General features: G+C 38.6%; 1 protein-coding gene across 5 annotated transcripts; it reads right to left on the bottom strand.

Annotated features, from left to right (window-relative positions):
• Positions 1-8,983: 8,983 nt before the first annotated feature.
• STARD3NL (STARD3 N-terminal like) lies at positions 8,984-32,554 on the bottom strand. Of its 5 annotated transcripts, none has more exons than XM_062569567.1 (8): positions 32,467-32,554; positions 22,003-22,299; positions 18,732-18,809; positions 16,562-16,639; positions 14,810-14,863; positions 14,589-14,706; positions 12,411-12,509; positions 8,984-9,053 (listed from the first exon to the last, which is right to left on the bottom strand). In XM_062569567.1, exons 2-8 carry the CDS (start codon positions 22,225-22,227, stop codon positions 9,001-9,003), a joined length of 705 nt encoding a protein of 234 aa, XP_062425551.1. In that variant the 5' UTR covers positions 22,228-22,299; positions 32,467-32,554; the 3' UTR covers positions 8,984-9,000. The 5 variants fall into 5 exon arrangements, with proteins under 5 accessions (XP_062425551.1, XP_062425549.1, XP_062425552.1 ...); XM_062569565.1 differs by lacking the exon at positions 32,467-32,554 and adding an exon at positions 31,863-31,958; XM_062569568.1 differs by lacking the exon at positions 32,467-32,554 and adding an exon at positions 29,743-30,164.
• Positions 32,555-60,948: the final 28,394 nt, after the last annotated feature.

The following is a 60,948-nucleotide window of genomic DNA, read 5'->3' as shown; positions in this document are numbered from 1 at the left end:
CTATCATCTGAATCCTCCCCACACTGCCCAACTCATGGCTGGGACTCTCAAGGTACACCTTCTCTGTTGGTCACACCAGTAACCCAGTTAGTGATCTTTAGAGATTAAAAACAAAGGATGATACAGAAAACATTTCCAAGTGTTTCTGAAATTGTTGTAGCCAAACTGAGAGGTATGATGAAAAGCTGTAACAAGAAAATCAGTGAAGAAAAGGTTATATTGTCTTGATACAAGTATTTTCAAGGGGAAAAAACCCTGTAAATAAGCAGGACTGCAACTTGGCTAGCAAAGGGGAATTTCACAATTCACTTAATCTCAATCAGTATATCTGTGGCAGTCAAATGAATAATGACTTTGTCAATAATGTCAATAATGAATAATAAATAAAGACCTTACCAGTGTAAGGTCTTACCATTGAAAACCACAAATTGCCAGTTAGCTAAATGCAAAACAAGTCTTAGCCACAGTGAGGCAAACCTTACAGGAAAGGTATTATTTTTGGTCAAATCAGCTTGGGTTTGGCTGGGAAAAAAACAGAAAGCTGTGTTTAGTTTAATTATAATATCAATTAGAAAATTTTAGAGAAACTTGTCTGCAAGGGGAGAGACAAGGTTGTTAGTCCCTCTTGAATTCAGGATAATGCCTAACTGTTGACCATAAAAAGGTTAACAAAGAGTGGATACGAGAGTCTTGGATTGAGTGTGTTCGAGTAGTCAGTGCAGTTCCACCCGACGCGTTGGAAGGCCTCTGAATCCTAACGTGCTTGATTGTCCCTAGAGCTGTCAGGAAGCAAGGCCTGGGCTGTGCTAGGAGCTGTCTGATGAGCCCTAATGAACATGGAAGTATATATAACACACCCTGTCACAGCTGGTGGAGCCCGGGAATCATCTCTACTCAGTCGATAACAGCCCCCCCTTTCACACTTTTTGGAGTGCCTTCTTGATAGTCAAATGCACCCCTGCTCTTCAGAGGGTCTTCTGACAAGTAAATCATTCAGCTTCTGACTTCCTGAAGAGACCCATGATTTAACTTGCCAGTCTTTTCCCAAAGCCATGTTTCTTGTCATAAGGCAGATTTTTTTTTAACCTGATAACTTGAATGACAAGTGGTTTTTTTGGTTTGTATTAATCTGTTGGAGAAGTGGGTGTTAGGGGTTGTAGTGGCAGCAGCTACATATTATTTGTGTATCTATATATATTGTGTGTATATTCAACTTGATGCTATGTGATGAGGTACCAGCATTTTACAAATCGTGTTTGCTTTTCTCCTGGGTCTAAAGAATCAGTTAGAAGGTATTTACAGTAAGGCTTGGTAGAAAATCCAGTTCCTCAAAGGTGAGTATGGAAACCAGGAACTGTCATGGGTTGACTTGTCCTTTGTGCGCAACATCTTTTTGCCTACTAGGTCAGAAAATGCATGGACCAGCGAAGAGTAGGAAGCGGAGTTGATCAGGAGGTGCAGTAAAAGCATATCCTGTTGAAGCCAACTACATTCTCTGAATATATTTTGGGTTTTTATGTCCTGTGTAAGCAAGGTCAATACGAGAAAAAATTACAATTTGCACGTAAACTACTTTTCAAATTCCCAACTCAGTAGGAATGTCTACATTGATCAATGACTCCTTCCTTAAGGATCCAAGGAGCTCTCTTTCAGAACCGGCTGATCTTCTCTCAGCTTCTCAAACAGCTGCATGTTTCTTCAAAATAAGAAGTTAAAATATAAAGAAAATACTTCACATAAAAATAAACTCTGTAGCCGCCAGGTATTGTTTTCCTCTCACTACTGATTTTGTTGGAAAAAGCATTTCCAACTCGATACTGTTAGCAAAGCTATAGAAATCATTGCTTAAGAATAGCCATCATCTTCCCAAAGGTATATTTTTCCTGTTCTTTGAGGGATTTTGTGTTGTAACTGATAAAAAGATTTTAGTGCACTCTACAAGTGCACTTGCAGAAGTTCAGTCATGCTAAATGCAACAGAAGATATTTTAACATTTTCCTTGTCTTCAATATACTGCATGTTTGGAAAGCTGAAAGGGTTCTTACAGATGAACAGGGAAGTTTCTTGAAGCATCGCTGTGACCCAAGTCAAAAATAAAGACGAGGGACAAACAGCAGGAAAGAAGTGGAAATAGAGAATTGAAATAAATAGCACTAGACTGTGCCAAGGAAACGTTTCCCCAGCCCCCCCCCCCCTTTTTTAAATTTGAAATTAAGATATGAAGAGAATCAACTTAAATACTTTCCTGAATGACAAAAGATAGAGCTGGCACTCGTCTAGCCCACTTCTAGAAATGGTCTTTAAGATCCAGTTTGCCTGAATTGTCTTCGGTGAGTGACAATTAAGCGAACGTCAGAGCTGTCTGAACAGAGAATCTTTTGAGCAACCTGGTGGCCATCTCTGAGATGCTGCCACCACAGCTCACTCGCTCCTCAGCGCCGAGGTGCAGAGTTTGCTCTGGGAGGTGAAGGAGCAGCACCCCCAAACTGTGGGTGAAGCTGCTCCCTTCCTACAAGTGCTGAAGAGCCATGGATCGCAGGACAGGTGTCTAGACTTCACGGCATCTAATGGGGCACCATGGCCTTTCATCCAGTGTGGAAGTGTTGAGTGTTGAAATACAGGCAACAAGTTCTCCCCTTCTCAAGAAGTGCCTAATATTAGTAGTTCAAAACAGTGCAGAGAGGAAGCAGTTTCTGTCTTCTCTCGCTCCCTTTGCAGTCCTTCATCTGTTAGCAACTGTTGTCTTTCACACTCTCTCAGTTCATCCTTGCCTTTGCGTTTGTGCTTTCCTTAGCGCTGCTGTCGAGCTCAGGCAAAGGAGAGTGCAGCCCCAAGCAGCTGCTCTACCAAGGGCAGACTGCAGTGCAGGTGTTTCATGGTGGCTCCCACAGGCATTTTTTTTGGCCAAGTCTCTTGGTTGTCTGAGTGTGAGGAGCTGGGAAGGTCCTGCTAGATGGGGAGCTCCCTGGCCTCCTTCTGACCCCTGTATGTCAGAGGGCCTTCTGAAAGCAAGTCTTTCCTGAGTGGCTGTGGACATACACCTGAAGGCTTACTTCCTGCTGTTGCCTGTGGGAATACAAGGTGACTTGAGAGGCAAGAGATCCAGCTGAGGTGCCTAAGGGAAAGCACTAAAATTCACATCACAGCACTTAATCTCCAGCACCTGAGTTAGAAATGCTTTTCCAAATCCACTGGATGGGTTGCAGTCAAATTAGCAGTAGTGAGGGCTGCTCAGGCCCTTCAGGACAAGCTCATGAGGGAAAAATTAATTTCCTCTGGCAGGAGCTGTTTATACGATCTTGAAAACATTTAAGCTCCTGAGCATCTCATTTTGTTGTATCATTTGCAATGTTTCTACTTCCATTCTTTTTAACAGTGAAAGAGTTTTTTTTTGGTTTTGTTTTGGGTTTTTTTTGGAGTTACATGATGGCTGTAGGGGAGCAGAATTGCAGGTAACAAATGTTTTCAAATGTATTTGTTTATGATATGATCTTAAATGAACAAGTTAAAGGCAACTATGACTTCTGGCACATGAGCATTAGGTGCTGCCAGAATGACTATGGCCTGAACAACCTTAACTTGGCTGCCCTGTGTGTGCATGCCTCAGAGAGGGGTTGTTGATATAGCTCCAGTTTCTCCTCCTTATGAGAAGTAATCACTGGGGAAGGGGATACTTGACTTGTTTGGAAAATAAGCCATTTCAGGAGGCCTTCTTCAATATTGAGTTAGAAGTCTTTAACTCCTATAGTTGTTTAACTTGTGGTCATATTTCCAATATATTGGCAATATCAAAATAGTCTCTCTCATTCGAAACGAACACACTCTATGAACGTTTCCTTTTGAATAGGTGAAAGTTGTGAAAAACCCATTTTTTTTTATGCTGAGACATGCTGCTGTGGGCTGCTAATGAACCTTCATATTGTTTCCATAGGTGGAGTTTTTATTCTGTAGAATGAGCAGTATCTCAGTTTCAGGAGGATTAAGTAAAAAATCCCTTAATGCATTGATCATGTTGCATCAGTCCTTTAAAATTCATGAGAAAAATTATTTTTCTTGATGAGAATAGCTGAGCAGATTCATCTTCAAAATGGATCACAGAGCCTTTTAGTTTGCTATTATATCTTCTCTCTGGAGAGAGTGTGGATCTGAAATTACTGACTCAGGCTGTCTTAATAGGAACATTCAAACAACTAGAAAGAAGTGACAAAAATATGACGACTGCTTGGCCAGATCAAAGAACAATCTTAAAGGTGGCGAAAATTATAACGAATACACGCTGTGACCTTGTCAGTCACTCAGTGTATTCGTATTACAATCATTATATAACAGTAGTACTCTAGCAAAATAACATAAATATCATAGCACAAAACACCATTGTGTTAATGCTATCTTCATCTGCCAGTACCGCTTCATGAGAGCCCATCTATCACTGATAATCAGTTCTTCACAGTATCATAAAGGGTCTAATTTCCTCCTCCTCAACAGAAAACAATAAGTGAAGGTCTATGAGAAGGTTCTTGAAAAAGTGGCCTACATAGTGCTAACCATATGCCAGTGCAGAAGTGAGGATGGCGTTAATTTTCTTTCCCAGGAAATAAAAATTAATACTCAAGCTGTAGTAGTTCACCTCATAGTCATCTTGGATCACTGCCCCCTCTTCTAGCTAGGGAGTGAAGATGATTGTTCACAGACCAAGTCCATGTTGTGTCAGCAGGGGCATTAGCCCACTGGCACAGACAATGGCCATCACCCTGCTGTAGGCTTGGCCTCTGGACAGTACGTTAAGATATGGCATGTGAACGTCATGGTCAATGCAGGCTGCAGCAGCAACAGCACTGCACATATCTGGGCAATAAGTGAAAGAAATATCCAAAGAAATTGAATACTGGAATATCTGTTCCTCCAGACAGCTAGGAACAGCCTGGAGTCCAAGTCCCCCCTGTCCACACTGTACAGGACACCTCCCAGCTCAGCAAAGGGGATCACTATTGCTAGCCAGCTGTCAGCATTCCTTCTTCCACTATGTTGGGGCAGGATTAGCTTCTGGTCCTCATTCTGAAATATCCAGGAGAATGGACTAGCCTTTCAGTTTATTTTTCCCAGAGGTGCCATTTCTGATGCTGTGTTTACCCAAAACCTAAAAGAAAACAAGAGCTAGATCTGCTAGGAGAAGTGCAAATTCCTGAGTGTTCCAAAGGATGAAATGCCATTAACTCAGACAGCTCAGGCTTAATCACATCAGCAGTGACATTGACTCTGAGGCCTGATCCTCCTCCTCCTTTTTTTATTTTTTTTTCCCCCACTAGTGTGGAATGAATTTTGCATTCATTCCTAGATCATCTTTATTTTAAACTAATCTGAACTGTAAAAGCACATCTGTTCCTTCCAGCATGCAGAGATGCCATCCTGGGCATGGGTTCTCATGCTACCTGTGACAGGAAGCAGTAGTAAGAACACCAATACCACTGCCAAGCTCCCATACAGGTGCATTGTATTTTTATAGCCTTTGGCATTCAATTTCAGTAATGTCCAGTAATTTGAAAGCCTTCAAATCAATCTCCACTGAAGCAGGCAATAACAGTAAGGTTGTTTTGCTGGGGGCTGACTTGCCGGATAGCAGCTCTGCAGAGAAGGACTACGAACCAGCAATGTGCTCTTGTGGTCAGGAAGGCCAATGGTATCCAGGGGTGCACTGGAAAGAGTGTTGCCAGCAGGTGAAGTGAGCTGATCCTGCCCCTCTCCTCAGCCCTGGTGAGGCCTCAAGTACTGCATCCAGTTCTGGGCTCCCCAGTACAAGAGAGACATGGAGCTACTGGAGAGAGTCCAGTATAGGGCTACAAAGATGATTAGAGGACTGGAGCATCTCTCCAATGAGGAACAGCCGCAAGAGCCTGGAGAAGAGAAGACTGAGAGGGGATCTTAATGTCTACAAATATCTTAAGAAGTGTCACGAGAATGGAGCTAGACTCTTTTCAGTAGTTCTATGGGACAGGACAAGAGACAATGGGCACAGGCTGAACCACAGGCAGTTCTACCTCAATATGAGGAGGAATTTCTTTCCTGTGAGAGTGACAGAGCACTGGAACAGATTGCCCAAGGAGGTTGTAGAGTCTCCTTCTCTGGAGATATTCAAGGCCCACCTGGATGCAATCCTGTGCAACATGCTCTAGGTGCCCCTGCTTGAGCAGAGGGGTTGGACTAGATGATTTCCAGAGGTCCCTTCCACCTTACCCATTCTATGATTCTGTTTCCTGGATTGCAATACGAATTCCATAGCAAAAATTAAAGAAAGTCCTCACATCAAGAAGAAGTCAGGCTTGCAGATGAAGCTTATTAGTTTAATGGAGCTTTTGACATCTAACCCACAGATGCATTTTCTCATCAAATTTAAGACTTGATCTGGAGAATTCTCACGATGTAAAGTGTCAGGTTTTTGATCATTTTTACTTCTAATGACTTATTCTAACTTATAACCTCTGAAACAGGACTTAAATATTCTGAAGTGTCACTTCTTTTCAAAAAGTTCAGTTACACACCATTGTACGAGGATGAAAAAAATAAGCCAGGCTCCATTCTAGCCATCATAGAGGACTAAGCTTTTAATAAATAGCTTACTGCCTTCAGTGTTGTTAATCTTCAATGTGAGGAAAGACAGAATGCCTAGTTTTTAGTCACACTTTTACTTGCAAGAAATAATTTAGAGCAAAAAAGTAGCACAAGATTTTATTATTTGTTAAAGTTTGATACCACCCAAAGTAAAATAAAATAGGTGTGAAAGTACTCTCAGAACATCTGTTTAAATGTAGCTGCTATGTACTTCAGTGGTATCACTACTGTTCCCCTTGTACTGCTCTACGTACAATGGCTCATAAACCCCTACTTCAGTTGTTTTAAGGGGGAGCCCAACAGATGTTTTAAGGCTTTGACAGCTTTGTTTGCTAGAAGGCATGCTTTTTTAGTGGAAATTATGTAAGATGAAATGATCACTACTGGTTCAAGGGAGAGCTGTGATCAGAACAGTCAGACAAGAGCCATTCCTGTCTTCTACCACAATATACTTCTATTCCACAATAATGGAAATACAAAGCAATAAAAACAATGCATGAGTTACCTGTAAAAAATACAGTGATATTCCTATTTCCTATGCAGGCTGATCCAACTGCATGCTTGTGTTATAATACATAAGGATAATACATAAGGACTAAATATGGAAATCTGAACCACTCATGTTCTCCTGTCATGAAAATACACCAGAATTATATGTTATCTAAAACTTTTCTCATCAAGCAGTGATTGACACTTCAGATTATATTCTCAGATACATATCTCATTCCCACATACCTGTAATCCAACTGACCGATTATAATTTATAGTAAAGAAACGCTTTTATTTGCAAAGGCTCACTCCCATCTCCTCCTCAAATCTGTGTAATGCTCATCATCAGCACAGGAGACATCACCAAGTTACTGCAGAAGATACTGCAACACAACAGGCAAAGAAATGACGGGTCACTAGCACCAAGACAGCACCAAACATAGGCAAACTGAAAATGATTCAGAATCCCCATTCCCCTAGAAATAAAGGAAGAGTGGTGTAAACTAATCTGCAGCTGAACTAGCAGAATATCACAACATATTGCCCATGTTTTAACATTTTTATTTTAGAAAGTGAACATGTCTGTTAAAAAAAAAAAAGCAAATGCACGGAGTTAAAAAAAAGTAAACATAAGACTAATGACAAATTTGTAACAACATAAAATAATTTTACCTAGTGAGTCCCAATAATCATTAAATATACTTCTTTCATAGCGAAGTTTTACTTCATTATATTACCAGTCTTTGGATTAGGTACACAAGACAACACTTTCCAGTAATTATCTAGTCATTAGAAGATCAACTTCAAGAATCACTGAATACATCATGGACAAATAGTTTCATACCACCTGTGAGGCAACCTAATATACATATAAAGTACACGTTGCTGAGGTATTACAGTACATAGGAACAGTTCCCTTTGCTTTCTAATGAACACATTCTCCTGTCAGCTGCTCCACCAGCAAGTCAGCCACAGACTCTGTAGTCACAGTTTGAATCCCAACAACTTCCCTTGGAAATTTTCTTTCTGTAACAGATTACACAAGTCAGGGTGAATGAAGTGTGAGACAAGGCAATAGACACTGACAACAGGGAGCACGAAAAGAAAAGCACATCCACTATTCCACATGAGCAATACAACATTTCAAATCAGAAACTTCCACTTCAGGAAGATCTATTCCTCCCTAGCTTCGAATGCCATAATCATCTGTGGTGAATGTGAAGGTATGGGTCAAGATAATTCCAAAAGAAAATAATTACTGGATTAAAGAAATTGTTATTTGTAACAAAAAAGGAAGCCTCAATGTCGGGGCCTTGGCACCTCAAAATGCTAAGACACACAGCTAGAATGCAATTCTTCTGTGACATTACACAGTAAGAGAAGGAGGGGAAATATCAAAGTGGTTTTGTCCATGCAGTCTTCAAGATGGATAAATATGTCCTAGACCTCAACTAAAAAAATCTCTTCTTAGTATTCTTGCTTTCCCAACTCCAGAGAAATTTCTCTTTTCTTCATCAAGGAGGGAGTTTTTCCATTTCTCATCCATCACTGTACTTCCAGTGTGGCCAGAGAAGAAACACTGGAGGTGCTTCACCCTGAGCCCACAGCCTTTTGCACTGGACTCCACAAGAGCTACCTCAGACCCTTGCTCTGCTGCCACCACTCTCTTGCCTGGCTGGTCAGCATTCAAGGCCAAGGAGCACAACTACAGGCTCTCAACAGCCAAATACCTGCCTGGCAGGAGATCCTGCTTGAACTGCTTGCTAGGAAAGACAGACTGGGTTTAAAGATGAACTCCTGAGAATTATCCCACCATCCTAATTATTTGGGAAGAAGCTAAACAGAAAAAAATTTTACAAAAATTCAGGTTCTGTGTGAAAGTACTTACCTGCTTTCTCTCATTTGCTATACAACTGGTTTTTCGCTGTCCTGTTTTTCTTCAGATTCTTCATCTGATCCTAAATAGGAAGGAAAGAACATTATTAGCTAGTTTAAAGAAAAAAATTAAAAAGAGCAGCACTAATACTGGTTTAGCAAAGGGGACTTCAAAAAAAGCACTTCCCTTAAAAAGGCTTCCTTCTTCTTTTCAAATACTTATCTGGTTGTCAGACTTGCCACCTTGAAGGCTTGTTACAGTTTTCACTGGTGCTTCAAGCCTTCATTATGACACACATGGGATTAAAAAAAACAAACAAACAAACAAAAAAAAAAACAAAAAAAAACACCACACATTTGTTCACTGGCAAGCAGCAAGCAGGGTTTCTCCCTTGTTCCAGCCCGCACTTTGGAAGACATATGGTGACAACATTCCCAAAGCAGTAAGAAATGCTGCTCTATAAAGTTAACCAGTCCCCTGGCAAGGGGTCTTCTCTAAACCATGCATCTAGCATCTCCCTCTGCCTCTCCACTACCACTTACTGTCTTTTCCTCTTCTTGGCCTCAGTAATTTTTTTTCAGTCAAAGGGCTGCAAGACCCAGAGTAAAAAGTTGAGCTGGTCCCAAGGCTGGCCGCAATTTGATATTAAGCAAGTTCATGTGAACACCACAGACCTGCCCTCCTCGAATCCCACTCCAAGCCACATGTCTCCCTGCCCACATCTGAGGTAGCAGTCAGCACTATCTGGGACTACTGAGAAAATTCCTAGCTCCAGCCCATGTATTTTTATGTACTTGTCTTGGGCAGCTTAAATGGGACTCGCACAGGAAAACAAATAAGAAGTAACAGTCTTTGATAAAATGTCTGGGAAACTTTAGCCTTCTGCCACTAGTTGAAAGCAAAATTATGGTCCCGTATTCCTTCTCACAAAGGAGCACAAAAAGAAAGACAGAAATGCTAAGTTGGTAAAAGGAAAAGCTAAGGCCTTTCATTTTCCTGGAATAGCATAACTGCCTTTCATTTTGAGGTTGAAATTCTTAAGTATCTGTAGAAATTAACTGTATCCAGGCCAATTTTGCACCTCACACTACCACAATGGCTACGCAGCAATCAAGCTTTATATTGAAGATGAAGGTTCAACACATAAACCAGTGGAGCAAAAAAGGTTATGTCCCTCGTGTGTCTTCAAAAGAAACTAAGACATAATCATACTGCAAATTTCAATAGCATGTTTCCAGTGTGACCTCCTGAAAGTTAGTGTTTGTTTTTAGACACATCAGCATGTCAGCAAAGGTATTTATTTAGCCTGCAGACAGAATAGTTTATCTTTAAAAATTTTTCCTACCAATACATCAGGTAAGCTGACTAAAAATTGCTATCTTACAACAATCCATGGTTTTATTTTACCTAAACATGTACAGAATTTAAGTAAATACTTTTAATTGTGAGCTTTTTTATTGTACATCTCTGCCAGTTTTCAGAAGAGTTCAGTGTTTTAATTCAAATATTTGTATTTGACAGTTCTTCACTTCTCATACCCATAAACGGTGCTTAAACCAACATAATTTACTTGGCATTTAAGGCAGATTAACAGAAGACACATGAGCTGTTACTGAGGCGCAAGTGACCACTGACAACTCATTAAAGTCAAAGCAATGGCAGAGTCATATGACTGTAGTCATCACTTGAAATCTGAGGTAGAGTAGCTGACTACACATGCACCATTAAGCCAGCCAAACTGCCAAAAAAAATATGTTAGCTCAACTCATTCTCTCTCACACTATATTTTACTGTCAAAAAAGCCAGGCTGAATCCAGCATAATTCTTTGACAAATATTCCTCAAGATCTGTTGACAGCAAAACAGATCAGTGAGTATATATATTCAGTCTGAATCATTAATTTTTTAAATCTACATTACATCTAGAGATTGTGGCCACTCCGTAAGGTTTTAACAATTTCCAAGTGGAAAAGATGGTAACTTTATCTGGAAGCACAGAAATGTTCCCAGACTTACAATATGCTGGTAGAGCAGAGCAGAGCATTATACCCGAAATTGTCTTAATCCTTTGTCATCCCTAGATGGAGCTGTATGAAAGACAATCAGGAACTATATATAAAGGCAGCCATCAAGTTGTCAAAGGTATCACCAACAATTATATCTTTATAATGTAAGATGGCAAGGATAGCTGTAAGTATTTAGTAGATATGAAGATTCTAATTTTAGTACATGATAAAGCACAACTTTAAAAGAGACTCTTACATTTTAGTATAAAGAGACTGACATGGGATTTTGGAATTCATACTGGGTCCTCAAATAAGTCAAACTCAAATCCACTCAACCCATGAAGAAATTACCTATTTTCTCAAAATACCTACAAACGAGTTCTTAAACCTTGCAGTATTTCCATTTATTTTGGGGCTTATTCACCTCTAACCTCAACTGAAACGAAATGCACTATATACAGAGTTAAGATTTAATTAACACTTGTCCTCAAAAACAGCTTTTTCTTTTTTTAAATAGAGAGAAGGAGGATTTTGTTGTTGTTGTTTTTATGAGAAAGGAAAGAGCCTTTGATTGAAATTTCGTTTTGTTTAAAACCAGTTTTCTTTCAGGTTCACTGACTGACCTACAATATGGCACAGTTCCAAGCTCAGGCTGGAATAAGCAGCAACAGCTCTGCATAAATACAATTGCCAGCAAGATAGAGGGAGAAGAAAAAACAATAACCATCTCTCTCAGTAGCAGTACCAATTTATGTCAGACTACCTGTATCTTATAGCCAGTAGTATACTAACATTTGACAAAACTGTCTTTATCCTCTGAAAACTCTTAATTGCTTCTTAACTAGATGCAATTTGGATATGAAGTCTAGAAGCTTTCCCCTAAAAATGGAAAGGGATTTAGAAATGATTATGTAAAACTGATGCAGTGTATTTAGGTTAGCTTTATGTTAGATTATTTAAAGCAGCGTATAAATTATTTTCAAAGTTCTAAAATGCTGTGTAGATTGCTTTCTGTATTACTCTGAGAGAACTTAGCAGGAAATGGATAAAACAAATCTAAAGCAATCAAGTTCATGCATTTAACAGGTTATTTGCCTATCTCCTGGACTCTGCTAAATGATCAGCTTATCTTGATCTGATTTGGCTGTGAATTAGAGAATCACTCATGATGGTTTAATCCAGCACATTTCATATCACTTCTGGGGCATGTGAGAAGGCCCATGAAGTGTACTGTGATTCAGCTGACAGGTTGTAACTTAACTAAATTTTATAAAAGAATCCCTCATTTTAGGATTGCATGGTACATTTCTCATTTCAAAAGGAAAATACACTTTTTTCCCTTTAAACTCCCCCATTATGCTCTAGAGGTGGAAAAAAATATGTAGAGGTTTAATGCCAACAAGAAAAAAGCGTTCATTATGCAAATATAACTACCTGCTACAGATTCAGGAGGAGAATAGAACTGCCCATCAGAGATGACTCCTGGGTGAAGAAGAGCTGCTCGCTCAGAGGCATCCTGCGCTATCAACAATCCTAAGAGAAAGAAAGAAAGAAAGAGACTATTATCCATAATACTTTAAAGAAAAAAGTCATAGTAAAGATTAATGTATTGTATTAGCATTCCTAACAAGTTACTACTATAAAAATAGCTCAGAAAAAACAAATCATTAATCTAAAGTCTTCCATATAATTTCAAGAAACTAAAAAGAGATACTTCAGCCAAACAGAGGTACCATACACACGAGTGAAAGAATCCTTTCTCCCACTTTATGATGTTGCATAGTTAGGATGAAGCCATATGCAAATTCATTAATACAACCAGAATTCTGAAACATGTTTTAAATGCTAGGTGAGCTGTCACACGTAACCAAGGAAGTGTATTTTCTCACTTCGGCCCCTCATTAGGAGGCAAAGCCAACTCCCCCTTAATAGCTTGCTTTGCTTAATCTCTCTCAACAGGCTCAGTTTCATCTAAAAATCAAGAAAATGTAATGAGTAAAGATGAGTATTCTGATGGGTATAATAGAGGAAAAACAAGTGGGGCTGGGGGAGAAGGGAACTCATCTCACCCTTACTGCCATCAAAAGGTCTCCTAGTAACTAGCAGGGTAAAGATGCATTTTAGGTCAATATAAGACAATCAAACTTCCATTCTTTACACTCTGCCACATGGAAATTGATGACAAAGAAGTCTTGACATTCTACTGAATCAGAAAAGCTACCTGAGGTAGCTAGCAGTTATAAAAACCCAAACTCTTTCCAATTCAAACTATATTTCCACATACTAATTTATCACATTAACCGGTTACGTAAGATAACAGCCAGAAGAAGCCAAATATCAGTGGCAAGAAAGCAAATGGGAACTACTACAGTTAAGTAAAAAATGACGAGGCATGAAAACTGGATGATACAATCAAATGTATAATCCTCAATAATTAAGCAATACTGTAAAAATAAGCACTACTTGTATGAATGTGCTTCTTCTCTGTGACCTACTCAGTGTCTAAAGGATACTGCAGTATGTTACTTATATTTCTACTCCATGCAAAAGAGGAAGATCAGTCTCTAAATGAGTCACAAGATATTAAAAGGCACATACTAGGTCGCAAACATGGAGACATAGAGAAAAAAATAACAAAAAAAGACTTCATCTGCTTCTCAAGAACCAGAATCAACCTGTTCTGTTCAAATGCATCCATATCTTTTTATTCTTTTTATTAAGGCTTTCATTCTTAGTTGAACTGTTCACAGAAGCTCCAAAGGAAGCATTTAGGGCTAGAAAGCTTTCTCATTGGAAAGACAGTTTTGTTTTAATTTTTTAAGAACAAAAATTCTCCAAATTATGAACAGCACTGCATTAGCTAGAAAAGCTAGGAAATTGGTTTTTAACACAATAGTAAGATGGAAAAACAGTCACATTTCTACTCCTACTAAAGAGATGAGAGAAACATACCTGGTCAAAAACAATAAATACTTTGAGCCGTTTTCCCAGTTTGCCTCAAAACTAACTTAAAAGCAAGCAAGGCACCATAGAAGTACCTGTGTATAAGAAGTATCACACAACACAATCCAAACATGCCTATTTTTTGTCTCACTTAATTGCATTCCTAGAGTCAGATGACTTGCTGCCTCATCTTGAAGGAGCTGAGATTCATACCTGCTCTAGTCTCATTCTGTGCATGATGCACACTCTCTAGAATACTTCTTCACATTCCCTTTCTACCTCAAAAGGAGAGTTAGTGACACAGAGTTATGGTGTCTCTTCTTCCTAGAAGAGGAGCCAGTAACAACTTCTGTATATTACCACAAAATTTTACAAGCCTAGATATGTTCAATTTTTGTGCCTTAACCACACAAAATTAGACATGCTCCTGAGTGCTTGACAAATGACTGGTTCTGGCTGTTGTAACTTTTAACTTGGTCTCGTTTAAATTGAAACTCAACTTCTTTGAAAGCATACACATTCCTTTCAAGAAAAAAAAATATATCATATGAATAACTTTTCCACAGTTCTTCAAAGTTCTTGAAAAACTGAAAGAACCATTCTTTTGCCATATAGTATGCAAATGAATGTAGCCAACTGCACTGACTGAGGGGAATAACAAAAGCTTACTGTTTTCTTCTTCTGCTTCTTGTGGTAACACTTTAAAGTCCAAAAACCAGGTTTCAATCCAGGCAAGTATGAAGGATATGATGGGGAGCACATAGCCAAAAGCACCCTGTGAAAATAGCTTGAAGGAAACAAAACCGCACATTGAAGAAATTATCTTCAAGAATCCTGCCTCTTCAAGAAGCGAAAAAATAAACAAACAAACATTTGATTAGAATATGTACCTGTGAAATAATTACTTTTGCTAATAAAAAGGCACTGGTCACTGCCGTTGTAAACTGAAAGAGACAGGGTAAAAACAGTTAAGACTAGTAACTGGATTTACTTTCTTATTTCCGCAATTATGTATCAGCAGCAGCTTTAAAAGCATTTACCAGTAACTACAAGATCACAGATAAACTTAATTATACTTGATAAGTTTTGTCAATTAAATTAATCTCCTGAATATGGAGATCTCCAAATGCTTACTTCCATTCAGCAGACAGGCAGTTTAGATGCTATGCAAATACTGAGTTGTATAAATTGTGGTCTTACTGTATATTGAAGATGGAATATTCTATTCATCAACTCCCCTAAAAAAGATATCTATTTAATAAAAAGCAAATAACTATTATTCCAAATGCTTTTTGATACTACTGATATCAAGGCAATCATTTCAAATAATAAAGCACCTTTGCAGGAGAAAATCTGAATTAACGCTGTAATTCACCCTCTCATATTGTCAACAATACTTAATTTCCGTTGAAGACTTAATATTCCTAATTCCCATTTGAAAAAGGGGAAGTAAGATAAAAACAGACCTTGTGTCTGTAGAAAAAGGCAGTGGACAAGTACAGTGCATTTAAGCAAAGCTTCTAACTACATTAGTGCATTTGGGTCCAGCACTACTTTAATAACAAAACTGAACAAGCTTCTGGTTAGCGCAAATGGGATTTTAAGCTTAGTGGCTTCTGCACAACCTTCATTGAAGCTTTGTATGTCTATTGCTTCCCAGCACAATGGGTCAACCCTCTCCAACTCATGACCAAACTGCATCAAGTTGGAGGATGTCATTGGAAGAAATATTCTAAAGCTACACAAGTAAGGGGTTTTGAGATGCATGCACTTTGAAATAAAAATTCCATCACAATCAGAGCAGCAATTACTATTACATATACACTTGTGTGTCATGCTAATAACTTCAAAAATCATGACAGGCAATCTCAGACTACTAAATAGATTGCATGCTACTCAGCTGAAGAAAGTTATATATGGACATACTCTACATGCATCTATAATAATGTACAGAAAAAAACTAAAGAATTACAATATACTGAGCCAGTAATATGCATTTCATATTACAAGCTGCAGTATTAACTTTTAAGCAAACAAACAGATGGAAGCATGAGTTTGTCATTAAGCAGTTTTGCATTCTTTCTCACAGCACAGCTGTATTAAAAATATTTGTTCCAACTCACTGAAAAAAATATCATTGGCTACAGTTCTCAGGAACTTCCTTTCTAAGGGATGCATAATCTATATTTTGCCGAACAAAAAGCAATATAAGATCAATGGTTGGTATCCAAAACTCGCTAAAAAGCTATGAATTGGGGAGTTAACACAGAAGTGGATATCTGGTACAATAATGACAATTCCTCTTTTTAGATACAGTTCATTTCCACTGCGTGTATATTTCAAACTACAATTAAGAAGTCAAAGGTAACAAGGGGTTAGGCATACACAGTGGATTCAAAATAAACCTTCAACTTGTGTTAACATAATGCTTAGTAAGGATCACACACACTACGCTATTAATTTTTGTCTTTAAGCTAAAAATCTTCCAGAAAAGTTTTCAATCTGTTACTACTTACTGTACAGTGAATTTTTATATACAGCATCAAGATGATTCTTAACATACAAATGTTAAGAGGCATCTAAAATTTGTCTAAGTTTGACCCATTCTAATTAAAACTCCATTAGGCTTGGCTACTACTCACAGCTATTGCCCACCAATGGCGCAGTCTGCACATTGCATATGCAAGTATTAACACCTTAAATCGAAAGACTGCCAGTAGCTATAGAGAAAGGAAAAAAATATTTGTTGGTTAATTCAGAACACAGAAGAACCACAAGATTCTCAGTCAGTTTCTCACTGAAAATACTAACTGCTTACAAAACAACTTAAAACGGGATAAATCAAGTTCTGCTATGAAGAAACAAATTTGAAAGTGGATTTGCTTATTAAGATAGAAAATAATATATCATTTCCCATTTTTAAAACACATGGTTGATGGCATCACTGACATGCTTACATGGCATCGAACAGGCAAGCATGTGCAATTCCACAAACATAAGGTAAGAAAACTTCATAAAGTATGTTTATGATAATTTTATTAACTGGAATCTAAATAGTTCAATCTAGACAGAGTTAATCCAGCAAATACCTTAAGTGTCACTGTACTTCTCACTAATCTTTCTAGTATGCTATTATGCAAGAATACCATTATAAACTGTCAAGACTTCAAAAATGCATCAGAGAACAAAAAAAAAAAAAAAAAAAAAACACTATTCATTAAATTTTTGCTGAAAATCTCAACATTGCAAATACCAATTATTCTTTATAGAGATGCATGCAGTTGTTTCTCTTTCTTACTGCACCCAAAAAAACCCCAGCCCTACTTTTTCAATTAAGCAAGTACTTAAGCATAGCTAAGCAGCAAGCCGTTCCAAACATTAGGCAGTGAAAGGTGAACTACAGGATTTGTTCTAGGCCAAAGAATGAATCAATAGCAACAGCTAGACCGGATTTCTGGATCAAGGACCCTAGCCCTCTGTTTCTCCGTTTATTCCTTGACGTTAGACTGCCTCTAACTTCTTTTAAGAGATATGCTCACAATCTATAAAGCATAAAACAAACACTTGAAACTGAAGAACGCTGTCTTTTGACAGGAGGAGGGGGGGAATAATGAAAGAAATAGCCAGAGGTACAATGAACCCATTTGATATCACACAAATATGTGTGTTGTGGCATCTGTACCAGAAAAAAAGAATTCTGCAAATAATTTGTAAGCTTACATAGGATTTCAATGACCTAGTCCCTTCCTATGGAATAAAGGTGTATTACTTGATACCAGATGTTTTTAACCCTTTGGTTCACCTACAGACAAAATAATTCCCAGTGCATCCAAATTAACAGATAACACTTTTTGCTTCTGCAGTAACACGTATCATGAAGAAACTGCCAGTAAAGTAATGGGAGATAAAGACAGAAGCAGTATATTTTGCTAGCTTTTAAGTCTTTTGTATCCAATGCCTCATTCTATCTGACACAGTAAATGGCCGAACCAGAGGGAAAGACAGATTTTCATACTAGTTTCAAAGAGATATTCTCAGTATAGTCATTAGTATAAAGCGATTTATATCGAAACTACTCATCTCTGCAGGGCAAACAAGACCTAGTAGAATTAATGCTCATGCAAGAAGATGGGTCCCTTTACAAGATTTGCACATAAAGAAACAAGTTTTGCTTGGAGATCAATAACTCAATGGTCCATACAGTGCAAAATGCACTGCAACCACAGAGCTACATCCCAGCTGAAAGAAAAAAGATTCCTAAAGCAGCTATGTCCCTAATGCCCTTGTGCCTAGGAAAGGAAAATCATACTACTTGTTACCCATTTTCTAGTCTTAAAAACTTGTTTCAGTTAAAAAACAGGAATCTGGGGAAAAACAACCTGACTTAGGCAAACCAGGAAAAAAGTCTTTCCTCTTTATGAGGGAATATGTCTGTGGAAGAATGAAAGTGTCAATATAAATACAGTATTTTTACAGCTAGACAACCACTGGTCTTTTCCTCCCCTTAATGAATTTTATCTATGTTAGATCAGTCTTTCGTTCTTGACCGAGTTTTTCATCTTTTTTTCTCCCAAAGTGGAAGATTCAATTTAAGTGTGCCTAAGCTCCTCTATCGACAGGCTTCATGAGCACCTGCAGTTAAAGCAGGGCTGAGCAACCCCAAGACAGGTGAAATTTGGCACAATTCCTCCTGCTTTATCAAGAAAGGACCAACTCTTTCACAGGGTTCAAACTGGGGCACATCTAGGGAAGGAGAAAAATGGGAAGATTGTATTGATTCTTGTCTTTTTTTTTTTTTTTGAGAACACTTACAAATATATCAAAATATGAAGAAGAGTAGTCATATTGCAGGACTTCTTTCTCTAAAGTAGTCTCAATGCCTCCTTTTACCTACAAAGGAACAAAGACACATAACAGCACTAGAACAGAATTATTGAAGGAAAATAGTCTCATATTTGCAAGGTAAATTAATAGCTCCCCATCAATGTACAAAAACCTCATGAAATTAAGTACAGAGGACATATATGCTAAGTATCAAGATCAGAACTGTTACCCTCATTTGTTTTTCACAATTACATACAATTTCAAAGTCAAAATATTTCTTAGGCTAAGAATTCTTAGTGTTAATAGCCTGACCTATTCAAGTTACACTTCAGACTATCCTAAAATAAAAATAAGCGAGTTGTTGATGGAAAAAGAAAGGTTTAAATCTTGGTTCTCCTATATAAATTCAGTAAGATTTTTACATCTCAGAAGGGTCAAAACAGCTAATATGATGAGCAGAAAGCCATGAAAAAGCTAGCTCTAGTTAGTCAAATATTGACAATCAAAATCAGTCAGGTTTCTTCTTTGATGCTTCAGCACTTCAATTCTGTTACTGAATTCATATTTCAGCTTTTTTTCAAAAAAAGCATATACGCTATTGATTCTATAGAACCGAGTAAGAAATACTGTAAAAAACAAAGCAGCAGCTTGCATCATTAGAACATTCTCTCACAGATAACTAACAGGCAAGTTCAGCTCCTTCCTGTGTTTCACAGGCTTTTTTTGATGGAAGTTCTCATCACCTCTCCTGTTCAAGATGTGTCAGTAAGAAAATAATTTAGGATGTACTGGTTCAGAGAAGAGGAATACAGCTTAGCTGGGAGTGAATAACCTTCATGTTCATACCCTATTCCAAAGATCATTTTAACATTAGACAATTGAGATTAGGTTTAGATTAAATACATGAAATAAGAACGTAATGTACTAGAAAATAGTAACAAAAGGCTTTAATACTGTTGAGTACTATAATCCTTCTAAAGAAAGGAGATAACGAGGCATCGCAACAACATACACTCACTATGTCAAAGCAATACAGTGTAGATGCTTCAATACTCTCTCAATTATACTGTTAGTATTTTAGAGGCTTTTGCTGGGACTATTCATCAACCACAGTTGGTGGTAGAATAGAAACCACAGTTCCTTCTGCTTCTTCAACCCTTCATTTCACCTCACCTTTGGCTAGCTGACAAACATATTTCTACATATTGCTTTCTCTTGTTTGCTCTGCCATTATCAGGAATCATCATCTGTTTCCAGTATAAATAAGATATACTGGACAGAATGAAAGATGGAGGAAAATGGTAACTAGATTGCTCACAAGTTTTGGGAAGCATTTATGAAAAAAACAGCAACGCAAAGGACACTGCTCCACGGCACTTTAGGTCAATTTAAACAAGGGTTGCCTGATCCTTTCTTTCTCCCTGATCCCAGACATGTTGTCTCAGCCCTCTCCTAAGGGACAAAACAAAGACAAGACACTAAAGAATAAGAGGATGCAACACATCAGCACCAGCTGATGACTGAGACAGTTCAGGAAATTTTTCAACAGGTAGCTGCATAAGCACCCACGCTAACACAAGAATGAACAAAGAACCATGACAGTCCTCATTTAAGGTTTGTTCAAACTGCCATGGAGATATGCCCTGAAGCATTTAAACAGACAAAAATTATGCTTAAGCACTTCAGATAATGGATGGCCAAAGGAAAGAATATTGTTCATATTTTATAAAACTGATCTTGATTTTCATTTTCCCTACAACATTCTCAAGCTACCCACTCTGACTGTTGCTCCTACTGGAATAGATTTCGGTGATCGTTCATTCTGTAACTAGTAATAAATAAACAATAAACAAACAATAAAGATCTTGACCCGGTTTATTCGAACAGTATTTAGAGAAATTCTGGTGGCAGTTCTGAAGGCCCATTAGGTATTTATCAGGGAAGGACAGGCATAACAGTACTATTTAGCTTCCCTATGAAGAAAATATAGCTAAACAAAAACCAAAACCAACAACCAAAAAAACTGAGCTACGTGTCACTCTAATAACTATCATATGATATGGTAGTTATGATACTATGAATTACTAAGACAAAAACTGTTTTTTCATTCTTGCTGACTTCTGACACTATAAGACTTAAGAGTTCATAATAATTTTTCTTTAAAATAAAGTTTTTCCACAAAAAGAAAACTGCTAACTCTTGGCATCTTAAGGGTCCTTAATTCTACACTATTCAAAATAAAGCTTCAGGAGCTGGTAACATTTCCTATATAGTCTTAATTAAAGATACCAAAAGAACTAACGTGAAAGTCTGTTCTGAATCCCGGACAAGAAATATACAACCAGATTCTGTTCCTCTTAGTTGACTAAACTGTTGAGAAACTGGCCTAAAAATACATGAGAATCCTAAACTTCGTAAGGTCAGATCAATAGCCACAAGCTGGTTATCTTGTAAACGAATGCTGACAAAAAAAAGAAAAAAAAAAAGGATATTTACTCAAGATCTTTACTATCCAAGAAATGGATTCCTCCTATTTTTTTTTTTTTTTTTTTTTGTGTGTGCTTTCTTAAACAAATACTTCAGGCTATAGTTTAAAACCTAGCTCAAAAACTAGGATGTTACTGGTCAACTAATAACAAATAAACCATCCTACTGTTTTCTGAAAATTTCATGAGAATAAAAACATTCATGTTACAAATGCTAGATTTAAAAGAACAGCAGTAATTGTGAGAGTTTATGTTGTTCAAATGCATCCTGCCATAAGCACTGTATATATACTAAGTTCGGCTTAAAGAAAACACCACTGCAACAGCAGTAAGTTGCTAGTAAGTTTTTCCAAGGACTAACACTTCAACAAATATCAAAAGCTTTTTGAGTTACTGAGAAGGCAGCAAAGTTTTGAATATTGTTAAAATTCACACTTGTTACAAATTGAAAGAAGTTTAATAATGTTTTTGTTTACTTGCTGCCTGAAAAGGTCACTGAATTTCTAATGGCTTCTTCACTTTGTTAACAGACTGAGTTAGTAGATTACAGGAATGTCAAAGGATGTAATGATATGAACAAAATAAGGCACATATCCAGTGACTAAATATAGGTTCAGGTAAACAGATATGTTCATGAAAACTAAAGCAGCTACTTTAGTTTAAATAATGATACAAAGAGCATACATTTTGCATAGAAAAGAATATTTCACTAACCATTTCAGAAATGAATTATCCAATAAATAAAGTCTAACAATACTGAAAAGAGAACTCACATTTAACTCTATTATCCACAGCAAGGTTATGAATAAGAGATCAAATGTAACAAACAAACAGAAAGTCCTTCTGACATCTGAAATGCCTTTCTTCTCTCTTCCTTCATACGACTCAATTCTTGCCATCAGCTGTGCTGGGTTGATGGAATGGATGTCCCGCAAGGAAGGACAGGATTCCACACTGCTGCTGTGAGCATTTTCTGCATCATTTGGCACCCGATTCATCCTGGGTTTGCTTAGAGTAGTCTTCTTCCTGTTTCACCATCACTAGAAGGCTGATCCATATGGGGAGAATTTCTTTAAAATAAAAAACCCAAGACATTAGTCACCAAAACCTCCAAGGTACTTCATCTTATCATGTCTTTTTTTTTTTTTTTTTTTTTTTTTTTTTGGGGGGGGGGGGTTATTCTGACAAACTAAGAACAGTTGGCAAGGAGATTCTGAAAAAAAATGTTTCTAAAATAAGACATTTCTACAGTCTCTTCATCTCTCAGAAGATTTGTGAAACAGAGAAAACTGTTCAATTAGACAGCTTGGAATGACGGTGCACTGTCTAGATTTAGAAGGCTGCAATTTCCCTTTAGTTAGAATGAGCACTAAACAGGCACAAATAAAAGGCATAATGTTGTGCAACAAGTTACCTACCCTGATTTATATGCTATTGATAGTAAGCTAATTTAGAAGAGGTCTTCCACATAAAGTTGCTGAAAAATGGCAGTGTCAGGTTTCAGCACATTCTGCATTGTCACCAGTGAAGTAACTAGAAGTCCATTAAAATAACTGAATGCTGTAGCAATCATTCTTTTGGGTAAATACATTAACATTCGATCTGCAGATAACTACAGCTGCTATGACAGCTTACATTGCCTGACTGGTGTCTATGCAAGTCAGCAGTAAAAGGCAAAGGCAATTGCATTAAGTCTCTATTGACTAAAGGGCTTTTAAAAAATATTCTCAGGCTAAATTTCTTATAAAACTTGGACAGTTTGGTATATGATTTCCTGTATTAGTCCATGAAAACTTTTTCTAATTAAAGCTTCTAGGAAGTGTTAACAAAGGAAATCACAAAGGTTTCAAGAAAACAGACAAAATTTAATTTTATGCAAGTATTCAGAATATAAAGCTATATTTCTTGCAATATAAATCACATCAGACAAGCTTCTGTAATACTTGGAGCATAATTTTCTGCAAGTCAAGAACCAAAACTTTATCTCTTCCTGCGTGGACTGTCCTTCAGATATGGTAAAAGCCTTTCTGGTTCTTTGATTCCAAGTAGTACAGTGTTTCAAACCCAATTTGTCCAAAGATACAGAAAGTCAAAGCACAAGGGGAAAACAGATGGGGATCTGTAATGCAACACCAGGCAAATGTGAGGATACAGGAACACAAAGAAAAAGTGGGGTAGGGAGTTGCCAGAGCACACAAATCACTGCTCAGGAAAAGGCAGACAAGCCAGGGATGATCAATATTTAGTTCAGGTCACATGCAACTTTCATGTAGTTCAAATCAGCTCTTTCCTATTTCTCTTTCCTATCATTATGCTATCCCTGTTCTTTCATTTTATCTTCTTTGTATTAGTTTACTTTTGTTATTATGCATGAGCATCAACATAGCTTATGACTTTTCTTTCAAAGTAAAAAACACAATTTAACTGATACCAGATGTGATTAGCAGTGAAAAAAAAATAAATAAAGGGTTATCAACAGGTCTGCAAAACCGAAAGTAGCATATGGAGATTATATTAGAAAAACAAACACTATCTTATGTTAAAATATCAGAGAAATCATACTTGCATAAAGTAGTTATGTGAGCAAAGTAATGCTGTGTCATGATTTCTGCTAAAACCCATTGAAAAACTACACTATTTTGCAGTAGTGTAATGCTACAGGGTTTTCTATGTATGTTATGATAAAAAGACTTGTATTACTGCATACATTCCCTATTAGTCTCTGGAAACACAATATGTGGCATAGTATTTAAACTTCATTGAAAGACAGTTTCAGGTAATTTTAGCATACATTTGTGTAACATAAAGCAACAACTATATGTAAGCGTAACAAGCAGCATCATACCTACAACTAAATGATCTTAAAGTTACCAAATTCTGAGTTAGCAGCTTTTTGAAGGAGTAAGACCCTAGAGACCATCCAATTCAAGATCTAATGTAAGCAGTACCTGTCACAGGTGATGAATGGCCTGCCACGGATACTCCAAGATTTACTGATTCAGCACAGAAGACCACATCAGGCTCAAGTCCACTAACTGTGCTCCAGAATCAACACAAAACCCTGAGGCATGAGAACTGACATCTCAACCCATTTGATCTATCACCATTATGAATCCCAACATTACTCTTTATATAGGCATTGTACCAAGTTGCTTCAGCCACCAATTCAGACAGGATATAACTGTAAAAACTGCTCGGGTGCACTGTATATACAGAATCTATTAAGTCAAGTGTATTTGGCAAAAAACTGTATTCTCCTCCAGGAGCATCATCTTAATTCTCTCAACCTATCTTTTGACAATTCCACCATAAATCCAGATTAAGAGTCAAAAGAGGTGAACCCAACTCCTCTGAAGATGATATAATGTAAGACAGAGAGACCGACCCTGAGACTGCCTCCAAAGCTTACCCAGACACATTCTGATACCACTCACTACTATAAACAAACCAGGGAGGTTCTGCTGAAGTCTCTCTTTTTATACAAGTCAAAGAACTCATTTTCATGAAATCAGCTTGTCATGATCATGTTACTAGTGACCTTCTGAAAACCATTCCATTTCTCCCTTTTCTGAACAGTGTTTATGCCATCTTCAAGCAGCATTCTATCTTTAAACATGATATATCAGTGCCCAAGAAGCATTTAAAGGTTTCAGTACCTTTTAAAAATTGCTTTAGACTAGTGAAAAAGTATCTGCTCTTCCTAACAAGTATTCCTTAGCAAACACAAGGGAATATTTAAAAGAAAAAAATAAAAGAAAAAAAAAAGAAAAAAAGAAAAGTAGTACACACTTGGGGAAATGTACCACTATAATTTTAAAGTTGATTCAGTTACTTGATAGTTTGATCTGTAGAGAATTTAGAAGATGGAAGCATCTCCAGATGCAGTCCCATCTTGCAAATCTAGGTACTAGCTAAGCAAGGACGTGCATTACAAAGTCCTTGAATTTTAATACCACTTTTCTGGAGACTCATCAACACCTCCTGCTCATTCACCTAGTTGGCATAAGCAGAGTAGAAAGATGAATTCATAGAAAATCTCACTGATGTGAAGTAGGCACATAATTGCAGAAAACTGAGACTAAAACTCGATGTTTTGTGTAATCTTAGAATCACAGAACTGTTGATTGGAACAGGTCTTTGGAGATCACCTAGTCCAACCTCAAAGCAGGACTAGCACAGGACTAGGATTAACGCTAGATCAACTGAGGCTGTGTTAACCTGAGATTTGAAAACATCTGACAGTTTCTCCAGGTAACCTATGCAGTACTGCACTAACCTCCTATAAGAGATGGTTTTCCTGCAGTTCAACCAAAGCCTCCCAAACTGAAATTTGCAGGCTGTCCCTTGTTATGCCACCTGTCACTACAGAAGACTCTCTGGCTTCATCAGTCCCTGCTTCAAGACTAAAGTTCAGCCACATGTCTCAGTTTTCCAGAATCCAGGCATAAAGGAAGCCATAAAAACAGCAAAAATTTTTGGTATAGCAAATACAGAAGCCTTAAAATAACTTTAGATAAAATATTTCAGCCTTCCCTGGATTTCCAGTGTCAGAAAACTAGCTAACACCTCTTGGGAGATCTTACTGACATAATTCTGATACCTAATGATGCTCAAAGGCTTAAAGGATAACTTAAAGACATCTGCTCTTCACATATATAGTAGCAGCCTTTATGGTCATGAGTTGTTGTTTAATGAGTGAAGTAGCATGGAGTTTGTAATACCACTTACTCCTCAACAAGTTAAATCAGAGACATAGCATCTGAATCCTCAGACAGATGAAACATGACAAATATTTGATGCTGTAATTTTTCAAATTGAGCTAGCTTATTTGCTTTCCTATGAACTAATTCACAGCATATTTCAGAATTTTAAGACTACTCTGCTTCCTTCCTCCACAGACTTTTTTTTTTAATCCCAGTTTAAGTATGTAAAGTCCATACAAATATTTTGGTTTTAGTTTTAAAATAGGAAGGTATAAATGGTTAAACCATATCAATAGGCACACCACAGTACTGGAGTTGTTTATTCAAAACTAAAATCCACTCAGTGACAGAGAACTACAAAATACCCAAATGCAAGCCAAAAGAACAGTAGTGAACCTTTGGAAAGGAGAATAAAATAGGAAAGTTATGTCATTTCAATTGACATGTGACATTCTATCTGCTCTAGGAGAAACGGCTGCGAGAGCTGGGCCTCTTCAGCCTGGGGAAGAGAAGCCTGTGGGGGGATCTTATCAAAGTGTTTAAGTACCTGAAGGGAGGGTGTCAAGGGGATGGGGACAAACTCTTTTCAGTTGTCCATTGTGAAAGGACAAGAGGCAACGGGCAGAAACTGAAGCACAGGAAGTTCCACCTGAACGTGAGGGGGAATTTCCTCATTGTGCGAGTGACGGAGCACTGGACCAGGTTGCCCAGAGAGGTTGCGGAGTCTCCTTCTCTGGAGATCTTCAAGGCCCACCTGGATGCAATCCTGTCTAACATGCTCTAGGTGCCCCTGCTTGAGCAGGGAGGTTGGACTAGATGATCTCTGGAGGTCCATTCCAACCTTACCGAGTCTATGATTCAGGTCACATAATATCACCAAAAGCCACAAACAGAGAAACAAATCATTTACAGAGTTAAAATACATTGCTTTGAATTAAAATCCAGTGGGTTGGTCTAGAGAGAGGGTAAGACTTAAAACTCATGTCTACATAGTGCATCAACAGGCTGAGGTTCTGAATAGTGAGACTGAATGGTACAAACCAACATGAAGGTACTGACGACTATGTGATGAACTCTTAATACGAAAAATAGTACCAATTCTGGTAACTGTTTGGTACAGAGAAAGCCTTCCTCAAACAAGAAGTTTGCCTTTTGTTGTCCCTGACTGGCACAGAACTGCATTTTCTTTACATTTCACTTGTATTTTGTGCTCCCTTCCAGCTCTGTTCTCACGAAATTCCTGCAAACTATGAAGCACGTCTTCCTACTTAGGGTAAGTCAGCTCCACTATGATCACTTGCATGTTCTCTTACTCCAATAGAGATTTCATCTGCTTATTCAATTATTATATGGTTAGAGATACACCTTAACTTATAGTCTATCTTCTATACACTGAGTTCCTACTATCTATTAATTAAAAAAGTGTTCCAGATAGTGCTGCATTCTGCAAGTGTTAGACACTAACAAAAATTAAGATCAAAAAATTGAAACTGATGCATGCCCACAAAAATCAAGAATAGAAGCACAAAATAGAGTGTATAACTGTTGAAATTCCCTGGATTTTCAATTAAGTAACACAGCAGTAATTACAAGTTACAAATATGCAATCCATTTAAAGACTGGGAAGCCTTCCAGTTAGAAGGGCATACATAAGAGTTTGGATTCTTCTGAAAGTTCAGAACTAGAGTAGTTCTGCTTGACTTTGAAGTAGAAATTCTTACCTATCCTTAATTCAAAAGAATTTCTCATCCAACATGCAAGATGAATACACAAATTCCAGTTATTCCTACATTTACATTGCACATGTGGTTTATCTCAATGAACCTTGAAGTAACTTATCGGCAAAATTTTGAAAGATATGCTACCAAGATGGCTAGATATCAAACAAAAAATAAAGCAAGACGACCTATTAAAATTGCCTTGCATAGAAAGTGAGTGGAAACACTTTTCTATACTTGTGTTAGCAGAGAGGAAACTAAGACGAAGTCAAATATTTGCTTCTGCTTAATGATTAAATACTAAGTTATTTTGTTTTGCCTTATTATTTCTTTCCTACTATTTCTTTCAGGTGGGACTTAAATTTTATTTGCTATGAAAAGATTATACAACTTAAAGTCATGTCATTTCTTTGATCAAAAACAGTACTTGAAAAATGCGTAGAAAACTTAGCTAGTTAAAAAAAGTGTTTTCTAATTTCCTCGAGCAAGACTATTCCTCAAATTAATACGCTCTTGTGGCAACCTAAAAAAAGTAACTACAATTACACATCTCTCACATACATGCTACACAGCATTTTTCCAAAAATACTGGAAGAAGGTGCAGAAGAGTGCAGGGGATAGTTCACATGCTAAAAGAAGGGAAAGGGGGAGGTGGAAAAAAGTCAAACTTTTGGGTCAGTGGGACACCTGACGGAACTGCAATGTCATCCTTCCCCACCCCTGAAGAATCAGTCTTAAAGATTCTGAAAGTCAAATCAAATTGCTCCAACCTTGGACTAATTTTTTTCCCTGCAGCTGAAGGGAGCCTGCTTATAAACATTATGCTGCAGAACACCACTGTTTTTCACTATCATTAATTCTTACTCTATAAGAGCTGAAAAGACAGCAGAGCAAACAGCTTATAAACTTGGTATCTTCAGTGTCTTATTTTTATCTCCATTAGCATTTTTACCTCTGGGTTGTTTTAACAGCATGTCCCAACATTTTTACTCTTAAAATGAGCAAGCATAGTTTTGTGCCTGCATACGAACATGCTCAAATGAGACATGTGAAATGCGACATGATATACCAGTTCTTCAAACCTAAACAGAAAAGACTTTGAAAATACACTCCATGCTTGAATTCATGAGAGCCTTCAAAACATGTTTGCCAGAAATCACAAAATGGCTCAAATAGAGCTTTTGTTTAATCAACAGTGTGATTTTAAATATGCAATTATAACCTATTTTAAGAAAAATACTAAAAGCTGACATATGAAAAGGATGCATCATAATACATTCTGAAGCTTATCTTACATAATGTCTTCCTCAAGGCATTTAACCACTCCAAACTACAAAACTGAAATGCATGCATTTTACCAATGTTACTGTTAAGCCCATGGAACACAAAAAATGAGAATTTCAGTTACTGAATTGATAATATATATTACATTTGAGACCAATAAACTCCACTTGATAGTATTCAATTATTCAACTAAATACTAGGTCATTAATATTTTTGAGTCTTGTCAAAGACCTGAAACTGTGTCAGAATTTTAAGCTAAACATGATCAGCTCCTCACAGATGTACAAGCATAATGTATAGTATTTATATTTTATAAATACACACATACACCAGTAACATGTAGCAAATGCATGTAATTTAAATGAAATTAAGAAAACGCCACTGATTTGGGGCAGAACAGTGAGTGGGCATAAAGGGGAACTGGCACGATGACAGAGAAAAGATAATTAGAAAAACCTCTGCCAAATCTTGTCTGAGCTCATTTTCTTCACAGCTATTTCCTGCTTTTCTGCAGTGGACTTTGTGGCCAACCCAACTTCAGCTCAGAGAAATAAAGATCCCATTACAAAATTTACAATTTAAGCACTAAACACTAAGCAAAAAGAGCTTATAACTCTGACAAACTGAATATATTATAACAACTGTAGGCCAAATAAATTGACTTTCAACTATCAATAACAATTATGTTTTATCACATCAGTATTCCTTTGGATATCAAATAAAACTCTTGAACTCTAAAGAGACCAAACAACTTACAGACTGTTTGAAATACCAAGCACAATATTGGTTTATTACATAGGACACTCACGGATTTTTTTTTTCCGTTTGTCTGTCTTCTCTAGTTCATCAACATATGCACAGGGCTGCTAGCCTGAAATTACTTGGACAAGAAAAGCTCTTATTTTGTTAGCACTGAAATTTGGGACTCTTCATTACATACTTCAGTCATTTTATTCTTAAGTATTTCTTAATAAGAAACTCAGGACTCCACCACTTACACAGTTATTCCACAAAATGGTGGAGAAGCTTTCTCCAGGCAAGCTTGGTCCCCACAAGTTCTGTAGAGCTCTTAAGAAATACTTTATTTTAGAACCTGAAGCCCATTTAAAAAACACAAACTTTTGAAAGCTTCTTCACTCTAATTTCTATTTATAGCTCCTTAAGAGTCTTCCAGACAAAAGGAAAACATCAAGTTTTACAAGTTACCCCTATTTTTCTCCTTATAAGGCTTAAATGACATTATAAGGAAATGATTACCCAGTTCAAGAAACAGCAAATTTTAGTAAAGACCTTATGTGAACCTTCAGCATAAAATACTTCTTCTACCACACTTCCTAGTGTGTAACTAGCCTAGTTCTTCTGTCAGTGTAGTCTAGTTCTTCTGTCAGTGCCAGACAATTAAATTCTGATGTCCAAAGTGATAACATTTCAGAGCTTCAATTGATGTCTAGCTGATATTAGCATGAAAGTCTAAAGCCATTAGGAAATACTTATTTAGTATATTTGCTGAGATTTCTCTTCCCCCTTGCCTCCACTCATTTTGAATCTTATTCATAATTGAATGTAACACAGTGAGGTAGACAGGTCACACACAAAAGTTCTCATTTTACATGATTTTTAAGTAGACACACTTAGAGAATAGTCAAAAAAAACCCACATCTGCAATACTTTATACTGTCTCAGCTAAGTTGGTAGAAACTATTAGACTATTAGCTAACCATGTGAAAGCACAGTTTGCTATTGTCACAATTAAGATTTCCATCACCACTTCACCAATATCTTCTGCAAAGGCTCTGATAATATCACACTTGCTGACTTAAGTCACTGAATAAAACTCATTAATTCTGCTTACTAGAAATTAGCCCTGTAAAACATTTTAATAAATAGTTATTGAGACCCATATTAAATATGATGGTCTGATGAAGTTTAAAATGGTAAAAATATAAATACATTCCCTCAAGTGAATGAAGGTATAAAGTAATAGTGCAGAATGCATTTCAAAAAAAAAAACAAACCTCATGGATAAATAGGGTTTTTTTTGAGAATTTAAGAAAATTATAATGCCTCAAGTCAAGGAAACAGCATTCTACTCCAAATGCATGAAGAACACCTAATCCAGCTTAACTAAGAGTTAATAATTCACAACTTTCAGTATTATTAAGAAGGTCAAATATTTCTTTCTCCAAATACCAATTTTATAAAGAGAAACATTCATCCCGAAAAGTCTAACATGCAAATAACAGACAAATACTTCAAGTTAAGGATCATTTCATAAAACATACCATTGGTCCATTTTACCCTTAACACTGCCAAAGCACCCTGTACCTACCCTAACTACAAAAAAGTTAGTGAACAATATTTACTGAAAATAATTATATCTAGAAGCTTGTAAACAGAAATTAAAGTGAAAGTCTTCTCGCAATGCTGAATTGAGCAACAATCCTCCAAAACACTGGTATTTTCAAAACAAAATGAGAGTTAATGCTCAACACAATCCCACATCACATAGTAAAAGCCAGGATGACAAACACACACTAAAAAAGTATCCTGTTAACATTGTGCAGAAATACTGCAATGATCTTAATGGTCAAAGCACACTAATAGGATTTTTTTTGAATTTTTCCTCAAACTTACTATTAATTATGTATCTGCTTATGGCTAACTCTCATGAAATTGAGCATTGACTCAAAGTTACCATTACGAAAACAGTATTACTGGATTAACATCATTTCTTTACAGAGAGCTTTTTCATCAATAAGTAACTTCAACTGCCAGTAAGATCAAACTACTATAAGGCTAATCAGTCAGATCACCAGAATCACTAGTCTAGCCCTTAAAAACCATGCAAAGCATTACTTTTCAATAATTAAAAATGCCTTTGTAATCCAGATCAGATCTTGAACTCAGGAAGTCTCTCTCCACAGTTACCTGAATTCAGCCCGACATGGAAACTAAACCTTAACATAACATCTCTCCGGGACAGAAACTAGAGATTTGCACGCCCTAATTTGCTGGCAGGGTTATCAGCAAGACAAGTAAGACACTGTGCTTCCATGAGAAGATGCACTTGCTGAAGCTGCACCTCAGAAAGGAAAATGAAAATAAGAAGTAAATAAATAGATAGATAAATAGAAAGACCCCCTCGGCTTTTGAAGCCCACAACCAAAACCGCGTGACGTGACCTGCTCCCTCCCAGCCCCGCACACGCCGGGGCGGCGCAGGCCCCCTCCTCCCCGGGAAGAGGGCACCACGATGCCGGGGGGAAGGACACGGACACCCGCCAGCGCGAAGCTGCCGCCCTCGAGGCCTTCCCGCCGCCACGGGGGGGGGGGGGGGGGGGACGGGGGGGGGACGGAAAGGCCGCAAGGGCCGCGGCGGGCGGGCGCTCGCCGCTCGTAGGCGCGGCCGCGGGAACCGGGCCCCTCCGCCAAGAAACCTCCTCCCGCCCCTCGGATTTATTTCCCCACCCCGCCCCATCCCCATCTCTTCGCTGCCAAGCGACGGGGAGGCGGCGGCGGCGACGCCCCCTTACCCGGGCCGCGCCGCTCCCGCCCGAGGCAGAGGGCCCCGACCGCGGCGAGCCACCGCCGCAGGCCCCGGGGGCTGCCGGGGAGGGGGCGGGGCCGGCGTGCGGCAGGGGGCGGGGCCACGGTGCGCGGCGGGGGCGGGGCGCAGAGCCTCGCCCCGCCCCCCTCGCCATGGCGGCTGGGGCCTGAGGCGAGGCGGGCGGCGGCATGGGGGGGGGGGAGGGGGAGGTGGCGGTTGCGGCAGGGGGAGGGTCCGCGTAGACGTGTTTATGTTAGGCTGGTCGCGTTTTCTGCTGTCCCTCTGCAAAGGTGGCCGAAGGCTCGTTTTAAAGCCAGTCGCTAAATAATTTCTGCTCTTGCTACTGCTACGGGAAAGATGAATCGTTCCTTGGGAACGAGAGCTTGATCTCCACATTCGGTGATGTGTGTGGGAGTCAAAAATTGCATTGCAAAGCTAGTCTACTTGCATCTTTATTAGAAGAGGCAATACATTTCAAGGAAAAAAGAAACTCTCTGGCTTTGGCTTGTGGGTTTCAGTAGTAGCTTTATTTAAATGTGAAGACCTCTCAATTGTAATCTGCAATCAAAACAAGCAGTGAAGCTGGTTAGGTGTCATGGGCCTCATGGGCCTACATTCCGCTTACGCTCCTGTGTCTTGTTACAATACAGGTTACACAGTTTGTATTTTTATAATATATTTACACAGGTCCGTACAAAAGAACTCAACCATCATTAGAGTTGTTACAAAAATACTAGAGAAACTCGACCCACCAACCACCTCAGAAGCCGTTCCTTCGAGGAAGCATCGTCTCAGTCCTTAGCAAAGCCCAAAGCTTACCAATTACATAGGTTGCAGGGTTTGCCTGCAATTAAACGTTCAGCTCAACAGAGCTGAAAACACCTGCCCTAGGCACATGTAATATCTGGTATCATATTGTGAATGATACCTACAGTGGGTCTCTTTGCTCTTGTTCGACAAACCTGGAACTGAGGGTAGGACGGCCCGACCACTACTGCCTCTCCTTAATAAAAAGGAAGAGAAATTCTGTTACCTAGGGGAAAATCTTGCAAGATCTTTTTTGGTCCTAATCATATTTTCTTATCCAAAATCTGTAACCATGCAGTCATTCTGTGCATGTTCTTTTTATCCATGTAAGTTTACTTCAATTGTCTTTTTATGGTCCTTTTTTAGATTTGATGTACTAAAAAGCTCTTAAGGCTTTCATTAGGTAGCTATATTTAGGACTTAGTGTTGCTTTTATACAAATGCAAAAAGAAGGGCTTCTGAATACAGCAGTCTATATTTGAATTATCTGTCTCCAAATAGTTTTGATAAAAGTTGTTGAAGTCCAATGCATTGTAAAAGCAGATAGCTGCCCTCTGCCACAGCATCCGTGTAAATATATATTGAAATAAAGCATGATTGACATTTAGCTGAACAAATCAGTAGCATTATTTGTGAAAATACATGATAAAGCACTGTAAATTAGGCCTCATGAGCAGCTACCAAACTATAAAAAGGCCCAACGTTACATCTCAAAAAATATAGCCAAGCTAAATAAATACAGCCTAGCTACAGCCAGCTAAAGCTTATGCAGGCTGAGTGTAACCATTAGTATCACAAGTCAAGCAGAGTCTTCAAGATTCCTGTACACAAGTGACCAAATTTTCAAAGGGAATAAACTGGTATAAACCAATAAAGAAGTGTGATAATTGTAAACAGCTGAGACTTAGGCCTGATGTCTATATATTTGAAGAACTAGCCAGCTAACTGATTGATGTAAAAAGGTGGTGTGGTTGGATGTAAAAAGCTAAGTGGAAAGATATTATGTGGCAGAAGATAGCCGTTCTGGCTACTCTATTTTGTCGTTATGCTAGATTTGTATACTTAGTGCAATTTCTTTGTTTCCTCAAATTTCTTGTTATGTTGACAGCTCTCTTAAGGTGTTAGTGATAACTGGGAGAAGTTAAGCTATAGAAAAGTGGAGAGCTTGAGACAAGGGTGATTGCCTTTCAGAGAAAAGAATAAGGCAACTATAGAAGACAGGAGGAGAGATGGAAGAAGGAGTCCTAGAACAGATCTAGGAGAGAGGGAGTAGAGATTTAAAAAATAGGGAGATTTTTTGTATTAAGGTAATAAACTGATGTCTGAAGTCCTGTCAGATTAATGTCAGAACATCATCTTCCTCTTAGGTTGCTTATCTCCTCTCTTCTTCTGCCAGCTTTGTCTAAATACTCCTTACAGAATCTCACTGGGGAAAAAAGCACAGTATTTTTCCTACCCTGCCAAATTCATGGAAGGAATCCTGATGACTGAAAAACTGTTTCATGTTTTCCTGCATGGAGTCAGAGATGTTACTTACGTTCTTCAGGGAAATTCAAGATAACATTTTGAGATAATTTTACTAAAAATCCTTGTAATTAAAATGCTTAGCACAATATACCAAGGCTATGTAAAATAGCCTGAAATTCTGAGAGCCAAAATATCTGTGGTCTTCTTGGTGCATCCCACACGGCATTATTCCTGTGAGTCTTAATTTCAAATCACTGTAGTGGGCTAAATGGCAGCTTAATTCTGAAAGCTGATAATCAACTTCAGCTCTTGGTAAGAAATTGAGATCTCTATGGATTTACTTTCAGTAACCACTCAGATAACTTTAGACAGATTAAATTACATTGAAGTTGTCTTTGAAAGTCCTTACTTAGGATCAGATTTAACCTAGTCAATCTTGTGATTGCAGTGCTATTCACAGAGGAGAATACCTAGCAGTGAAGATTTGAGGCAAATGAGCTGAGAACAGGATAATGGGCTAGTTTTCCGAGGCTGAGCAGAGAGATTTTCTAGTGTTGGGTGGATTTGAATGTAGTGAGGGACAGACAATATCATTATGTAAGGATTTTGCCATTTCTTGCTTAGCACTTTACTAAAAGAGGAAAATCTCCTTCCTGATGCTGAAGTTTGAATGTGAGCAACTGAATTTTCCATGCAGGTAAAGGAGCGCCTGCTTCTTCAAAAGAAGGGAAGCAGGTTGCTCTCGTCTGCCAGACAGTTTTCTGCTTGAATTGCTTCCCTGGACCATGTTCACGTGTTGCTGTTAGGGGGCATTAGACTATCACAGAACCAGGGTATGAAAGAACCATACATAGTACATAACAGTTTATATAGTAGTAGGCTATCATAGAATTGGTAAGGTTGGGAGGGACCTCTGGAGATCATCTAGTCCAACCTCCCTGCTCAAGCAGGGTCACCTAGAGCTGGTCACCTAGAGCTGGAGGATTCCTCCCAGGGCACAGCCATTTCCACCACTGTGAGAGATGGCATTCTGGAGAAGAGGCATGTGGAATGCTGGGGTTTGATCCCAGGGCCTCTTACACGCAAAGCAAGTGCTCTCCCACTGCGCTATATCCCTCTGCCCTACTAAGGAAAGAGTATCTGTAATCTTCTGGAGCAAGAGAAATGGAAAGAAGTATAGGATCAGGACTCAACTTACAGTTCAATCTTACAAAAGATGTTAATATTATTTTAATGAAGTGATTCAATGTAGGTAATGAACAGCACAATGTAGGAACTGTCACCTTACCCTGTCATAAGGAAGTGACCAAGTGAAACTGAGAGACAAAATCTAGCTGTCTGCCAGGCATTTAAATAGCTTCTTTTCTAAATCTTTTATAAGATGACACAATATTATCAGTGAAAGTGATAATTGCTGCTTAATATTCAATGCAGTAGCAGAACAGCACTATTCAGCATTTTCATAACAATGCCATATTTGAAAGGTTAACATGCCACTTCTGCAAGCACATTTCTTCATGCCATGAAATTAGATACCTCCTACTTATTTTTATTGTCTCAAATGCTAAATTTTTAATACACATGAGTCAAACTTTATAACCCCACATGCTGAAGAGAACCTCTGCTTCCCTGGAAGACAAAACGACCAAATATCCCACTCTCTTGATGTTAATGGGAGCTTTATTTGACTGAAACCCACAGCAGTGTACTTGTCAGCTCAGTAACAGCAGTTTCCTTCTCTGAGCTCTTGCCTATCATCAAAATGAGACAAAACCCATCTTAAAGATAAGAGCTTATTCACACGGGGAATAAGAAAGAAATGCTTGTACTTTAGTTTTAAACAAAAGACCACTTTGAATTCCTGTTAACCTTTGGAAAGTCCTTTGAGAAGACAGAGTGCTAGAGGGTGATTTCTCAGCTGATTTTTCATTTTTGGCCATGTACACTCATATTTTGACTTTCTACAAACTCTACCTTATCTTTCTCCTGCTTATAAAATTTTCTGTTAATTTTCCCTCATTGACTCCTCTCTACCCTGTTTCTGTACATGACTTCATCAGGTTGTTCTTCTTTCTTCATTAGTTTTGAGTTCCTCTCTCCTCGTAAAAGTGTGCTCACTCACTGTTAGAGTTTACTGGAAACTTTTGAGAAGAGTATAAATTAACAATTTGAAGAAGTTAATGAGTTTTTACATTTTTTTCCCTAGAATCTGTTGATACCCAGAACTATCCTGCTATCCTTACCCAAAAACTTCTGTATGCTTTCCATATGCTATTCTGTATATACCAATAGTTAGTTCATCTTAGCTAAGTTTTGGAGCATAAACTGCAGTAAATTTTCTATTCTTGATCTGTTTTAATCTAGTTTATCTGGTTTTATGTATTTCTGGGTTTAATTGTCCATTGATTCCAGTTAAATGATTCCCTTTTTGCACAGAAACACAGAAGTTAGGAAACATGGAAGTAACATCAGCCTCTGAAATATGCACATATGCATACAGGACCAAATAAACAATTTGTAGCTTCATGAAGCTGAAAAAGGAAGACATAATTTTTCTCATTCTTGTGACTGGACTTCTTGAAACTAAAACATTTTGGCATGAAAAAAATGAGAGCTAGCATAAAATCGGAAAAACAAAAAAACAAGGCCTGAGGTTTTAAGCATGACCCTTTGATATATTTTGTTTTGCTAAAAGAGGAAATATTCCCTCATTACTGTACAGAAACTACCCTGTAAGCAAGACATGTTTTTTCACCAGATCAGACATTACCCAAGGAGCATTTATAGTGCTAATTATGCAAAGCCTGAGAGAGCAAACTAGCAGAGGTCGTCAGAAGTTGCAGTTGCAGTTACAGCTGCAGCCTTCAGTAAACAACTTTATAGATATTATCAGTACGAAGTACAACCCACATCAGTAAAAACAGAGATGGTCACAGCTCAGTACAGACGATCAATACCTCTCAATTTCAGTCTTAGGTGGTCACCAATATACTATGCATAGTACCCGTTTCCTGGCAAATTTGCTCACGTGCATCAAAGTCCTTTGGCTCTAGGTTATGTATTTGATAATATTTCCTGAATGTAGATAAAATAAACAAGATTTTGCTGAGGAAATAGCATGTGTGTTTAAAACACTGTCAGTTATAGAAAGGTCAACAACACTGACATTGTTTCAGCAAAAGGGTTACTTTAAAAGCTCATTTTGACAAAAGTTGATCAAGTTGTTTGAAAGGAATGCTGAAATAGCTGCAGTCCATTTTTTCACCTTAAATGGCTACTGAGTGAGGTGGTCCCTCTAGTCCTTGTCTAATCCCTCCTCTGCCTCTCTGTTTTGCTTTATAGGAACAACACTAATGTCTAGTACATTGTTCCTGTCTGAATGACAAATATTTTCTGAACAAAACATTTGTGGAGGATTCTGAGTAAATGGAAAAGAAAGCACTAAATCATGCCAAAAAAAAAAAAAAAAAAAAAGAAGAAGAAGAAAGAAGCAGAATTATGCAGCTGGGAAAGAAACATGGAAAATGCAAATGACTAAATGACTAAAAAACCTTTTACTTTTTTTCCTCCATGCTAAAGTGTGTGACCTCATAAGTGCTATCAGATTTTAAAATACCTGCATTCCTTTCTCACTGAGCAATATACAGAAAAGACTGTCTTTTTTTTGGCTGCAGAAAAATCTTTTTATTTTTCACTAATCAGATTTAATTAAGCTTGTATATTCTTTTGACTCACTCCTCCATGAAAGAAACAGTCACATACTCATTTCCATCTCTTTTACTCCTTTCCGTCTCCTTTAGCACCTGAGAGTCTCTGTCATACATTCCTTTCCATTTGTTTTGTGAAATTCCTGCGCAGTTTGGGTTTGTCTTCTAAAATAACATACATGGGCCTTATGTGACTAATGGACACATTTTTAGTTGGATATAGTTAGTTTCGTTTTGATTTGGGATTCTCTTTTTGAAGGTACTGCTCAGGAGCTGTGGTATATGACAGCACCTACTTCTTCAGGCAGATCCCCAGCAAAGACCCACTGGCTGGAAGTGGGTATGGAGCATATCAGGGACACATGCAAGGTGTACAGGCAGGATCTCCCCAGCTTAACCAAAACTCGATGCTCTCTGACCAGACATCAGTGCAAACAGGACTCTGGTCTATTTGGATGGCAAATATCCTTGTCCTGCACAAAAACTAGGGAGAGAAATGCTTTTTCCCTCACTGCTTTCTGGTGAGGGCAGAACAGCCATTAGGCATGAGGAGGGTCAGACAAGGATGGAGGAGCAGGTCCCTGCCCCAGCTGCTGGCAAAAGGACATACTCCTTCCCCAGAATCAGATCAAAAAATTAGGCTCTTCTGGGACCTGCTGTCACCGCTCATCACCTGACATCAAATTTGTTTTCCCCAAATCTTGTCTTCCTCTCCTGCAGCTGTGCCTCTCCAGCAGCGCTGTCGTAAGCAATGTAGCCAGCCCCCTCTTCTGGGCAACTGAATTTCTGCACTTGCTTTTCTTTGATTTTTGCAAGTAAATCCCCGTAAAAGCATGCCATGTTATAGATGACTCCTGTGTTACGATAATAAGTATTTTCTCAAGAAAAGAAGACTTGGTTAGTCTGTAAGACTTCTAATCTAAGGATAAGGAGATCTGTCTCTAGTCACTGGAAGAGACCATGAAACATTAACTTGCAAGAAAATGTAACCTCTCTCATCAAATAAGACATATCCTGAAAAGGAGGAGAGTCAAAAATTCATATAGTAGAGGCTGACAAAAGGCCTTCAGATAAGTGAATTGTCTTGTCAGCATTTGTCTAACAGCCAAGTAGAAACATTGCATTACTCTCTTCTTGTTTTAGAGTTCAGCCTAGTGCTTCTGAAGCATTGCACCTAAAATGAAGAAAAAGGAAATCTGTAGAAAGAAAGCTAAAAAATGTGTCTGACTCAGTGCAACTGTATTTGAATTACCTCTTATACAGGCTTTGAAAAAGAACAAGAAAAAAACCCACACTGTTTGCATTTTTTTTCTGGGAGTGTTTTCTCCTTTCCAAAAGATAATACACACCAGGGGAAACTCCTTCTTATGCAAGCATCTTTCTTATCGGGAAAGGTATTTTCATTATCTGTGCCTCACTGAACTGCAACATTCAGAAAGTAGGACAAGATGCAGTAGATAATAAAGTTCATGTGCCTTACAGATATTAAAAGTTGTTAAAGATGAAAGGGTGTTTTTAATTAGCAATATATATACATGATGTGCATTATGTTTCATAATATTCTGAGCAGTGTAAATTCAGATAAAGCAATTGTTCCAGCATGCATTGTGAGCACTAACTTTGTTTACGCACATACTGGAGAAAGATACTTCAGGTGTAAGAGTAGAAGCCGAACCTTATTCCTTTTTTGCTGTGGCTTTGTTCTACAGTGATTTTATTACAATAAATGGTGCAGCAAGTTTAAACATCCTAAATATATTTTGTATAGTCTTATACTGATCTATTTTGATAGTAATATACGTGAGAGAATACGGTTTATATAGATGGTAAATACATGAGAAAGTATCAGTTAAAGCAGAGGTGGCCAGTGTTGATCAGCTTTAAAGATCTACTCCTATTTTTAGAAAACTAAACTTTGCTAGAATTTAAGCAAATTTTCGTTGTAGTAATTTTTTTTTATACTAAGAATTCTTAAAGCTGATGAATTAAGTTCCTAAAAAACTGCTTAAGTGACTGTATATGTAAATTGTTAATGGTTTAGGAAACTTAATATTACATCAGTTATTTCAGTTGCAGAATTGTGTGTTAGGTATAGATGCTTTAAAAGAGAGAGAGATAGCTGTTCTAACGCTGATTTGAACTTTACCCTTCACTAAAGAAAAGGGGAAGGAAGTTCTCATGTTCGCAGTATGGAAATCCAGAATGACCTTCCCTTATATAGAAGGACTAGTGTAGTAGAAACAGCTGTAGGCTGCAACATCTGTCACTGAGTTGGTGGGAGATGAATTTGATTTTTAAGATACATTTTGATTGATAGTCCAGTTAGGTTACACAGCCAGTTCCCTTTCTAGCGCACATGAGAAACTCTTGAGTCGTCATCTCATGGCACTGAGCCCACAAAACTGTGTTCCCTGTAGGGACAGGCTTTGATTTTGAACTTGTTTCTTATTAATTAATGTCACTGTTGCCAGGATTGTGACTTTGCTCACACAAGCCTCATTTCCTCAGGAATACCTCATTGAACTTTTCCTTGAAACCCTCATGCCTTGAGCAGCGTTACGTCTTGCTGCACCCCAGGAAGCCATCAGAGAGCTGGCCAATGCGTCGGTCCTAGTTCAAGGGCTGATGGAAAAGCCATTCATTCTTCCTGCCTCTGTCAGCTTCTTTCCTGATGTTTACAGTAGGGCCGTGCCGCAATTATAATGTATTCCCAAGTGCATTCACATTACATGTTGTTGCTTCCTTGCTAAGAAGTATTTCTTATTCTTTCTCTTTGATTGCACACGAGGGAGAGAACCTTGCATTTGATTAATTAACGATCATTCAGCTTGAAGCTGGCATCTGTTGCTGCGCAATAGTGTTTACTGCTTAAGCCTTTCCCACACAGGGCAGCAGCTCTGCCAAAACCTGGTATCTGATCACATGTGGCAGCAGACGTACTGGGCACTTGCTCTGTGTTACCACTGAGCCCTTTGGGATTCTGCGGATGCACTGGCCAGTGAAGGAATGTGGAGTGTAATTCATCCCGTGCTAACTGCAAATCTTGGGAAGTTTTGGAAACCATCTACATCACTGTTTTGTAAATCACTGTATTAGCAGGGAACAATTCCAGGACCTTGTACAGGCTATAACACTTAAAAGCCACTCTTTTGAACACGAAGTTGCAGACAGAGTTGCTGTGTTTGGGGATGATAGGCAGATTTCAGAGGGGCTGGAATGGGAGCTCCCAGAGGTGTTTTTCATATGGAGGGACATTTAGTAAGTGAGGCATCAGATGAAGAGCTAAGTAAGCGAAATGACGCACAGGTCAAGGAGATTAATGCGAAAAGGGATTGGACAATTTCATGCATAACAGGTCCACACATGCATAGTAAAGAGACTAGATGAGGATGTACCCTCTAGCATCCCCAACCCCATAACTGCGGATGCTGGAAGAATATAGGGAAAAATGAACCACAGAAATCACTCTTCCTAAAAAATATCTTTTATTAGTACTGTGTTATCAATAAAGAGAAAGTCTTGATTTGCTGTGTATATGTGGTCTCTGCAGAATGAAAGACCTGCTGGCTTTCCTTGCCTTTTGTTCACATGTGACAGCTACATAGGATTTGGGTTTTGGCCTGTTGAAACTACACCAGCTTTCCACTGGCCTGCAGAGTGAAGAGCTCTCTCTCCACTGACTGCATCTGTGTGCAGTTTGTCAGCTGAGCATAAAGATTTGATAATTCAGCCCTGAGTTTCACTGCTGAAGAGCTTCTAGTTAATACCAATGCCAGGGTACAGTGGCAGAATCGTATTTAAAGCTATTAGCTAAAATCCTAAATAAATAGACTTCCAGCCACTACATTCTTCTCTCCTTGTGTTCCAACAAGCAAGGCAAAGAAAAAAACATGCCCAGCTTGGCACTACAGAGCTTTGGAGTAAAATAAGATAGGTAAAAGAAGTGCTGTGAACTGAGTGCAGCATTTCCAAGAAACAGCAACTTGCGGAGTCAAGTGCCTCTTCTGCCCGTTTGGTGGTACGCTTCTTTTTCCTGCCTGTAGATTTCCTTACAGGTGAACTAAGATGTAGTAACTCAGTAAATCTATAGTCTCAGTCCTTGTGAGCCTCTTTTTACTCTTTGCAAGTGCTATTCTCAAGTTTTCCTTCACTTTAAATGGAAAAATATCCATACTGTAGTAATACTATTTCTAATACTATTGTGATATAATAATATCCAAATAATGGTATAATAATATGGTATAATAATATCAGTATAATACTAATACTGGTTAAACTATCAGTATTCTATCTCAGTTTTTGAGATAAAAAGCATTAAACATTTTATTGTGTGCTAGTGTGCATCTGCTTTAATAGAAATTAAAGCAAAAGAGGCCCAGAGTCAGATTTCTTTGGTGGCTGCTGCCAGGTGGCTTTTTCAGAACTAATGGAGAAAGGTGCACAAATATTAATCCTAAGAATATGTAGGATATTTCTTCAGAAAAACATACTTAAAAGTACCTGTTGCCCAGACCGGGTAATCTTCAAAGGCAGTCTGAAATAATCTAGGTGCAGCCTGGTCACTATCTCAACCCCTTATGTTTGCATTATCCCATGCAGTGTTTTTCTTTCGCTGCCTTCCTTCACCTAGCATCCTCAAACCTCAGGGTTATTGAGCAAGGCAAATTCCATCCTAAGTCCTAGACACAGCCTAGAAATAGCCCAGAAACAGCCTGACTTGTTTTGCTTGCTGAGGCAGAAGGAGATCAAGGGAGCAGGCTACAAGGGGCAGCTTCGAGGCTAAGAGCCCGCACCTTTCTCCTTCAGCAAAAAGGTCTTCAGAACAACCAGGAAAAAGAAAACTTCTCATGGAAGTCATTCTCTATAACATCTAAAAGCATCAAAAGGGTAGCTTATGTCACCCCTGGAGAAGAGAGGAAAGAAAAAGGACTCTGGAATACATGCTAGACGTCCATATACTTGCATGGTGGGGTAGCATGCATGTCTTCCCTTCCACCGTCCATTGCCCCCAAGGAAGATGTGGTATGAATGGCAAGGATGGACACCTTACACAGGAATGGAGAGTGGTTGGGATTTAGTCCCTTGTGTCTGAGAAGCTGCTTAGGCTGAGCTCACTTGTTTCAGGTGTTGAAAGCGCGAATCAGGCTTGGGACTTTCATAATGAAGAAAGCACTGCTGCAATAGCTGAGCATCTCTACAGGCCAGGGCACAGGACCAAGCTGTGGCTGGAGATTTGCACAGATGTGTATACACCTCTATCAGTAAATGCATTATCTATAAAATTTAATTAAAAATATTAAATAGCTGTACTCATGTGTTCCCATTCAAAACAGGGGCACAGAGCTCCCAGGGCTGCAGTCAGAAACAACAAGCTGTGTCTGGGCTTACTGGGTGCAGGGTTACAGCCTTAAAGTCTTTCTCCAACAAATACTTGTTTTCAAAGTATTATCTGCCTGAGTCTCTATGAAGAAGGACTAGGGTCAGTTTGCTTGTTTTTTTACCGGTCTTTGGGATCTAATCCTAGATTTTTTAGCATCATGTGGGGAATGGAAACAGTTCTGCTCTGGTTAAAGCTAGTGTTTGCTTTTAGAAAGAGATTTTAAAAGAGGGAAACAGTAACAAACATTGAAATGGGGAGATGTATCAAGGCCAAAGTAAGCTTACTTAGTGTCTCTGTGGCCTAAGCCATAAATATAAGCAAAACCCTTTCTATTCCTAATATCTGCAGGCATAACAGAGAAGTATTTTAATTTCTTGAGCCTGTGGAGATGTGTAAACTCATTCTCTTGCATTCTAAATTACATTAGTTAATTCTAAAAGTCAGTGAGAACCAGCTCACTCAGCACAAATGCAGGTTGATGCTGTCACTTTTGGAAGAGGGATCAGAGTGCATCAGGTGTTTGGCAATGCACTTTGAAGGGGACATGGTACCTATGAAAGTGCAAGCAGAGTTACAAAGTACAGACAACGGGATGAGTCTCCAAGGATGCTACTGCTCCAATAGCAAGATACTAAACTAATACCTAAAAATCCAGTTAGCTCACAGCTTACTGACTTTTGGCCTGTATGCAGATCTCCCAGAGGTTTTACTGAGTGACTTATTGTTGGGATTATTCTGACATTGATAGGAAGGCAGAAGTGCATCACAGCAAATTTGCACCCTAAATTGAGAAGGCTAACCGATGTAGCTGGGAGACTGCTTAAGGATATCAAGGTTGCAGAAGTACAGATTGCAGAAAAGCAGATCAGTAGGGGGAAAATGATTCTATGGGTAAATGAAAAAATGTAAAAAGCTTTTCTGTTTAATAGATACCTTAATAGAGAGGAACTTAGCTAAGAAAGTGTATTTTATCAGTCAGATATCATAGAAAGATGATCAGAAAAGGAAATTTTAAAAACAAATGACCCAGTTAGAAAAATGTATTCTGTTACTGTATTAGTAGTATCTACTATCAAAGCAAAATAAGCCAAGCAAGCCATGTATTGATAGAATTATGGCAATGTTTTTATAAAGACTGTTCTGCTTACAACCTAGAAAAAAAAACAATAAGGACTTGAAAATATTTGTTTTAACTGAAAGAAATCCTGTTTATTGGGCACTAGCATATAGTTACGGTAAGCCTGAACTTTTCACATCCCATTCAAGAGTGATGGGACAGGATAGAAAGCTGATGTTTCACTTGCGGCTTGGTCCTATTCTATTGTATTTTATTATAATTACTCTGGTTTGAGAGTGAAATTACTGATGAAGTGGCGCATGATTCCCATGTCAACATAAAACCTCTACAAACAGGGTTTGGTCTCTAAAGTACACACATCACAACACAGTATCCTATCATTTACATCTGACAAGACATATCCAGTGTTTTCATTGGCCATCAGCTGCAAGGGAATGGCCAAGTTTCCAATAGCTTCACTTTCCAAACTCTAAATGAGACTTCAAAAGCTGTAGAAATGCAATACAGGATTATGAAGTTCTATACATACAATATCAAATCTTTTTAGAAGGAATAACTGTGGGAGCAATTATTGTTATGCTAACTTTGACATAGTTTCTGGAAATTGCTTGTGATTTCTCATGAAGGCTTTAAAAATCTTTTCCATCTGTTCTTTTTGATGGTTATTTTGAGGTGCATTTATAGTAATACATACATAATATATTGTGGCCACAATATATAGATAATATTTTAAATATGCATTTCTCCCCCAAAGTTATGTTTAAAGTAATATGAATACTGATTCCCCTAAAGAGATATCCAAAGGACTGAGACTGACTGAAGGCTCCAACCGATAGTCTGGGATAAATAATAGTCTGAGAAAAGGAAAATTCACTTGGTCAGTAGTCTCAGAAGACTGAACATTGTCTTCCTGTTCAATATGTATCTCAAGCCTGGGAAAGAACTGAGTTTTTATTCACAGGGACGTACTTCAGCAAAACAGGATCCAATCCACAGCAATGCCTATACTCAGGAAACTGATCATCTATCCTCTAAAAATGAGGAGGCTGCACATCCTGTGGTAAGAACAGTACAGTTATTACAGGTTAGTTATTAGCTAGCCAACATGCTGACACTAAGCAAAAAACGCTCTCACTGCATTAAGTCTTCAACTGTGGACCAGTTAAGGACATGCCTTCCTCATGCTGACTTGGATGTCTGAGAGGTCAGGCACACCAGACATATTCTTCAAGTGCTTTTCAGGATAAAAATGCTTATAATACAATTATGTAAGTGGTGCAGTTGTGAAAATACTTACAGATTTAGGCAAAAGCCTGAAGTCTATAAAGTAACCTTTCCAAGTCAAAGATAGGTAGATTGTTTCTTGAGTTATAATGAAAATTTTCACAGTGTATGTTGTCCCACCATATTCAGTGAATTCTCATGAGGATATTCTACCACATAGAAATTTGACCGGAGCTCTAGTCTATAGTTAAATGAAGCTAACATTTCCGTTATAGTTGCTATAGTTATGAGCCATCCATAGTCAAGATAGTCTCAGGAATAATTCAGAGCATATAAATGGCAACTACAGTTCATATGACTAGAAAGGCTTTAAAAGGTAACAAACAAAATGTTTTCAGCAAAAGGACTGTGTGGCATTGCAAATAATATGGAGGCAGCAGATGAGTGTGAAATGAGCATATTGCTAAACTAAATAAAAGTATCTTACCCAGAGACAAAGATTGGTGGGCATTACTAATGACCTAAAATAACCAAAATTCATTAAAACAATTTGGATAATGATGTGGAGAAAGAAGGGAAGAAATCAAACCATGCCACCCTGAAGGGAAAAACAGTTTTCTGATTGTATTTTCAAAAAGGCTATGGATGGTCACAGAAGAGGACATGTCAGAGGAGATGACACCCCGAAGTGGCCTATGTCAGGAAGGTCGATCTAGCAGCATGGTCTAGGGGTGCCTGTAGTGGAGATAATGGGTGATTGTCCCACATGGGAAGGCTATATGCTCTGGAGACAGTGAAATAGAAAGTTGTCTTCAGTTGTCTTTTTAGATAAAAGCAGAGTTATACAATAGAAGTACTTTCTCTTACGCTGCACAAGCATTAGAGGAAGAGTAGATGCACAGAAAAAGAATAGGCTTTAATTTGATTACTACCTGGCTTCTACAAACCCCACAGGACAGGTGTGCCAGTGCCCTTTTGCCAAATAAATATACAAGCTCCACATTTTTTCTCACATCAAAGAGAGAATTGAGAGGACAAAAATGAAAGGCTGCCCTTCCCAATGAGGAGAAAAAAACCAAATGTGCTAAAGGACACCTGTAATAAATCAATGTCTGTCTTTTATGCAAAGGCAGGGAGAATATCTTTGGCGTGTATAATCCAAACAGCAAAATTTTGATAGAATACACCTTACCTTGCAGAAATGAATTAAGAGAAAAAAGAGAGAGAGTCTTATGAAAGCCTCATAACAGTTGGTTCACACTCCTCCAGCCACAATGGCCCTCCACTGGCCTGCCTTTGCTGGCTGGCTGTTTATCCAATACCACCCATTTGGCAGTTTGAAGAGACTTAGTGGTTGAAGTTGCACATGAAATAATCCCCAGATGATAAGGGCTTCAAGTCATGGAGGCAGTAGGAGTGAAGGACACCTGGGCTGTAACCAAAGACATCATCTTTAAGGGGAAGCAGTAGACCTCCTTCTGGACCTCTTTCAGCAGTTGGACATTAGGCACTGAATTTTGAAAGCATTGTTAACCACACTGACACCAGCCATAGAGTAGACTAAGGATTAATATAATCTGAAGAGCCCCTTGGAGTCCCTGTGCCCTCTGCAGAATAAGATGGGCTTGAAGAGCCAGGTCTCACTTCAAATGCATGGTGTTGCACCCAAACTGCTAACAAGCTATGTGCAGCTCAAAAGCCAGAGGGTTGACTGCCCCTGCTGCCCAGTATTCAGGGAGCAAAGAGATTACCTATTATCCATGGGGGCTCTGGAAAAAGGCCTGCCTGGATGGAACAATGGAGATGGATTTGAGTGCTTCCCTGGCTTGGGTTTACAGGGAGAGGTTGGAAACATTTCCAGGGCTTACCATGGAGATTTTTCTGTCTGTCCTGAAACCTGTAGCCTGATCAGCAAAGGTCCAGCCTCAGCCTGGATGTAAAAATAACAGTAGGGGATAATGCTGATCAAACTAAAGAAAAAGCCTTGTTTGAGAAATTTTGTCTGAAGAAGATCTACTTTTTTAGGGAAGGAACCAGAAAACAGAGTTCCCAAAGATGTCAAAGAACTGCTCCTCTTCTCTCTCCCTTGCTGCATCCCTCCAGCCTTAACTCCAAACACTTCAGTTTTTCATCCAGTGGCTGCTCTATGAGCCAGTGAAGCTTTTAGCAGAGCTAACTGCCAACTGGCTCCCACAAATGGATCAACATCCAGGAGACACAATATTACAGCAGGCCTTCTGTTCCTGGGTAGGCACTTTCCAACCAATTTCATTCCTCCTAAGCTTGCAGGTATCCTAGATGTTTACAGAAATGATCAAATTATTAGTGTACTACCTAAACCTCCATAGGGATGTGTGTGTGCATATGTATTTTAAATACAGATCTAACAGCTTAATGTCATTAATACATTTTTGTCTTTAATTCATCTCACTGATTAGGAATCCATGTACTTGTAATAGAGGTCAACAGCTTAAAAATAAAAGTATTTCTTAAAAGGGTTAAGCTCTTTCCTTATAGAATGCAAAGTGCTGCTAACTTCTGTTTACTGCCTAAAAAAATAACATGGATTTATAAAGGACAGTGATTTAAAAGCTTAAAGGGAAAATGGCCAGTTTTGGAATACTGCATACCAAACCAGTAGCTGAGATGTTTGGACATTATTTTAGCCCAAGTTAGTTTAAATAAGAATATTTTCCGTTTCTTATCACAGGAAATACCATGCACTTATCTACTTTTCAAGATACATGTTTAGCATTGTTAAGTTGCATTCAGCATAATGAAGTATGATGAAATTCAGCAACATTCTCCACTTGCAAAATGGGATAATAAACAGTTTTTGAAGAATATTCTGCAGTTTCATGTGAAGGTGGCAAAAATAATGAATATAAATGATATCTTGCTTTTACCAGTCCTGAGCTTTAATGTTCAGACCACTGGATGTTATTGGGGAAACCTTAATCAAAAGCATAAGGGTGTAACTAGAGAATTTGTTTTACAGTAATAAAATGGTGCAGGACCACAGCTGGGAGTATTTTGACTTCCTTTTGTCCTCTCAACAATGCCGTACATACCTGTTTTGACTTTCTCTTTTTTTAGGTGTGTTCAATCAAGTCTTTCCAAAGGGGAAAAGAACAGTAATCTAGCTGTGCAAAGATTTCCATCAAATAATAAAAAAAAAAAAGCTGATGCTTGGGCATTACAAAGACACATGGATACCTTCTACTCAACACCACATTCATGAATTCCAAATGTGGGTCAAGAATTCAAGAAATGTTCAGAGTAGGAATGGCAGGTTAACACCAATCTTCCTTGGGCTATGGAGGATAAGCATTGCTCCAGCTACCAGGATGACTTCTAGAAACAAGGCAAGCATAAAACATAAATAGAAGTTGTCTGGATCCTGAAAAAAATAATATACTAGTCTATCATAGTTTGTTATTTTACAGGGACATTTATACAAATGAAAAGTTGCATTCCCAGCCCCTGCTTTTAGGCTCAGGACTGATGTGTTCAAGCCATGGATCGGACATGTTCTGCTATCCAGTTCCGTGACAATGGGTTAGTTTCTCTGCCTCAGCTTCTTCTTATTCCATGTCATCTCTGAATATAGTATTTAGGGAAATTGTTATTTTTATTTTTACACACAAAATGCAAACTTCATGTATCCTTGAACAGAAATAATAAGACAGACCTGGGAAAAGCGAGAAAGGAGTTCAAAAGGCAGATAGCTTTCCAGCTGCCTTTATATTATGCTTACACAAGCTTTGGCATCCACAGCAGAACTAAAAAAAACATTGATAAGTTAAGCAAAGCATGGCTATAGGTAGTTAAACTACCATCACAGAGGGATAAATTGTTATTACTGCATTAATTGCCAAGGAAATGTCAGGAGTCATCTTATTTGGCAGTCACGTGAATCACAACATAAATGCAGCATCAAGTAGGTCAGAGAGTGATGTGTCATCCTCTGGGAGCGTGTGAGGAGTACCCAGGCCCAGCAAATGGCTCTTGAGCTTCTGAGTTTGCTCCACCCCATTTAAGTGTAAATAAATATCAGATCTAGAGTGAAAGGATAGAAGAGGAAAGGTTTATTTGTTCCTGTGTGGGCTGCCAGGAAAAGCAGAGATCTTCCTTCATGTCTTGTGAGAGGAGCCCCATGGGACCAGATAAGGACAAGAGACTGCTGCTACCAGTCTCCAAAGAAATGTAGTGCCAAAGTGTTGTCAATAAAACACTATTGATCTGAGCTGCCTATTGGTGAAACTCATGGTGATAAAACTACTTTTCCTGAAGAACATATCGAGCAAAAGAAAGCCTCTTTCTTTCTGCACCAACCTGGAGACTTGCTAGTGGTTTGTCAAGATCATGGTAAAGGCAAGATGGAAGGTGTACTTGAAAAAGAAGTAGTTTGAGTTCAGTGCATTTACACATGTCCATTTGTCATTCTGGGGCACATGTTGGGACAACTGGTAGAATTTAGAGACATGGTGAAATCTGTGGGCATCGAGGAGAGTGAAACTGATGGATTTTCATATGACTATTATTGCAAAAAGTAGAACTATCTAGAAAAGAAGGCTGGAAGCCTCATCTCTACACACACCCACAGTTCATCCAGTATCCACAGTTCTTGAAGCTGCCTGTTGCCTGAGATGGAGCTGTCCTATAGTGTAAGCCTGAATGGGTGGGAGGTCAAGCAATGAACATGGATCTGCAAATGAGTAAGTCCTTTACCTGGGATAGTAACCATGCAGAGACCAGTGACAGGCTCAGAGGCCAGTGGCCACACAGTCATGTGGAGGGTTTGGCAGAAATCAGGTAGTGGCTTGTAAAAGTGCTAGTGTTTCCTAGAAGGACACAGAGGCAGCTAAGTATCCATCTCAATAGCAATGCCAGTTTTGATAGTGATTTGGAAGAGCTCTTAGGACCTCCCATTGCACCAAAAGGATTAGGTCTGAGGTCCACCTGGCCCATACCTTTGTAAGCATTTTACTGACTGAGTTGTCCAAAAGAACCTTAGAAGTGAATTCTGCCTGGAGGACCACAAGGAAATATAGTGTATGATGCCGTTTGTGAGTCTGCTTAGTAAGAAGAGAAATGCTAAGCTGTTTTGATGCGCACAGGATCAGATGACCAAAACGGCACCCAATAGCAAGCTGCAATCTCTTACAACCTGTGGCAATATTGTGTCCCACTATAAAAGTTAATAGGGTATGGCTGGTGAGGCAATTGGTGTGGCCATCAAAATAAAGTGATGTCCAGGGAAGCCATCTAGACTGTTCAAACTTGTAGCACCTTGGTTTCCAGTGTGGCAGCCTCCATAATCACAAAAGCCTTTTAGGACTTTCTACCAAAGAACACCTTGATCTTTACAGTAATACTCTAAAAGCAAGGTGGATTTTCTTCTTCCCGGAAGATCTGCTGACCTACACAGCTGAACAACACTAAACAAAAAAAACCCAAACCCACAAGCAGAATGTATTCCACATTAGAAGCACACCAAGTGACTGTAACAACATGCAGTACTTGCTTTGCTTCTATTTTAAGAATACCAAGTAACGTTGAGCAGGGATTGTTGGTGTACATGTGTTTGAAAAGAAACTATTGGGAAACTGAATCTGTCTTAGTGATTATCGCTATTTACTGACAGACCATTCAGCTATGCTTCAAACAGTAAGTATGATTACAAGACCCATTTAAAATTTTTAAAAAGATGTTTATCTGCATTGAAGCTAAGATAACATTTACTGAAATGGCACATCAGATTATTCGTTATTCCTTACTTACAAAACTTTGATTGATGTATTGAACTCTGGATGAGCATTGTATCTAGAGCTCAGTGAATCTAGTGAAGTTTTAGTGAATTTGACCTGAATGGTGCAGTTTTGTTTTGTTGGTGTTTTCTGATCACATGCACAGTTGAAGCAAGACAGAGTTTTCAAGCAAGTTCCTCACAGTTCCCTGAGATGTCTACCACATGAGTGGAGCACAGGATAGCTATACTCTGTGGCTTGCTGCCTGTCTCTGAACAGGTTCATCCATTATACATATATAAACAGGACAGACCTGCAAATACAGTTTTGTGCCTCCCTAATTCCTGGACTCTTCAATATCTGTCTGAGGTCAGCAACTCCTATTGCACTTCCATAAAAGGATTAGGAGGCAGGACAAAGTTTTGGATAAGGAGCCTCAAAGGGAATCAAGAACATAAGCAGCTGTATTGAAGCAGCTGAAGTCTGTAGTATCAGATGTTCTTGACTGTTGTATGGCCACATTATGGGTTTCACAGGCCCACCACTGACTGAATGGAGCAAACCTATGACTGTTTTCAGTCCTAGTGAGCTTATTTTTGACCCTCCAGGCCCAAGTTAAAGCACAATTGTTTCTAACATAAGTAATTTGATCAAAGAGTACCCACTGGTGATGAGTAGCTAGGACTTAAATCCTTCAAAGCCTGATTCTTTGTATTACATCTTCTCTAGCGAGGAAGAATTTGAATGACTTTATTTCTAGCAGCTACCACTGATGGGCTGCTGGAAATGTTCTGGTTCAGATTGGTCAATGTTCTGACAATGTGAACATCTTTAGGAAGTTCTCCTGCCACTCATTCGTTTCATAGAATCATAGAATGGTAAGATTGGAAGGGACCTCTGGAGATCATCTAGTCCAACCCTTAACATAGGCCATATGGGGACTGAACCTGCAATCTTGGCATTAGCAGCACCACACTCTAACCAACTGAGCTAAACCAGAAATCGATTAAAGCAGATGAGATTTTTCAAGGTCTTCCATGCTTTAAATCCCTTAAGAAATGTTGACAGGACTTAGATATGATAGATATGAATTCTGATGGGAGTTTTCCCTTTGTTTTCTCTCTGAATACTGCCCAAGTCTTTCGCTGCTGAAGCTTTTAAGACAGTTCTCCAAGTCTAGCCCTCTATGTCCTTCCAGCCTAAGAGCAGTATGTTGTCCACTGCGAGTTTGGCTGCTCTCTTAACTGTGTTATATCTTAGTGTTTGGGACCAGAAATCTGAGTTTTCCTCTTTTCTCAAGAAACTTGTGGGCTGGAGAAACTGTCACACCTGGAGCTCATTAATACTCTTTTGAGGTTTGTCCCAGCTGCAAAGGACTTCATCAGTTTTGTATACAAAAATATTTTAAATACAGATCTATTTGCTTGTATTTTTTAAAGCATATGCTAAAGAACCTCAAATTTCGTTCTGGAGAATTTATGTAAACATTTCATTAAGTCAGTGACTGCAAACATAGGAAATGTTGTAGTGAGAAGAACAGGGATTTTGCTTTAGGATTCTAAATATGAGATTTGATATTATGTATCTGAATTATATGTTTGTAACTTCCATGAAGTCTAATTAACCAGCCACTTGTAAACTTTAACGCTTTTTCAATGGACTGGGCTTCAGCTCATCTTTTGCTGTAGAGAAAACCAGAACAAAATGTCATATGTGGACGCAGGGTCTTGTTACAGTGATTATACATAAAATAAATGTATTTGTTTTCCAGTGGTCAAAGCGGGTTTTGAAACACTGTAATTACTCGTGGCTGAAAAATATTTCTGAAAGGATGCTTGGTCACAAAGGGAGACTATGTATTCACATTGTTGTTATGGGCTGTATATACAATAGTGTGTGCAGTAAAGCCTTTTCCTTAGCATATTAAACATTCTGAAGCATAAAATACATTAATATTTTTTAGTTTCCTAAAATTTGAATCATTGGAATTAAATATTGCTAAGGATGACTTAACTGTTTTCTTGTTAAATGGCATAGAATGAATTTTTTACTATCTTTTCTACCAAAAATGTAAGCTGGAAATGAAATATGGTATTATGGAATCAGTATATGAGAGTTAGCTTAATATTACAAAACTGATAAGAATCATTCTGATACTATGTTAAGTCTTGTACAGTGGAAATGTTTTGTATAATGAAATATAGAAATAATAAAGTTCTTTAATGGGCTTATAGATTTAAATCTGTGCACTTGACCCACTAAAATATCCTGTGTTTATTTGACAGACAGCAGTAGCCTAGCAAGTTGCTCACTGAGATAGACAAAAATCACTTCACCAAACAATTGCAAGGGATTTTTCTGAAATGACTCACTAGGGAGAGGGGAGTTTTGAGGGATAGGATGGGAAGTCAGGCAACAGAGTTGTCATTAAATTTTCAGCAAGTGGCAGATAAAAGCCATGGAACTGCTCATCTTCAGGAATAATTGTTACCATAGAATGATTTATTTTAATTAAAACAGGCAATTGCAATTTCCTTGGAGTCAGCAATATGAATAGTCAGACCAAGAATTCATACACAAATTTTGGCATAAACTGAATGGAGACTTTAGAATCACTGAAGTAAAATTCAGTAGGTAAACACAGCTAAAATGAAAATCCTGAAGAAATAAATACATTAAAGTAACTGACTAATTATCACTGACTTTTTTTTAACCCTGTCTTACATAGATCTGTGTGGTGTGTTCACAGGACTGGCTATTGGGCCTTGTGATCTTCTATCATCCTTTGCTAAGGCTGTGATCATTCAGCTTCCATGAAATTAGATTTCAAGCCAATAATCTGACAAAACAGATTTCTAAGTTGGATTTTTAAAAGGGAATCCAAGAGTCTGCTTGTATAGTCTCCTAATGGCATGATGTACAGTGGTTATGTGTCATGCAGTGAACTTGCCATGTTTTCTTTGCTGCCAGAAAGGACTTCCTTTATTCTAAGTGTTCTCATAATAACTAAAACCCTGTAATTTTTTAAAAAAACAAGTACTGCTACTGCAAAGTGTCAGAGAGGCCAAGTATGAGATTCAAATTCAAAAGCACACCAGCACCACTGAGGAAAGGAACTGACAACCAAGGAAGGGGAAAGAGTAGAGAAATTAGAATTTAGAACCACTAGAAGTGGAAAGACCAAATGGCAAAATGTATAGGTGGACATGTACTTAAATTCTGCCCCCTCTTTCATTTGGTGATCACAGGAACAACCCACATCCAGTTCTCAATGTAGAAATTGAAAAAAAAAAGACCCCTAAGAACCAAAGATCTCTTGAGCACCTCAATCTCTTGGCTGAATGGACTAGAAAACCGCATGAGATGTGTCTGAGATGCATCAGCTGAGCCTGCAAGGCTCATCCAGCTGCACAGAGACTTCCCAAGGTAATGGGCTATGTGAGATAGTGCTACTGCGCCAGGAGCGGCAGCGCAGCAGGGCTTGTAGCAGAGCAGTCCTCCTTCTCCCCTGAGCCAAAATACAACCACGGGAGCAGAAGAGGATGAGTGACACTGCAAAGATGGCACAGGGATGGCATTAATGAGGGGATCCAATTGTGATACTTGAGATAATTTAAGAGAAGGCTGCTTGTGGGCCAGCATGTACTCTGCCCTCCTGTCAGACACTGCTAGGCAGCAATGAGAGGCAGAGTCAGCTGCCAAGGGTCCTTATTAAAGAATTTATACAGCAACTCAAAACCCAACTCAGAAATATGGAAAGCTTAATTTAGCTCTTAACTCTGGGCTCTTAATGAAGTTGTTCTCCTTAGAAAGAGTTTAATACAGAACTTCATTATAAGAGAAGAAAGGGAAACTCAGTAATGCTTTCCTCTGCAAAATGAAAAATCCTTCCAATGCCACCAGAGCAGTGACAATTAAGTTCTCCATAGGCTATTCAGACCTGCTAGTGCTAAAGTTTCCTACTACAAGGTTCCCCACAGGCTGCTGCTTTTCACCATGGCTGCCCACTTTGCCTACTGACTGCATTTGCCACCAACTGGCTGACTTGCTGTGCCCTCTAGTAGTTGTTTCCTCTAGCTATGCTGGCTGGGGTGGACCTCACAGCTGCCTTTTTCAGTGACTGACTTGTTTAAAGAGAGTGCAGTGACGTGCAGGATCCACACAGAGTCCTAGCCACATAAAAAATGAAGGCTCCCTAAACGGAGTCTTCTCCTTTCTTAAAAACCTTTCTTTGTCCAACATTTCTGTAGTCTAAGGCTATAGCCTCTAATTAGGACCATCCACTCTGGGCATGTCATGCACAGTGGAGTTGCCTATGGTTTTCTCTGCAGGGATATAAATGTCCTCATTTCCCCATGTTTAAAAACCCAGCTGTTTTTAACTGAAATGTCCTAAAATATGGTAACACTGGGACATGAATTAGATCTGCGTAGAGCTGCCCACTGGTCCCTTCCCTTCAGCTCTCTGCAGGCTCCCACAGGAGCTGGCCAGGGCTCAAAAGGAGGCAGCCGTCAGCTGCCCAAGGCTCTTCGAGAGGAGCTACTTTGCCTCTCTCCAGGCCGGCTGACAATCCTCTGCAAGGCCAAAGGAGATCCATTAAGCCAGCAATTCTGAAAGAAAAGAACATGCTGATGTTAGATGCAGAAAGTTTTTTAAGAAGTCTTGAATAATAAAGAAAAAATGATGTACTTTTGGAAAAACTTAATTTCAGATAGTAAAGGTAACAGCTCCTGTCACTGAGTGTTAAGTGAGAAGTGGAATAGCAAGTTCACCATTTGTTGTCTTAGGAGAAATAGCCACAGGACACTGACACATGCTATCCCAAGTCCCACTGGTTTTAGTCTGTTACTTCTGGGATTCCTATGATAATTAGCCACATAGTTTTCCACAAGTTATATTTCATTAATAAGTATGACAGACGAACCTTTAATAGGTATTTTCACAGTATGAGCCTGCACAGTGCTTTGCCATCCTGTAAGAAACCTCAGGGCTACTTTTAGGCATGCTCATAGTTTATGAGAGAATGTTTTTCTGGTCTCATGTTCTCACATTCTGGTCCTGCTGTCCATAGATAAGGTGCTTAGATACATATATAGGTGTGTGTATATATACATAGATATGTGTGTGAGTGTACATATACGCACACACATGTATACACACATATACATACATACATACATGCATACACTGATAAACATATATGCATACACACAAAGACACACACATTACATTGTTTCCCATGAAAACAAGGTATATCCAAGATATACTTGGCTTTATTTTTCTGTACCTTTTTTTCTGCATAATAATCTTAAATAAAGGCCTGAAGAGAAAATTACTTCATGGTAAAGGCAAGGGAAAGTGGAGAGCAATACACGTCTTGGGCAACCATCTGCGCTACAGGAATTGCTCCAGTGAAGCGAAGAAAGTTTGAAGACTGTAGAAGAGCTAACATCCCAATTTACTGTGCCTGGTGAAAGAAATATTGGGGACAGGAAATCAGAGGATCTATTAGCTTGCCTTGCTAGATATGTAATAACAGAAAATGGCTATATAGACAATTTTATTGGGAGAAAAGAGCAGCAAAAAAACCTGCCTTTGCACAGTAGAATGAATAGGAAAAAAACTAGCCTTTAATCTAAATCTTTGTTTTATGAGCTTTAGTCATAAACGCAGACACCCTAATGGTTACTATGATTTTCCTTTTGGGAGGTGGGGGAAGGGGTCTGCATGTATTTAGAGAATTTCAAGATTAATTTTAGAAATGCTTATTGTCTTAGTGACCAGTGTGGCTGCCTCTTCGCTGTGTTTTTTGTTTTTGTAGAAGCTAAAAATAATTTAATTGGTTTGTGTTAGCAAGAAATGTTTGGCTTTTCTTCTGTGCTGCCATGTGGCATAGTCTGGGATGTGGGTTTTTAATGGCCCAAGTAGTTTGTGCTTTGTCCCCACAGTATCATCAACACCACATGCTCCAATGTACCCTTATGTTTGTACAAGAAAATGAAACCTCTGGCCACTGTAGCCTTTCTTTTAATATCCCTTCCACCTGCCGGACTCGAGTCCAAGTTAGACTATGCAGCTTTCTAGTGTTGTCTAATACTTCAGCAATAAGCAAGGTTTAAAAACAATGTGGGATCAAACCCAGCCAGGCTATGCTTAGTCCTTTTATCAGTCACAAAGCTATATGCTGTGGGACTCCTAAATTAGGCAGGACAAACAGGCTTGTGGGGACCACGGACCCTTTATGAAGAGTCTGTGAGGAGATCAGCTGTGTGAAAAAGTGATTTTTCCCCACACCAGGTAATGACTTTGGAGCTGAACAGATAAAAATATCGCAGGTGATGCTTGCAATATCTTTTCTGTAAGTTTCTCTTTTATTAATATTTCAATACTCCTCACACTGGATGTCAGAGGCATCACCTTCACACACATATCAAAAAAAAAAAAAAAAAACAGAGAGAGAGAGAGAGAGAGACATTGAGGTGGAAGACAAGGCTTCCAATGTCTGAGTTTAAGTAGATTTATGGACAAAAGGAGCTGCATGACCCTGTTGCTGAGTAATTGTTCATTCCAAATAATGAGACTAAGAAATCGAATAAGAGTTGCTGGCTTCCATTGCTGTCCATAAATCTTTTAACTTATTACAGCAGCAGCTGAAATGATGTATTTGACACTACAGATCTCTAATCAGTTAGACTCATGAAGGAAGTAAGGCAGGGTAGGGAGGAAAGAGGAAAGATCACTCACTCTGTAGTCATATATTACCTGACATTTTAATTCTAGTTAGTATGAGTCAGCTTGAATATCAAAGTTTAGAGAGTAAGGCAGGACATGTCTCAGCCCACAATATATGAAGCAGAGTTTTATAGACTCTTATACTGTGTCATTGGCTTGTGAGTGCTAGCTGTTCATATTGACTGATTCATCTAGTGTTTTCATGTTTTTATTTCTAATATTCTCATTTCTGTCAAGTTTTATTGACCCAGCCTTGTTCAACAAGCAACTTTCCGTTCTCTCCAGTGCGTGGACCGTAGAAGAGAAAGGACACAGGACAAAGAGGCAGAGCCCGTTGTGTTACTCAATCCACTAATGTAATGGTCTCAAATATCGGGGCGTGATATAAAAACATCTCTTTAGAAAAAAGCATGCCTAATGATATATCATCAAAAATCTTCCTTCAGCTGTATTATCTGTAGATATTATGGACAGTTTGGACCTACAGCATTTCTGAGCAAGGACTATGCTCAGAAATGAGTATGTAACCTTCCTTTCTGCTGCAACCTCCCCCTCTAGCTTGCAGTAAAACTCCCCTTCCAGAAGGGGATTTATTACTGCCTGGGACTCCACAAAAAGCCTCTGCCTGATGCAGTTCAAGGTTCATGGCTCCTCCTGCCCACGAGCTTCCATCGTGATCCAAATCAATTGACAGTAAGGCTTTTATTATGGCCAGTTTGACCACATAAAATTTGCTTGTTTTGATGTCAAAATCCTTTCATATTTTTCACTTACAGCTAAAAAAGCTCTAAACATGTCCTTTCAAGGGACATTTTAAATTACATTCCACTATTTTTATTTATATGTGCATTTAATTTGCCAATTGATTTCTGGTATAAAAAAAAATCTTTACCATGGGATCTTACATTGAGACATTTTTGAGGGGATACTTAAGGAAATTATGAGCAATCTCCTTTTCCTTAAATGAAGATGGTAATTATGTCAAATGAATGAAAAAAAAAAAGAGAAATGATAATCCAGTCTCTGTTTTCTGTGAACATATTAAAGCACAGAATGATGTGTGGATGCTCAAAGAGCAAGGAAGATTTTGTCTTCCTCTTTGTCCATGACTACTGTCTGTCTCCACCAAGGAGGCACAGCTATGAAGCTCCATCTTGAGAGTATAGTCAGGCCGCCTCTGCTAAGGAATAAATCTATGAATATTTAATGACTATCCCACTGGCATCTTATGATTTTACTGCACAGTGGTTGCTTGTTGTGATCTATCCAACATCTTGAAAACTGCTCTAAAAACATTCTTAATTCAGTCACTTACTTCTCATAAATCAGTCATTCACCATTAGCCATGCTGAGTATCCATGCTCTGTGCTATCCTAAGTTTTGCTCTATTTTTTTTCTACATGCATATGGTAACTGCTAGCAAACAGAGCTGGCAAATTACCAGATAGCTAGAGGAAACAATGATCTATCAAGATAAGACATGAACCATGGATCTGACTCAGGAACCAAACTTACTGAACATTAGAATGTGGCTATGAACCGGGGTATAAAAGCCATCACAACCAACTGATCAGTGTCACTGAAGGATGAAAACCATGATAATTACATGTTAGTATGGCCTTTACAGCCATAGGAAATTAGTGGTGAAGAACAAACTGAAAAGCCAGCACAAAAGCATTATCAGTATCTCCAAATGGGTGTCAGATTTTGAAAAGAACATAAAGAGGTAGTTTTTCAAACCTTTTTTTTTTTTTTTTTTTTTTAACCTGTTTTGATGTCCTGTAATAGAGGAAGGCCAAAAGCCATAGCTGATAAATTTGAGAGAGCATGTTAGATGCAATCCATTTCTCCTCCTACCAAGAGAAGATGGGGAACAGCTGTTTGAGCTGCAAATAGAGACCAAATAGCCACTATCACCACCAGTGCAGCCCGCTGGCACTCCCTGCTAGTCCTGCTGAAGCTAGAAGAGCTTTGTCTGAGCCCAAAGAGAGGGAAGTGGCCACGTCTGTCCTACAGCCCTGGAAGCAGGCATTGCTCTGCTTGGGCTGTTGAGAGGATGTGCTAAGGCAAGGCATTGTCTTTGAATTGTTCTAAAACCTTGATTCATCCTCCGAAGTTTCTGAAGTCTGATCATCTTTGAGGTTTATATAGCAAGGAGAGGGGTTACATAATGTTCCTTTAACTCTATATAACCTTCCAGCTATGCTCACAGCTATGTCATGGTTTCTAGAGAGGAAATGGAAGATGGGAGGCAACAGCTTTCACTAGCTGTTGAATACACTGGGCTTTCCTGGGAATTGTTTTGGGGTACTATCTTCAGCTG

The sequence above is a fragment of the Rhea pennata genome, chromosome 2, assembly GCF_028389875.1.
Source record: "Rhea pennata isolate bPtePen1 chromosome 2, bPtePen1.pri, whole genome shotgun sequence".
Taxonomy (NCBI): Eukaryota; Metazoa; Chordata; class Aves; order Rheiformes; family Rheidae; genus Rhea; species Rhea pennata.
This window is presented reverse-complemented; position numbering and strand designations above follow the sequence as displayed.

Coding starts and splice junctions, on each gene's coding strand:
- STARD3NL (XM_062569567.1), bottom strand. CDS start 22,227: ATGAATCGGGTGCCAAATGATGCAGAAAATGCTCACAGCAGCAGTGTG. Junction 16,640..18,731: donor CTTCATATTTTGATATATTT/GTAAGTGTTCTC, acceptor CTTTCTCTATAG/CTACTGGCAGTCTTTCGATT. Junction 9,054..12,410: donor TCCTCCTGAATCTGTAGCAG/GTAGTTATATTT, acceptor CTTCCTATTTAG/GATCAGATGAAGAATCTGAA.